General features: G+C 43.1%; 1 protein-coding gene across 1 annotated transcript; it reads left to right on the forward strand.

Moving 5' to 3' along the window:
- Window positions 1–933: 933 nt before the first annotated feature.
- On the forward strand, window positions 934–42,820 carry LOC126101470 (prisilkin-39-like). The gene is made up of 3 exons (XM_049912120.1): window positions 934–1,126; window positions 3,001–3,154; window positions 42,730–42,820. The coding sequence occupies exons 1-3, from the start codon at window positions 934–936 to the stop codon at window positions 42,818–42,820; spliced, it is 438 nt and encodes a 145-aa protein (XP_049768077.1).
- Window positions 42,821–72,089: the final 29,269 nt, after the last annotated feature.

The raw sequence follows: 72,089 nt of genomic DNA on the forward strand, positions 1-72,089 counted from the left end.
TAGAGATTTCCCCTTACGAGCGTACCGTGAATATTAGGAATCAGGTAAAACATCAAATCTCCGACATCGCTACGGCCGGAAAAACATGCTGCAAGAGTGAGACCACCGACGAATGAAGAGAATCGTTCAACGTGACAGAAATGCGACCATTGCCACACTACTGCAGATTTCAGTGCTGAGCCTTCTACAAGAGTCAGTGTCCCCAAAAAGGGGACTAAGCTGGCGCACGCTCTGTAACGGTGCGGGGCTGTATGCAGTTGGAGTGATATTGGACCCCTGACAGCTCTAGATACGACTCTGACAGGTGACACGTACCTAAGCATCCTGTCTGATCACCTGCAGCCACTCAGTTTCATTGTGCATTACGACGGACTTGGGCAAATTCAGCAGGACAATGCGACACCCCACAATAGCGACAGAGTGGTTCCCGGAGTATTCTGAGTTTAAACATTTCCACTGGCCACCAAACTCTCCATTCATGATTAGTATTGAGCATATCTGGGATGCCTTGCAACGTACTGTTCAGAAGAGATATCCAGCCCCTCGTACTCTTACGGATTTATGGGTAGCCCTGCCGGATTCATGGTGTCAGTTCCCTCCAGCACTACTTCAGACATTAGTGGAGTCCATACCACGTCTTGGCGCGGCACTTCCGCGTGCTCCTGGGTGCCCTACACGATATTAGGTAATTGTATCAGTTTCTTCGGCTCTACAGTGTATGTTATAGAACCCTGTTTCTGGGTTGACAGATCCTATGATGGTGTTCGTATTTTTCTTAAGTCTTGCCTGCATTATGAAGGTGGATAATGAGACCATGCGAAATCCCCCATAAAGGGTGTTCCAAAATAATCTACAAATTTGGTAACGTGTATTTCAGACGACGTTAGAGGACTCACAGGCGATCCTGAGACACACGTGCCTTTGGAGACCTACATGTCCGTGTATCTTATTGTTTTACAGGTGTGCCTTCTGGCAGTGGCCTGCCTGGCCCTGCTGTGTGGCTGTGAGGCCTCCTACCCTCTGGCCGTCTCACACGGACACGGGTACTACCCTCACAGCTACAAGTACCCTGGACACGGGTACTACCCGTACAGCTACAAGTACCCTGGCTACGGGTACAACACTGGTAAGTAGCCCCTGTTCTTCACCATATAGTTTTGTTACGAGCTGGAAGAAGATCTGTGTGCGATCCGGAGAAATGTAAAAACATGCGAGGCAATGGTGACCCTATGATTCATCTTAGAGGACTGACTATAGAAAACTAAATCCGCACTACAATTGTAGCACTTGTAGATTTAGAGATAACTTCTAACAATGATGATCGGAATCTACCCTCTAAAACTCTGAAGGTAGCGGGACGGGATAAAATACTGGGAGCGAAAAGTCAAGGTGTACAAAGAACAGACTGCTTGTTATAAGAGCCGAAGAAAATGTACGTGGGTGTAGGGGGGGGGGGGGGGCAGCAGTGCTTTAAAATCGCGTGAGACGGGGCTGTAGTATATTCCGAATGTTATTCGTCTGTACACTGAACAAGCAGTAAAGAAAGCCAAAAGTAAATTTTGAAGGGAATTAGCGTTCAATGAGACGAAATCAAAATTTTAAGATTTGTTGATGACATTGTAATTTTGTCAGAGAAGCAGATGATCTTGAAGAGCAGTTGAAGGGAATGGATAGCGTCTTGAGTAATAGGAAACTGAACTTCAACGTTAGTAATAAAAATGAGGCTGGAATGTAGTCGATTCAAATCAGGTAACACAAAAGAGACGTGACTTTAAAAGCGGTAGATTTGTTATATTTAGCAACGAGAGAGTTAATGATGATTGAAGTAGAGAGAATAGAAAATACGAACTGGCAATAGCAAGAAAAGCAGTTCTCAAAAATAGAAATTACTTAATATCTAATGTAAATTTAGGTGTTAGGAAGTTGAATTTTAGACGAGCAAATCGGAATACTAATGAAGATGTGCAAAACTTGACATACTGTCTTCGGAGAAACTCCGAAATACTTTGACCTAAAACGCAAAGACAACTATAGTTCCAATACTTACAGTAGTTCAGTAACTTCACCTGTAGCTATTTTTTGTTAGTAAGGATATTAATTTTCCTGATTTGTGTTTCCTCTCTCACGGGATTATTTGTATATTAATTGGTAGTCCAATGACGCCAGTGGTCCCTCCCTGGTATTACGACGAGTATATCATTGATATCCTCAACAAATTTGCAGCTGTTATTAATATTAAAAGATCTACAATATGTACACGCTGCCTTCATGTACTCCTTGAATTGACACAATTATGTACGAAATGGTACTTTTGATTTTAGATATGACGTAACAGCAACGTTGTACATCTCATAGGATATGTTGGTTTGTTATTTTATTTTTATCTACAGTTCTGCGAATTGTTCAAGTGAACCGAAACCGGTAGTTAAAAAGACTAAAACAGGCTTGACGGATGATAGAATATGTCTAATGAAGATCTACAGAATCTAACAGGGGGGAGGGGGGGAGAATTGCAATTTGAACGGGATAACTTGATTAAGCATAGTGAAAATGGAATGGGAATGGAGGAAGATATGAAGAGGCGAGAAGAGGGCTGTAAAAGGAAGAAAACCAACGCTTGGCTACAGAAATAGGTGAAATTGAATGTAGGTCACAGTACTATTAGAACGATAACGAGATTTGCACAGAACAGACTAGTGAAGAGATCTGTATCACACAACTCCTTGGAATCAAGAATACAACTGCATGCATGTAATGTTTCATAACTCTACTTTTCTCATGAAGTACATGCTTTGAATAATGTATGTGAAACGTGTTAGCAGCCTTAGTTTCGAATTTTTGCTTCTGTGTTACTGGTCAATGATTATGTGTTCTTCATAACAGTTCTGGAAGTAAATTTACATTTGCCTACTATATTCACGTAACATAATGCGTCTTTCCAAAATGATGCACTAACGGCTATTCATGATAAATAGATCATTCATATGAATTGTGTTTCAGGTAAACATGGCTATGGTTCCTATGGTTACGCTGGCCATGGATACCCTGTTCGTGGCTATAATAGCCACTACAGTTACCCAGCTCACGGCTATGGTAGTCACTACAGTTACCCCGTGTACAGCCATCAAGGATATGGATATGGCTACAACCACGGGTATGGCCTTGGATACGGCCATGGCCACAGCCATTGGTGAAGATAAGCGTCTCATCCCTCATCCACCACTCATGATTACTGCGTCTATGACTGCTGAATTACCAAATCAACACTGCTGCGAAGCTCTCTTTTTGTTGTTCTGAAACCGACACATTATACTCACAGTGACAGTAATTTGGTTCATCTACCTTAAATCATTCAATAAATGCTTGAAGTCTAAAGAAATGCTTGTTTTTAATTTTTAATGTTCGTCATTTACCTTTATTATTCCCTCCGTTGGTCCCCCATTCACTCCACACGACTTTCTGCTCTTCTACTACGAGGGGTGCTTTTCAAGTAAGGTCCGTTTTGTTGTAGACACTAGTAGTTCGCGCACATACCGCAACGAGCGCGTGCGTCGTGTACTGGCGTGCCTCAGGAACAACTGTGCTCAGTTTCTGCTTGTAGCTGACATGTACGGTTCTGTTCTGTGCTTTTAAAATGCGCATGCAAGGTTCGCTTAGTGATACAGTTTTTGTCAGCAAGGAATCTGTCTGCTGCAGACATTCATCGACAGATTTGCGAAGTGTACGGTGATACTGTTATGAGTGAAAGTAAAGTGCATAAGGGAGTACGAGAATTCAAAGATGGCCGTGTCAACGTCCATGATGAGGACCACTTTGGTCGCCCTTCTTTGATTACAGACGATTCGGTGGCTTCAGTTGAAGCGAGGATTCGTGAGAACAGACGCTTCACAATAACAGGTCTCCCAAACGAATTTCCTGACATGTCGAGATCAGTGCTTACAACATTGTTTCTGAACACCTTAAGTTTAGGAAACTGTGCTCCCATTGGGTCGAGAAACTCCTTACAGAGGACAACAAAAACCAAAGATTTGAGTGTGTGATGAAGTTCTTGACTCGTTATCACGAAGAAGGTGACAGCTTCTTGAGTCAGATCGTAAATCGCATATCACTCCAGAATCGAAGCAACAGAGTATGGAATGGAGACACACACACTCGCCTGTAAAGGTGAAGTCCAAACAGACTCTGTTACAGCGCAAAATCATGGCGTCGGTGATTTTGGGATAGGTATGGTGTTTCGTTGGTCGACATCATGCAAAGAGGAACCACCATCAACGCAGATGCATACTGCCAAACCCTGAGAAAGCTGCACAGAGCGATTCAAAACAAAAGACACGGCATGCTGACGAAGGGAATTGTTCTTCTCCATGACAATGCAAGACCTCACACTGCAGGTCAGACCCGCGATTTATTGGACAGTCTTAGCTGTGAAGTTTTAGACCACCCCTCCACCTCAAACAACACCTCAATGTCAGATTAGATTAGATTAGATTAGATTAATACTAGTTCCAAGGATCATGAATACGATATTTCGTAATGATGTGGAACGAGTCAAATTTTCTAATACATGACATAATTAAGTTAATTTAACAACATACTTAAGTTAATATAACAACTCTTTCATTTTTTTGTGTTTTTTATTTTTATATTTTTTTTAATATATTTTTTAATTTATATCTAAAAATTCCTCTATGGAGTAGAAGGAGTTGTCATTCAGAAATTCTTTTAATTTCTTCTTAAATACTTGTTGGTTATCTGTCAGACTTTTGATACTATTTGGTAAGTGACCAAAGACTTTAGTGCCAGTATAATTCACCCCTTTCTGTGCCAAAGTTAGATTTAATCTTGAATAGTGAAGATCATCCTTTCTCCTAGTATTGTAGTTATGCACACTGCTATTACTTTTGAATTGGGCTTGGTTGTTAATAACAAATTTCATAAGAGAGTATATATACTGAGAAGCTACTGTGAATATCCCTAGATCCTTAAATAAATGTCTGCAGGATGATCTTGGGTGGACTCCAGCTATTATTCTGATTACACGCTTTTGTGCAATAAATACTTTATTCCTCAGTGATGAATTACCCCAAAATATGATGCCATATGAAAGCAACGAGTGAAAATAGGCGTAGTAAGCTAATTTACTAAGATGTTTATCACCAAAATTTGCAATGACCCTTATTGCATAAGTAGCTGAACTCAAACGTTTCAGCAGATCATCAATGTGTTTCTTCCAATTTAATCGCTCATCAATGGACACACCTAAAAATTTGGAATATTCTACCTTAGCTATATGCTTCTGATTAAGGTCTATATTTATTAATGGCATCATACCATTCACTGTACGGAACTGTATGTACTGTGTCTTATCAAAATTCAGTGAGAGTCCGTTTACAAGGAACCACTTAGTAATTTTCTGAAAGACAGTATTGACAATTTCATCAGTTAATTCTCGTTTGTCAGGTGTGATTACTATACTTGCATCATCAGCAAAGAGAACTAACTTTGCCTCTTCATGAATATAGAATGGCAAGTCATTAATATATATTAAGAACAACAAAGGACCCAAGACTGACCCTTGTGGAACCCCATTCTTGATAGTTCCCCAGTTTGAGGAATGTGCTGATCTTTGCATATTATGAGAACTACTTATTTCAACTTTCTGCACTCTTCCAGTTAGGTGCGAATTAAACCATTTGTGCACTGTCCCACTCATGCCACAATACTTGAGCTTGTCTAGCAGAATTTCATGATTTACACAATCAAAAGCCTTTGAGAGATCACAAAAAATCCCAATGGGTGGTGTTCGGTTATTCAGATCATTCAGAATTTGATTGGTGAAAGCATATATGGCATTTTCTGTTGAAAAACCTTTCTGGAAACCAAACTGACATTTTGTTAGTACTTCATTGTTACAGATATGTGAAGCTATTCTTGAATACATTACTTTCTCAAAAATTTTGGATAAAGCTGTTAGAAGGGAGATTGGACGGTAATTGTTGACATCAGATCTATCCCCCTTTTTATGCAAAGGTATAACAATAGCATATTTCAGTCTATCAGGGAAAATGCCCTGTTCCAGAGAGCTATTACACAGGTGGCTGAGAATCTTACTTATCTGTTGAGAACAAGCTTTTAGTATTTTGCTGGAAATGCCATCAATTCCATGTGAGTTTTTGCTTTTAAGCAAGTTTATTATTTTCCTAATTTCAGAGGGAGAAGTGGGTGAGATTTCAATTGTATCAAATTGCATAGGTATGGCCTCTTCCATTAACAGCCTAGCATCTTCTAATGAACACCTGGATCCTACTATATCCACAACATTTAGAAAATGATTATTAAAAATATTTTCAACTTCTGACTTTTTGTTCGTAAAGTTTTCATTCAATTTGATGGTAATACTGTCTTCCTGTGCTCTTGGTTGACCTGTTTCTCTTTTAATAATATTCCAAATTGTTTTAATTTTATTATCAGAGTTGCTGATTTCAGACATGATACACATACTTCTGGATTTTTTAATAACTTTTCTTAATATAACACAGTAGTTTTTATAATGTTTGAGAGTTTCTGGGTCACTACTCTTTCTTGCTGTCAGATACATTTCCCTTTTCCGGTTACAAGATATTTTTATACCCTTAGTAAGCCAAAGTTTGTTACGAGGTTTCTTACGAGTATATTTAACTATTTTCTTGGGGAAGCAGTTTTCAAATGCATTTACAAAAATGTCATGAAATAAATTATATTTTAAATTGGCATCAGGTTCACGGTACACCTCATCCCAGTCTAACTGCTGTAGGCTTTCCCTGAAATTTGCAATTGTTAAATCGTTGACTGAACGTACCACTTTGGAGGACTGTTTAGTATTGCTGAATGGAGCTATGTCATATATTGTAACTAGCTGTGCACCATGATCAGAAAGACCATTCTCAACAGGCTGAGCATTTATCTGGTTAAACTTATCTTGGTCTATAAAGAAGCTATCTATCAGTGAGCTGCTATCCTTTACCACCCGAGTAGGAAAATCAATAATGGGTGTCAAATTGAAAGAACCGAGTAATACTTCAAGGTCATTTTTCCTATTACCCTCTTTCATAGAATCTACATTGAAGTCCCCACAAATAATAATTTGCTTCCCCCTGTCTGACAGATAGCACAACAAGGAGTCCAAATTTTTCAGAAATAGATGAAAATTTCCTGATGGGGATCTATATACAGTTACAATTATAAATGTGCCTTTATTTAAATTAAGCTCACAGGCACATGCTTCTATATGTTTCTCTACACAAAACTTTTTTGTTTCTATACTTTTTGCACAATGATAACTTTTGACATATATGGCAACTCCTCCTTTCTCCATATTTTCTCTCATTACATGTGCAGAGAGCTTATATCCACTTACATTTACCTTATCCATATCAGTAACAATGTGATGCTCAGACAGGCATAGTATATCTATTTCATCCTCAGCTTCTAAATCTTCTAAACAAACCAGAAGCTCATCTATTTTATTCTTTAAACTCCCAATATTTTGATGAAATATACTTACATTATTTTTAATTATACTTTTATGAGAACCTTTCCTTATTCTAAGATTTGCAGTACTCTCCTGTCTGAGTTTCTCATTGTGCTTAGGCCTAGTTGCTATACCAGTGGTCACATGGTGTTCAGGGAGGCAGATTATGTCAACTGGGTTGGGTGACTTTAATTCATCAGTGCAATTACCTAGGACTGAGATACAACTTGGTGGAGATAAAATTTCTGGTGATTGGTGAAAATTTATAATTGACAGCTGTGATTGGTGATCCAGTGTGCTAGAATTGTGCTGTTGTTCTTTCCTAAACTGAAGATTTGTTTCAATCCTGACCTCTCGTAGAACTTGACATCTTTCTGTCTTACCTATCCTAAAAAAGGTGCTGCTCCAACACCTGTAACCACTGGTATTTTACCATTCATGGCAGTGCCTCCCCCCCTTAAATTTCCTGCTATTACCCCAGCCAGTTTCCCCTTCCCTTTCCTGTTGAGATGTAGGCCGTGCCTGGTATAGTCCCACCTACTGAGAGAATCAACAGGAACCACACCAAAATGAGCCCCCGCACCCGACCCAAGCAGCCGTTCCCACTCCAAATTAACTCTCCCAACAGAAGAGTTCAAATGAGGCCGGTCATGGCGTCTCAGGACAGATACAAATTCAACATTGGTGTGTCTCGATGCCGACGCAATCTTTACCAGGTCACACTCTATAGTGTACCCAGGATCTCTGTCGATGCTGTTCCCTGGCCCTCCCACAATAACCACGGTGTCTTCCCTGGTAAATCCTTTACAGAGTGAACCTAAATCCTCTGTCACCTGATCCAGACTAGCACTTGGTTTGAAAAAATTTGTGACCTGGTATTCTGGTCCTAATTCCTCCTGCAGAAGTTGGCCTACACCTCTGGCATGAGAACTACCTAACAACAAAACTTTCTTCCTTTTCGATGGCTTTCCTACATTCTTTTTCAATTTCCTATTGAAAGTTTGTTGTGTCCTGTCTACATCTACCTCTGCTTGAGGCTCATCAGTTTCTAACTGAAGCAACAGGTCAAACTTATTTTTGACATTCACCACAAAACTGTCAGACTTTGTTCTAGGCCTGTTCCTTCTACTACCTGTTGCCACTTCCCACCTCTCTTTGCCCTTCTCCCTCCTTAACCTGTCCAGATCTTCCCTAGCCTGTCAACCGTTATAATGATGACGTCGAAGTGAAAACGGCAGTGATGTCTTGGTTATCGGAGCAGGCGGCAAATTTTTACGAAGAGGGTATTTTAAAATTGGTTGACAGGGGTGTTAACGTGTTTCAACAAACTTGGCAACTATGCCGAAAAACAGAGTGAAGTATTTACTTTCTAAAAAAAATTACTTTTTTGAAATAACCTTTCGTTGTGTACTTACGTTCAAACGCACCTTACTTAGAAAACACGCCTCGCACATCATCTCTGCAACCAGCTTCTCCTTTTATTATGTGTTTTCAAACATATACACTATGTGATCAGAAGTATCCGGATACCTGGCTGAAAATGACTTATAAGTTCGTTGCGGCCTCCATCGGTAATACTGGAATTCGATATGGTGTTGGCCCACACTTAACCTTGATGACAGCTTCCACTCTCGCAAGCATCCGTTCATTCAGGTGCTGGAAGGTTTCTTGGGGAATGGCAGCCAATTCATCACGGAGTGCTGCACTGAGGGGAGGTATCGATGTCGGTCGGAGAGGCCTGGCACGAAGTCGGCGTTCCAAAACATCCCAAAGGTGTTCTGTGGGATTCAGGTCAGGACTCTGTGCACGCCAGACCATTACAGGGATGTTATTATCGTGTAACCACTCAGCCACAGGCCGTGCATTATGAACAAGTGTTCGATCGTGTTGAAAGATGCAGTCGCCATCCCCGAATTCCTCTTCAACAGCAGAAAGCAAGAAGGTGCTTAAAACATCAGTGTAGTAGGCCTGTGCTGTGATAGCGCCACGCAAAACAACAGGGGGTGTAAACCCCCTCCATGAAAAACATGACCACACCATAACACCACCGCCTCCGAATTTTACTCTTGGCACTACACGCTGGCAGATGACGTTCACCGGGCATTCGCCTTACCCATACCCTGTCATCGGATCGCCACATTGTGTAACGCGATTCGTCACTCCACACAACGTTTCTCCGCAGTTCAATCGTCCAATGTTTTCGCTCGTTACACCAAGCAAGGCGTCGTTTGGCATTTACCGGCGTGATGTGTGGCTTATGAACAGCCGCTCGACCATGAAATCCAAGTTTTCTCACCTCCCGCCTGTCATAGTGCTTACAGTGGATCCTGATGCAGTTTGGAATTTCTGTGTGATGGTCTGAATAGATGTCTGCCTGATACACATTACGACCCTCTTCAACTATCGGCGCTCTCTGTCAGTCAACAGACGGGGTCAGCCTGTATGCCTTTGTGCTCTACGTGTTCCTTCACGTTTCCACTTATCACATCGTAAACAGTGGACCTAGGGATGTTTAGGGGTGTGGAAATCTCTCGTACAGACGTATGACACAAGTGATACCCGATCACCTGACCACATTCGAAGTCCGTGAGTTCCGTGTAGTGTCCCATTCTGCTCTCTCACGATGTCTAAAGACTACTGAGGTCGCTGATATGGAGTACCTGGCAGCAAGTGGCAGCACAATGCACATGACATGAAAAAAGTATGTTTTTTGGTGTGTCCGGATACTTTTGATCACATAGTGTGTACACAACTGACACAAATTTTAACTTGCTCAGTTCACCATAATGCGCACAAATTATAAAAATGGATGCACGTATGTAGGAATGGTGCACGTCTCCTCCAAAGCCATTGGACCAATTTCAACCAAACCTGGTACACACATCATTTACTGTCTGTAAAAAATCACTGTGGGGATAAGAACCATCCACCTATCAAAGGGGTGAGTGTGGGGGGTGAACAAACAACGTAGCCCACAGCATGAGAATACCCATAATCAGGTCACCCAGCATTTGAGAATGAGAGCGCTTAGACCTGCCACAAACTTTACACATAATTTCAGATCTTTAGTAAGCTGAAAGATGAGAGCTAAAAAGCTATTGCTTACTACATTTTCAGTGTTCATGCAGTAAAAATGTCACATGAAGCATGACACTTCAGGAAGTATGACGTCATAGACACTGAATGCTTTAAAAATTTATCCATCATGCAGCATGCTTAAATTTATTACCTCCTTGCTGCTGCCGCCATTAGCAATATTTTTCGCAGACAGTATCCACATTGTCCATTATAATTATCCGGGCTGTTATGCCGTGGTCGGTTGATGAATTCTGTGGTGATTCCCAACGTTTCGTCTCCGACTGCGGGAGACATTTTCAAGGGGGTCCTGACAGTAGCGAGCCAGTGTGTGTGTTGGACCTTCCATCGAGCTACGGACCCCCTTGAAAATGTCTCCCGCAGTCGGAGACGAAACGTTGGGAATCACCACAGAATTCATCAACCGACCACGGCATAACAGCCCGGATAATTATAATGGACATGATATTTCCGGCTGTGAAAGTCTACATTTTAGTATCAGTGTCCACATTTTCCACTGAAGGTAGCTACAAAAATACATCATTCTGTGACACATAGTCAGGAGATACGACGTCAAGTACAGAGCTGCTGAAAAACTGCCGCATCATACATGACGTTTCAATTTGTTACTAACTATTCTCAACACAATACGCACACAGACAGTATACACATACTCTGCTGAATTTTCCTAGAAAAATATATCATTCCCGACACTTATCTCAGGAGATGTTACGCCATAATCAGTGAGATCGGCGAGAAACTGGTGAATATTGCGTAACCGTTTAATTTATTCCTTCGTTGCTACTAATTCTATTCGTAACACATTTCGCCAACAGTACGCTCATATACCACTGAATATACCTGCAAAATCATATCATTGTACAACGTACAGTTCAGGAGATACGACGCCATGCGTGAAACACAGGGTGTACCAAAAAGAATTATCGGATTTGGAACTGTATATTTCTGAAACTAATAAACATGTACAATGAATTTTGTGTTTTGGTGAACAGGAAACTCCAAAAGATTTTTTCTTACCTTTTTACAAGTGTCCAATAGGCCCCCTTTGAGGTGCATGGCATATGTCAATGCGGTACAAATCACTGCAGCATGTCTTGGGTTACAGCTTTCACAGCTGCCGCTATGCGATGTATCATTTCATTCATTATTGTTGGTGATGATGTTTGATTTGTGGGGTGCTTAAATGCGCGGTCGTCAGCGCCCGCCGGCCAGTGTGGTCGAGCGGTTTTAGGCGCTTCAGTCTGGAACCGCGCGACCGCTACGGTCGCAGGTTCGAATCCTGCCTCGGCCATGGATGTGTGTGATGTCCTTAGGTTAGTTAGGTTTAAGTTGTTCTAAGTTCTAGGGGACTGATGACCATAGCTGTTAAGTCCCATAGTGCTCAGAGCCATTTGAACCGTTTTTTTGTCAGCGCCAGTACGAAGTCCCAATTTTTACGGAGTACATTTTCTTTTCACAATCCAATCTACTCGCTTTCACAAATGATGATGATGATGAAATGATGAGGACAACTCAAACACCTTGTCCCCGGGCAGAGAAAATCTCCAACCCGGCCGGGAATCGAACCCGGGACCCCGTGATCCACAGGCAGCAATTCTAGCCCCTAGACCAAGAGCTGCAGACGTTGTTGGTAATGGAGGCACATATACAGAGTGTTTTATAAGCCTCCACAACAAATATTCACATACAGTCATGTTCGGTGTCCTTGGATGCCAGCAATGTAAGGCTGAATCATTTCGTCCAGTGCGACCGATCAATCGTTCACTAATCCTTTGATTTAAAAATTCCTGCACTTCCAGATTCCAGTGTGCCGGTGCCCCATCCCATTGGTAAATGAAGTAGTTCAAATCAGTCTGCAACTGTGGGAAAATATAGCTCTCAAGCATACGAGATATGTGTTTTCTGTAACAGTGTTCTTGGGAAAGAAAAATGGGCCATACACCTTTTCTCGTGAAACTGCACAAAACACATTAATTTGTGGAGACTTCCTCTCATGTTGTACAACTTCATATAGTTGTTCCGTACTCCATATTCTCACTTTATGACGATTCAGTTTTCCATTTAAATGGAATGTTGCCTCGCCACTAAAACCTAAGTGTGGAAGAAAAATGTCAGCCTCCATCTTGCCAAGAACGAAATTACAGACCTCCACAGGTTGTTGTTTGTCACCTTCACGAAGAACTTGCAGTAACTGAATTTTGTACGGTTTCGTGTATAAACGTCGACGCAACACACGCCAGACGGACATCGAGGGCTTGATGAGCTACCGAGGTGCACGGTGAACGGATTTCTGTGGACTCCTCGTGAAACTGTGGCGGATGCGTTCGACGTCTGTGACAGGCACTCGGTGGCGGTATTGTCATTTGCCTTGACACAAAGAACCTGTATCTCGCTATTGTTCATGCCATCGTTAATACTCTGTGGTGTAGGAGAATCCACACCATAACTAGTACGAAAGTGTGGGTGAACAGTTATTACTGACCGCGTTGACCGAAAACGTAAAAAGCAAAACGCGTTCTGTTGTCCCGACACCATTTTCACTAGAACGGAAGTGGGCGCAAACTGCTGCTACCTAGCGGGAACCATGTAAAACTCAAGAGTTTGCTCTTTCCAACACTACGTTGTTCGCACACATATCTCAAATAACATAATAGTTATGATTTTCTGTAAATCGGCTGATTCTTTTCATATACCCTGTACATTTGACATGTGCGTATGCGATTAATGCCACGGATAAGAAGCTTATCGGGAACAATTTCAACAAATCTGGTGTAGATTTTACAATCTGGAAAGATATACTGTTGGGGTAACAACCACCAGCTTTCCGTTGGGGTAAGTGAGGAAACGTGAACAGAGAAAGGAGGACGAGGAGGTGAACAGACAGCGAGGGAGACGGAGGAAATAGGCACAGATAGGTGGAGAAGGAGATAGATAGAGTCAGGGGAGGGGCAAAAGAACAGAGGAGGGAAGAGGAGAAGATGGACAGAGAGAGGGGAGAAGATTGGATGAACACAGAAAGGAAAGGGGAGCATATGAAAAGGGAAGGGGGAAAGGAGGTAGACACAGGAGAGGGGAAGGTGGATGTGGAGGAGGAGACCGATAAAGAGAAGGGAAGGAGGGGATGAAATTAGTGGGAGGAGAGCAGATGGGCAGAGGGGAAGGGAGCAGATTGACATAGCGAGCAGGAGCAATTTGACAGATGGAGGTGGGAACAGGAAATGCAGCCCACATGGACAGAAACTGCGGGGTGGAGGACATGGACGGAGACAGGGGGTAGTAGAGAAAGAGTACTAGAAGACTGGTAGAAATACATACCTGGGGAACGCTGGATATTCATCTAGGTTGAAATTTCTGCCTTTATGCAGTTCCTTTGCTTAACTTTCTCTGTGTCTGTGGCATGTTTGGAGCTTGATTCGTTCCATTAGCGTTATTAACACTCATATGATATAATACCTGTGTATTTTTTATTCTTAGTACCAAAAAGGAGAACACCAGCCAGTTAATAATGGTAAAATGAAACACATAGGTAATTAAAAAATTGCTGATAGTGGATATAAACTAGACAATAAAACTAGTGAACTCTGAAATAGAACCACAGACTTCCTCAAGGGTCAAGGTCGGGGGGGGGGCGGGGAAAGAGTGTGGACTTGCCGCCTCCTGGAATATGTATATAGGCTTTTTATTCACTATAGTTTCCTCACACATTTCTAGGAGTGATTATCAGCTACTCCACGGAACTGCAGGTTTAAACCTGCTGAGCTCGAGAAGAAATATTGTAACTTTAACGACTGTATGTCATGGATTCTTTTGGTTGCCACGCTGCTAACGGGAAATTATCCTTATTCCTAGATGCGACGCCGATTTCGGTGCTGTTCTGCAATCACGTTGGGTGCACCATTTTTGAGAATCATCTTGAAATATTGTCCTCAATCTTTCCTCTGTTACTTACGCACACAAAAGTTATTGAACTGCAGGTTCCGTGGCCCGCAGATTCCGACGTCAATTCCCGCAATCACATAAACACATTTGTTCTGCACTGCGACTTTAACAACTACTAACTGTAAACTGCGCTGTACCAGCGACAGACTACAACTACACTGTAGCAGAGAGCGACTGCAACTTCCGCAGAGACTGCTCTTACCTGCGCCTCTATTGCAGCTCTCTTTTGCCAGGGGCAAACGTATTTTATGTCTCAGGCACTGCCTGTGAATTGGCATTTTAACAAGCGAGCAATACATCGAGATTACATTTGCTCCAGCAGGGTGGTGAACCCCTTAATATAGATTCCTTAAATCGAAACAAGAAGTTAATTTATGAATAAGACAATAAGCACAGTGGCACACTTGGCGTACCGAAGCACTACATGAACCATGTTTTGCAAGCAAGGTTAGGCCAGACCAAACAAATAGTATAAAACAAAACCTTATAATAAAACCAGTTTTAACTTTTACAATGAAAACACGACAAGTTTTAAAATGAATCACAAATCTGAAAACAGATTTTTTTAATGAATCCAAATTTCATTTTTTCATAATCAAGAAGACCTTGTGTTTGAAAATGAAAATGACAGTAACAACCATTAACAACATTAACAAATATTGAATTCTTAATGGCTTATAACGTATTAATTAACACATTTTTCCACCCTTAGTAGCACCCTTTTGGCCTATATCTAAAAGAAGACCATTTTTTACTCTGCCACCACGCATCATTACGTAGGGGTGCTACCCCACGTACTAAAGTGGTATGACAATAGGAGGAAAGAGAAGAGAGAAACGGATACAGCCAGAACAGTTACGCGGTATGCTGCAGCACAAATACGTAACGGTTACTAACTCAAAAATACTCCTCGTTATCTGCACTGGTAGTTCGTCAAGAATGTGATATCCCTGTAAAATGCTGTATCACAAACACCAGTCAACTAAAACCAATCTAAAATCATACTCGTACTCGGAAATAAATATTCGGAAATAAATTTAATTTATTAATAGTAATTATCCTCGTGAGCAGCAACTAATTACCCCCGTAAAACACACGTACAGGCCTACAGTGGAAGAGCTACAATCCTTCCAAGTTTCCTCACGATGATTTAAGAATGGGCTGAGTCAAGGAGATTAGAGAATGGATTATGATTAAAAACCCGAAACTAGCCGTCATCCCAGCATGCTGGAAATGCACAATATTTATTGTTTATTCTGTCCACTATTTGGAAAGCCGGATTAGTGGCGTCATCTATCGATTTTCGTTTGCGGAAGTCAAACTAATATGTGCTGAGACCCTCAGGTCCTCTGTGCTCTTGAAGACACTTACAGAGTACCCACTTCTGAAGTTCCGCTAACTTGTTCTTTAAATATATATAGCTCTACAGCTTGTAAGAGGCCCATGACTAAGGAATTGATTGCGAGCGCACTCGAGCAGATGTAACATCGACGGACTGCTCACGCGCTGCTTGCGATATGTAAACTACAATAGAATCTCAGACCAGAGAGCAGTGTCGGCAGCAGTAGTAGTAGTAGCTCTCAGTCGGGCGGTTGGCTCAGGTCACTCTTAAAGAGCATTTGTCTAGTAGTACAGCTCACAGAGAGCACTTATGCCCTATATGGAATTACCAAGACCGGTCGTGGAGAACGATGACGGTGCCTGAGAGATATAGTATAAGGTAAAAGCAAAAATTATTATTATTTATTGCCGCTCGCATATGCAATTTGGAACAACTCATTTTGTACTATTGTTATATCAAAGACACATGTAAATATTTTTCAATAATTTTTCAATAATAGTAATCTTTCTTATAAAGATAACTTTTGACAGTCATTAATCTCAATTTAAAGTTTTTACTAACTTCTCCTATCCATAGTCATGCCAACTATCGTAAATAAAATCAGTTTTTTTTATACATAACAAAATCTAGTGGCCAGCATTGCACTGGGCTGTGCCAGAAAAATTTCTTATAGGAGCAGATATATACGCGTTATCCGGTGACATAATTGAGGTAAGAATTTTCAGTTTATTCAGAATGACTTTCCAGGGCCATGACGCAGCATTGCTGACGTCCAGATTTACCACTTTAGATTCACAGTCAGTTAATTATTGAAAGGTTATATATGAGTCACAATTTTATTGGAAGGATAGTCACAATTTTATTCCGAGGTTACGGAAACAATTTTACTGTTGGGAGGTTACAAGCTCTTTGGGTCCGCGGGGTCTACAAGTTCAGATTTCCAAGTTCTCGATATCCTACTCTCTCTCAGTGCCTCGTTCAGCAAACGTGTTAAACATGCCACTATGTTTGGATCTACTTCCTGTATCACCTCCGAACAGATACAATCTGCACCCAGTGCTTTTCCACGTTTTACCATGGCTATCGCTGCTGCAAACGGGAGCAGGACACGGTTCTCAGCATGTTCAAAATTCATGTGGCAACGGAGCACCGATTGATGGTTGTTGTCTGCATTTGCAGAGTTATCTGTCTAAAGTGTGTTTAGTAAATATTTAACGAAGGCCCTCCAGCCATTTGTCATTTTTCCATCGGTCTTCAGAAGGGTGGACGAAGGTCTTACGGCTGAGCTCAAAAGTCTCACGTCAGTTGTTAATACATTAAGCGCACCCAGTAATCCTTCTTAGTGTCTCAAATCTAGTCTTAATATGTTGGTACATATTTAGCCATCTATCTCTGACGCCTGTCCCTTTCCTCCTTGCGTTACGAACAATTGTGCGCAACTCTGTCAGATATCTGTTCCAAGTTGTCTTAAGAACAGCCCTTTTCCGGGCTGTGCTTTCCCTGCACCTTCTAAAGAAGCTCGGTAATATCAGGCGCCTGAAGGTCAGAATTTCCAGGTAAATGGTCCAGGTTGAAAGAAACTCTGTCACCAATATGTACGTTAGAATTTTCTCTCTTCAAACCCAGCGTTCCAATTCTATATGGCCTTTACTATTTCTAGAATTTTCAGTTACTGTTTGGGTCTCGGAGATTATGAGACTGTGGTCGTTAAAAGTCATGTGTTTTTTACCTCCTAAGGTATACTGAAGAGCCAAAGAAACTGGTATACCTGTCTAATATCACGTAGGACCCCCGCGAGCACGCAGAAGTGCCGCAACATGACGTGGCATGAACTCCACTAACGTCGGAAGTAGTGCTGGACGGGACTGACACCATGAATCCTGCAGGGCTGTCTATAAATCAGTAAGAGTACCAGGGGGTGGAGATCTCTTCTGAACAGCACGTTGCATCCAAGATACGCTGAATAGTTGATCATATCTGGGGAGTTTGATGGCCAGCGGAAGGGTTTAAACTCTGAAGAGTGTCCCTGGAGCCACTCTCGCCATTCTGGGCGTGTGGAGTGTCACAATTTCCTGCTGGACTTGCTCAAGTTCGTCGGAATGCACAATAGACATGGATCGATGTAGGTGATCAGACAGGAGGCTTAAGTACCTATCACCTGTCAGAGTCGTATCTAGACGTATCAGAAGCCCCATATCACTCCAATCGCACACGACCCACCCCATTATAGAGCCTCCACCAGCTTGAACAACCCCCTGCTGACATGCAGGGTTCATGGATTCACGAGGTTGTCTCCATACCCGTACATGTCCATCCGCTTGATACAATTTGAAACGAGACTCATCCGACCAGCAACATGTTTCCAGTCATAAACAGTCGAATGTCGGTGTTGACGGGCCCAGGCGAGGCGTAAAGCTTTGTGTCGTGTGGTCATCAAGGGTACACGAGTGGGCCTTCTGCTTCGAAAGCCCATATCGATGATGTTCCGTTGAATGTTTCGCACGCTGACACTTGTTGATGGCCCAACACCGAAAACCGCATCAATTTGCGGAAGGGTTGCACTTCTGTAACGTCGAACGTTTCTCTTCAGTGGTCGTTGGTCCCGTTCTTGCAGGATCTTTTTCCGGCCGCAGCGGCCTCGAAGCTTTAATGTCGTAGCGGATTCCTGATATTCACGCTACACAAGTGAAATGGTCGTACGGGAAAATTTCCGCTTCATCGCTACCTCGGAGATGCTGTGTCCCATTGCTCGTGCGCCGACTATAACACCATGTTGAAACTCACTTAAATCTTGATAACCTGCCATTGTAGCGGTAGTAACCGATCTGACAGCTGCGCCAGACACTGGCCGTCTCATACAGGCGTTGCCGACTGCAGCACCGTATTCTGCCTGTTTACATATCTCTGTATTCGAATACGAATGCCTATACCAGTTTCTTTGGCGCTTCAGTATATAAAGTAGTAACAAATGCCCGATTTTTCAGGGTAATCTTTATTTGTCTGTGCAGCGGCACTGGCAAATGAACTAGGCTGCCCTTCTTTCTTGATCACTGTCTGGTATAGTCTTCAGTTTAAGTCTTGTAGGATTACACCACGTTCCATTGTGGTTCTGCTGTGCCAAATTACCGAATTTGCGTTCGCATCGGTCCCTGTTACGTGATATCCACTACGACTGTATATTGGTGCAGCTTTAATTTGTCATGGCACAGATCAATAATATAGGAGTGTATATGCAGGTGTTAATCCACTTGCATGGAGCCCGCATCTCGTGGTCGTGCGGTAGCGTTCTCGCTTCCCACGCCCGGGTTCCCGGGTTCGATTCCCGGCGGGGTCAGGGATTTTCTCTGCCTCGTGATGGCTGGGTGTTGTGTGATGTCCTTAGGTTAGTTAGGTTTAAGTAGTTCTAAGTTCTAGGGGACTGATGACCATAGATGTTAAGTCCCATAGTGCTCAGAGCCATTTTTGACCTTGCATGGAGGAGTAAACATTTCTAATGTTACAGCATGCTTACCGCATAACTGGTGACACTAGTGACAAGGCATCTATGGCTGGGAATAGTGATTGCTGCTTTGGCATTCTGGTGCCAAACTATTGTCGTCACGTGTGTCGACAACTACGAAAATTTTCCATTTCTCCCTTAAGGTTCATGGAATAGCAGGAAATCAGCACCCATTTCCTCTGTGATCTTCCGCGGCCCCTTTATTTTCGATGCGCTGTGCATAGCTTTGATCTGCAGGAATCTGATGCTGATAAACGTAGCTTGTATGGACACAGCGTTTAAGTGAAGGCACGGTGCGGTCGATCGCTCATGGGCCTTAAACAATTCTTTGTACGCCTGTTCAAGATCTAAAACTTCATCTAGGTGCGAAAAGAATTTCCTGAGTATACTGCAGACGTCTTTAATATCTGTAGGGAGCTTATTTCACTTAAGAAAAATGCTATTAACTGCTTATGGCGTTCAGAAGGTAATTGTATCCTTTTGAGTTCGCAAAACGTGTTAAAAATTTCGTGGTTGTTTGGAGAATTATGGAACCCTCCAGCCGACCCAGCCTGACGTTCCGTTCTATATCCACATACACCTAGTTCTGCGCGCAAAGTTTTGTTTGGATTTTATGTTCGCTAGGAGCAGAGTGTATTCTGTCTCGTCGTGCGCCCAAGCGTTCGTCTATCAATCGAGAACCATGACGTTTTTTCCATTTGTTCTATTAGCCACAAGCGCCAGAGGCGCATAGTAACTCCGATACAATGATGTGATTAAACCAAACAGCGTGACGTCTGCTTACGAGCAGTGGACTGCTGTTGCCAGGAGCAGTGCTCCGTGTACTCGGTATCGTCTCCGGTGTTTCAGGTGAATCAGATGTTACCGTGTCACGTATGTGTATGTCATTGGTACAGTGTGTCCAGGTAGCCCAGCAGTAGTTGAGGGTAGTACATACACGAAGTGAATTTTGCCTTACCGCGCTACCGATGTTGCGCCCTGGATTAGGAGGTTCTGCCTGCCATGTGTATCGCAATCCAACTCTGCATTATGACAGCCGTCATAGCTTTCGAATTTCGACAGGTTACTCTTCAATTTCGTTTATTCTAAATAGATGATCAACCTGAAACATTGCCCATTTTAAAACTTTCTTCTTCAGATCCCGAAATGTCTGATACAGACTTTTTGTTGCAGCAGATGTAGATGTACACGTAGTCAGTATTTTCGTTGTAATGGTGTTCAGCTTAGTTAATGATTACAGCAGGTAGCATCTTGTGATATACATTATTTCGAGCTTCCTAAGGATGTGAGATACGAAGTTGCACGGGCCACGCAATTGCTCTGCCCTGTTCTTTGCGCTCGTACAATGTGACTCGTGCATCTATCAGTTGCTCTCAGTTTGAAATCTACTGCGTATATGTGAATTTTGGAAATTAGTTGTGCCACAGTCAAAAATATTCAAGTTCCGTAATCAGCACAACATTTATCTTTCTCTAGGAGGAAGAGGAAAGTACCACAGTTTTCTTTCCGTTCATATGAGCATTGTTTTTTCCCTTTTAAGACATGAAATGAACTTCGGTATTTCGACAGTCTTTCTGTTGCGACCGTTATCTGCATGTTGTTGTGGTCTTCAGTCCAGAGACTGGTTTGATGCAGCTCTCCATGCTACTCTATCCTGTGCAAGGTTCTTCATCTCCCAGTACCTACTGCAACCTACATCCTTCTGAATCTGTTTAGTGTATTCATCTCTTGGTCTCCCTCTACGATTTTTACCCTCCGCGCTGCCCTCCAATAACTGGTGAGCCCTTGATGCCTCAGAATATGCCCTACCAAGCGATCCCTTCTTCTAGTCAAGTTGTGCCACAAATTTCTCTCCTCTCCAATTCTATTGAATACCTACTCATTAGTTATGTGATCTACCCATCTAATCTTCAGCATTCTTCTGTAGCACCACATTTCGAAAGCTTCCATTCTCTTTTTGTCTGCCGGCTGGGGTGGCCGAGCGGTTCTAGGCGCTACAGTCTGGAACCGCTCGAACGCTACGGTTGCAGGTTCGAATCCTGCCTGGGCATGGATGTGTGTGATGTCGTTAGGTTAGTTAGGTTTAAGTAGTTCTAAGTTCTAGGGGATTGATGACCTTAGAAGTTAAGTCCCATAGTGCTCAGAGCCATTTGAACCATCTCTTTTTGTCTAAACTATTTATCGTCCACGTTTCACTTCCATACAAGGCTATACTCCATACAAATACTTTCAGAAACGACTTCCTGACACTTAAATCTATAGTCGATGTTAACAAATTTCTTTTCTTCAGAAACGCTTTCCTTGCAATTGCCAGTCTACATTTTATATCCTCTCTACGTCGACCATCATTAGTTATTTTGCTCCCCAAATAGCAAAGCTCATTTACTACTTTAAGCGTCTCATTTTCTAATGTATTTCCCGCAGCATCACCCGATTTGGTTCGACTACATTCCATTATCCTCCTTTTGCTTTTGTTGGTGTTCATCTTATATCCTCCTTTCAAGACACTGTCCATTCCGTTCAGCTGCTCTTCCAGGTCCTTTGCTGTCTCTGACAGAATTATAATGTCATCGGCGAACATCAAAGTTTTAATTTCTTCTCCATGGATTTTAATTCCTACTCCGAATTTTTCTTTTGTTTCCTTTACTGCTTTCTCAATATACAGATTGCATAACATTTGGGATAGGCTACAACCCTGTCTCACTCCCTTCCCAACCACTGCTTCCCTTTCATGCCCCTCGACTTATAAGTGCTATCTAGTTTCTGTACAAATTGTAAATAGACTTTCGCTCCCTGTATTTTACCCTTGCCACCTTCAGAATTTGAAAGAGAGCATTCCATTCAACTTTGTCAAAAGCTTTCTCTAAATCTACAAATGCTAGAAACGTAGGTTTGCCTTTCCTTAATCTATTTTCTAAGATAAGTCGTAGGGCCAGTATTGCCTCACGTGTTCCATCATTTCTACGGAATGCAAACTGATCTTCCCCGAGGTTGGCTTCTACCAGTTTTTCCATTCGTCTGTAAAGAATTCGTGTTAGTATTTTGCAGCCGTGGATTATTAAACTGATAGTTCGGTAATTTTCACATCTGTCAACACCTGCTTTCTTTGGGATTGGAATTATTATTTTCTTCTTGAAGTCTGAGGGTATTTCTCCTGTCTGCATAACGGGAGCAAACTTGTTATGTTGAGCATGATATGTCGGTGTGACCTAACATGCAGCATTTAAGACATTTAGGTACTTCCAGTTTGTTCACATTCAGTCCTCTGAAGCCATCGTATAACTTTTGTTTATCTAACAAAAATTTGTGTACTCGATGATTTAACTTCTGTTACGTTTTGTACAGCGTCTTTATCTCTAGGATCTGTTTTAAGTGCAGTTATGACGTACTTTTAGAAGTCATTCTCTGCGAGATGCTCCATCACGTTCTGTTGACGGATAGACTCTAGCAGCTCTTCATTTGTCATGTCTTGCGCCGCATTATACATAATTAGACGTGGCCTTTTATTTCGACTGGCTTCACTTCGTACGTGTGGAATTTTACTGGTTTTTGCTTGCAATTTCTCGCAGTTTCGGCTTCTATCACAACACTATTGGCTCTTCTTATAGACTTAATTCCAAGTCTGTGTGTGCTAGGATTAGTAGAACCTGTTGGATAAACTTTAGTCACTTTTGTTGGCTGTTGATTTAACAGAGACAGTATTTATCTGCTGAGATAACTTTTTCTGAATTTTAGCCGGCACGCTCGGTTTCTGTCTATCTGCAGAGAGAATTTTTGCTTCAGACACATCCCATTTTGAAATCTTATGTCTCATGTCCGTAAAGGGATCCAGCTAAAACTTTCTCTTGTTTCCCCAGTTTTACCTGAACAGAGGAGCCCATTTAGCATGCGAAGAGCGCTGAACATTTTGTCGTTCTGTGCATGACGTCATCGTAGGACCACATACGAGCACGCAGCTCCGTTGAGTTACGAGGTGCGTAACAGTGTTGTGTTGTTGTTTGCTTTAGATTGTTGTTTTTTGCTGCATCTAATAAAAGTTTTATCTTAAAATGCCTGGCTGTGTGTTACGGTATGTCTGTCATACAGTAGGAAGACAAGAAGTTCGGATATAATCTACCATTCGTTCCCAAAAGACGTTCAACTGCAGAAAGTCTGGATTACGAAGAGCCACCGAAAACATTGCTTCATTGTTACAACGTCAACAGTATGTTCGTTAAATTTCACGGCTGATCATTACATCCTTGTCTTGCGAGGAGAATTTGTTGATCTACCACGGAGGAAAATGCTTAAACCAGACGCAGTATGGAGTGTATGTGTACCAGAAAGTGTTCCCAGCGTAAGTGGTAATTCGAATGCAGATGATATAATTTCTCCCAACCGGACAGTCACGATTCAGGCAACATACACAATGAAAAGTGCACTTCAGCACCCAGCTAATCTGTCTCGCAATAAAGGAAAAGTAGACGAAACAACATCTACAACAAACATATCAGTGAACTCAGCAAAGGCGTAGAAGAATTAGAGTAAAAGAACTGCAGACTGACTGTTATGTGCGGAAACCTGAGGTATAGCGAAAAGCGCTTGAGACTAAAAGTGAAAGTTTGTATTGAGAGAATAAAACATCAGCTAAAGTGTCAAAAGAAGCAAGTGCGCAGAAAGGTAAGTGAAATACACTCATGCTCATAAATTAAGGATAATTGCAGAAGTCGTGCCACACAACGTGGCACTACACAAAACTGGCGCTAATAGCGTAGGCACATAGGGAGCACAGACGACACGGATCTGTAAGTCCACGGTATTGGTGGCAACTACAAAACGCCACTCCTTCCTGCTCATGTACCCCGCCATCAATATGGGATATGGTAACCATGCACACGTACACACGCCGCACTACAGGTTGGCATACTCTGGATCAGGTGGTCGAGCAGCTGCTTGGGTACAGCCTCCCATTCTTGCTCCAGTGCCTGTAGGAGCTCCTGAAGAGTCCTTGGGATGTGAAGACGTGCAGCGATATGTCGACCGAGAGCATCCCAGACGTGCTCGATAGGGTTTTGGTCTGGAAAACAAGCAGGCCACTCCATTCGCCTTATATCTTCTGTTTCAAGGTACTCCTTCACGATGGCAGCTCGGTGGGGTCGTGAGTTATCATCCACCAGGAGGAAGGTGGGACCCACTACACCCCTCAACAGGCGGACATATTGGTGCAAAATTACGTCCCATTACACCTGACCTGTTACAGTTCCTCTGTCAAAGACATGCAGGGGTGTACGTGCACTAATCATAATCCCACCCCACACCATCAAACCAAGACCTCCATACAGGTCCCTTTCTAGGACATTTAAGGGGTTGGTACCTGGTTCCTGCCGGCCGGTGTGGCCGTGCGGTTCTAGGCGCTTCAGTCTGGAACCGCGTGACCGGTACGGTCGCAGGTTCGAATCCTGCCTCGGGCATGGATGTGTGTGATGTCCTTAGGTTAGTTAGGTTTAATTACTTCTAAGTTCTAGGGGACTAATGACCACAGATGTTGAGTCCCATAGTGCTCAGAGCCATTTGAACCATTTTTGTACCTGGTTCCTGCTTCACGCCAGAAGAAAACCCGGCACGAATCACTGTTCAGACTATACCTGGACTCGTCCGTGAACATAACCTGGGACCGCTGTTCCAATGACCATGTACCGTGTTCTTGACACCAGGCTTTACGGGCTCTCCTATGACCAGGGGTCAGTGGAATGCACCTTGCAGGTCTCCGGGCGAATAAACCATGTCTATTCTGTCGTCTGTAGACTGTGTGTCTGGAGACAACTGTTCCAGTGGCTGCGGTAAGGAACCGAGCAAGGCTACCTGCAGTTCTCCGTGGCCGTCTACGGGCGCTGATGATGATATATCGGTCTTCTTGTGGCGTTGTACGCTGTGGACGTCCCGTACTGTAGCGCCTGGACACGTTTCCTCTCTGCTGGAATCGTTGACATAATATTGAGATCACACTTTGTGGCACACGGAGGGCCAGTGCTACGACCTGCTGTGTTTGACAAGCCTCCAGTCGCCCTAGTATTCTACCCCTCATAACGTCATCAATATGTGTTCTTTGAGCCACTTTCAACACACAGTCACCATTAGCACGTCTGAAAACGTCTGCACACTTACTCGCTGCACCGTACTCCGACATGCACCAACACACCTCTGCGTATGTGGACTGCTGCCAGCACCACCGTGCGACGACCGCAGGTCAAATGCACCGCATGGTCATACCCCTAGGTGATTTAAACCCGCAAACTGCCCACCAGAGCGTTGTTTCACCATGTATCAGCATTATCCTTAACTTATGAGCATGAGTATATTAACAAAACTGTTTTCAAGAACTCAGATAAACTGCTTGTTGAGTGTAAAGAAACAAGCTAAGTGACAAAGAGAAGACATCTGTTACATTTGCAAAGCAATTACTCTTCGTGTTATTTCTAGGAAGTGTTATTTGTTTTTAAGAAATCAGGTTATTTTACCACTTCCGGACTATCAACACTGAAAAGATGTACATACCCTCTTCTAGACGAATTCCTGGTGTGCTTACAGATGTTTTGCAACTAATGAATGCCCAGTACCCTGTATTTCAAAAGTTAAACGTGTATGTGTGCTCTCCTTCTTCGAAGTGAGTGTAGCAGCAGTTTACATACGAATCTATTGAAGATCGTGTTGTAGAGCTGCACACTATTGTGTTATAGTATAGTATAGTACGCGGTTTGTTTTCAGGATGGGAGCAACCAATCTTCTTTGATTTTGACACACAGATGACAACTGATCATTTAAACCCTATTGTCTGCTCCATACAAGATGTCTAAAATTTTGTTGCGGTAGTGTGAGACCCCGGCACAAAAAATTGATCTGTGTGGAAAGGTCTTAATGTACCAAAGTCCTGTTTTTCAAATCCACAGTATGAATCTGGGTGTTTTCAGATGTTCCACATTTATTCAAATTAATGAGATACCACTTTCTGGACGATGGCATAAAATTTCCAAAAAGAAAACTGTTAATAAGTCTGTTGTAAAAAGACTGCTCTCATTAGATTGGAGCGAAATGAAGTAGTATCCTGAACTGTCACAAATTCATCTCAATGTCATGATGCCCGAAGAAGTGAAAGCAGCAATTTTTTTCAACTTCAACCGACGCATTTGACATGTTGAATCCCCGAAGATTCAACGAACAGAACACATTACCATGTGGTTATGAGATGCACAAGGATATTCAGGAAAGATTATTAAGAGAACTGTACGAGTGTGCGGAAAAAAGCATGTAGGCAGTACAAATCGTTTGCTCCCATTCCAAACAAGCGTAATAACGACTCTTCACTTGTTGTTTGTGCTGTTTTAGACGTTCAGCCACTGCAGATGAAATACATTCTAACTGTGTGATCGAACCAAGACTCATTGGATTTTTTTTTTTTTAAATATGGTCATTTACAATTGCATCCTTCGCCACTAGTAATGAAACATCGATTACGGTTGGTGTTCTTGGAGCACAATGTTCCCGATATTCCTCCGTCAAATTAAACTTAGGTAGAGTCAGATGACAGTGACGAATTTTTTCACGTCACATCTGTTCAAAAGAATTTTGTCTGACATGGTGGACGCACTGGAAATGACAGATGATGAAAGATAGCTCCAGCATACGAACTTTCCTCTTGAATCTGCACCAGAAGGATCTGCTATCGAAGAAGGACTTACTGTTCTGCAGTAAGTATTTCACTACCTGGCTAGTGGCTACCTCGAGTATTGTGCAACGAAATATGAAGGCACACTGATAACATCGTCCGGTGATATTTTGTGTCGTTCTGCTACAGAGGTGGAACATTTTTGCTGGTTTGAAGTCCTGTCTGACTGTGGGCTTACAGTTTCAACAGATGACTGCCTCAGTTTGAATTCATTTTTAATGCAGTAGTGTTTTTCTAGACATAAAAACAGATTCTATATAATAAGTGAAGGTGGAAGTCGTAGTTATTCAAAATGAAGAAATTAAATATTAGGTACTTACTTCAAATTTTTTGGTAACGGCGGCAAATGACCACGAATCTACTCTTATAGAAAAGTGATTGAAACAATGATGCCTCAATTTACGGACTTCATTACTATCAGCTATCAGCATAATCAGCGTAGCTGTTGTCGCATTGTAGCTGCCCTGTATGCGTGTGGCACTGCAAATAAACCATGTGACATGACACGAATGCTCTGGCGCCAAAGCCATATGACACCATGAACACAGTAGTAGACGACCGCGACAGTCGCAGCAACAGATAAGTAAACCTCTTTTGTGACGTTTACGAGATCCTAACCAGGAGCGAATTTATTATATCATCTGTGTGCTTTAATAGTTTAATTTCTTGAGTTTCTGCGTATAAATTTAAAATCTAATAGCCACAGTTCTCGCGTTTTCGTTTGCGTCAGAAAGTAAACCGATTTTGTGGTATATTGGGCATTGGTGTGTGTGTGTTTGTCGTTAGGATAATTTAGGTTAAGTAGTGTGTAAGCTTAGGGACTGATGACCTTATCAGTTAAGTCCCATAAGATTTCACACACATTTGAACATTTGATTTGTGATATATTACAAGTTCCTTATCAGGGGCAGATTATTTAGTTTTACCTGAGTGCTTCGGTAGTTAGGTTCTTGAATATCTGCATAACTAGACACAGTTCATGCGTTTTCGTCTGGACCTACATTAGAGTTGCGCAGCATGTGCTGATAATCCGTTATTCTACATAGTTTAGTTTTCCACGGTCTTTGGTATGGACAGGGACTGCGATTGTTGTGTGCGGATGCGACCTGAGTTGGTGACACATCGCTCTCAGCTTCAGGCTGTGATGGCTTCGGTTACCCAGCTTGAGGCTGCAGTGGCTGGGCACCACTGTTGTGGGCCGGCCGTGGGGAACCTACGGACGTCCAGCGCGTCAGAGTCCCCCGATTAGTCCGCACCAGTGGCCAACATAGTTAGTGCTCGCACTGAGACTGACCCCTCACCTGTGGTCGAGTGGGAGGTCGCCCCAGGGCGAAGCAGGCGGCGAAAGGCTTCCCAGGCGGCCGCAGGTAAGGCCTCCCCGCTTTGTCTGACAAACAGGTTCCAGGTGCTGTCTGTGGCTGACACTGTCGCTGAGCCAGATGCTGTTGCCTGTCCTGTTTCAGAGGGAACCACTCAGCCTGCAACGTCCAAGCAATCGCAGAGGGTGGGACTACTGGTAGTTGGGAGCTCCAAAATTAAGCGCGTTATGGGGCCCCTTAGGGACTTGGCTGACAAGGAGGGTAAGAAAACCAATGTGCCCTCCATGTGCATACCGGGTGGAGTCACTCCAGATATGGAAACGGTCCTCCCGGATGCCATGAAGAGCACAGGGTGCAGTCAACTGCAGGTGTTTGCTCACGTCGGTACCAACGATGAGTGTCGCTTTGGATCAGAAGACATTCTCTCTGGTTTCGAGTGGCTAACAGAAGTGGTAAAGGCTGCCAGTGTTGCTTGCAAGATGAAAGCAGAGCTGCAGCATAGTCGGCAGGACCGATTGCGGACCTCTGGTACAGAGCCGAGTGGGGTCTGAATCAGAGGATCAGACGGTTCTGCGACCGTGTAGGCTGCAGATTCCTCGACTTGCGCCAAAGGGTGGTTGGGTTTCTGGTTCCGCTGAATAGGTCAGGTGTCCACTATACGCAGGAGGCGGCTACACGGGGCTGTGTGGCGTGGACTGGGCGGTTTTTTAGGTTAGAGGGTCTCGGGAAAACACAAGATGGCCTTCAGTCACAAAGGGTGCAGGCTGAACACAGGAAGAACATAGATACAGGAACCATTGGTATAACAGTTGTAAATTGTCGAAGTTGTGTTGGGAAAGTACCAGAGCTCCAAGCGCTAAAAGAAAGCACTGATGCTCAAATCATAATAGGCACTGAAAGCTGGCTAAAGCCGGATATAAGCTCAGCCGAAATATTTGCGAAGAACCTAACGGTGTTCCGAAAAGATAGTCTAAACACGGTTGGCGGTGGCGTGTTTGTTGCTGTTAGAAGTAGTTTAACTTGTCGCGAAATTGAAGTAGATACTTCCTGTGAGTTAGTATGGGCAGAGGTCATTGTTGGCAACCGAAATAAAATAATAATTGGATCCTTTTACCGACCTCCCAGTTCAGATGATGTAGTTGCTGAAAGGTTCAAAGAAAACCTGAGTTTGGTTTCAAACGCATACCCGACTCATACGATAATAGTTGGTGGTGATTTTAATTTACCCCGATATGTTGGCGAAAATACATGTTTAATTCCGGAAGTACGCATAAAATATCATCCGAAATTGTGCTAAACGCATTCTCTGAAAATTATTTCAAGTAGTTAGTTCAATTAGCCCACGAGAATAGGAAACGATTGTCAAAGCACACTTGACCTATTAGCAACAAATAATCCTGAGTTAATAACCAGCATCAAAACCTATATAGGGATTAATGAACACAGTATTGTCGTAGCGAGACTGAATATTGTAATCCCCAAATCCTCGAAGAATAAACGAAAAACATACCTATTCAAAAAAGATGAAAATTCGCTTGACGCCTTCCTGAGAGACAATCTCCACTCATTCTAAATTAATAATATAAGTGTAGACCAGATGTGGCTTAAAGCCAAAGAAATAGTTTCGGCAGCAATTGAGAGGTTCATACCAAATAAACTAACAAACGACGGAGCTGATCCTCCTTGGTACACATAATGGGTTAGAACACTGTTGCAGATACAACGAAACAAACATGCCAAATTTAAACAGACGCAAAATCCCCAAGATTAGCGATCCTTTACAGAAGCTCGAAACTTAGCGCGGAGTTCAATGCGAGACGCCTATAAGAGTTTCCACAACGAAACTTTTGTCTCCAAACCTGGCAGAAAATTCAAAGATTCTGGTCATATGTGAAGTATGTTAGCGGCAAGAAACAATCAATGCCTTCTCTGCGCGATAACAATGGAGATATTATCGAAGACAGTGCTGCCAAAGCAGATTTACTAAACACAGCCTTCCGAAATGCCTTCACAAAAGAAGAGGAAGTAAATATTCCAGAATTCGAATCGAGAACAGCTGCCAACATGAGTAACGTAGAAGTAAATATCCACGGAGTAGTGAAGAAACTCAAATCTCTTAATAAAAGCAAATATTCTGGTCCAGACTGTATACCAATTAGGTTCCTTTCGGAGTATGCTGATGCGTTAGCTCCATGCTTAACAATCATATACAACCGTTCGCTCGAAGAAAGATCCATACCCAAAGACTGGAAAGTTGCACAGGTCACACCAATATTCAAAAAAGGTAGTAGGAGTAATCCACTAAATTACAGGACCATATCGTTAACGTCGATATGCAGCAGGATTTTAGAACATATATTGTGTTCGAACATTATGAATTACCTCGAAGGAAACGGACTATTGACAAACAGTCAACACGGGTTTAGAAAACATCGTTCCTGTGAAACACAACTAGCTCTTTATTCACATGAAGTGCTGAGTGCTATTGACAATGGATTTAAGATCGATTCCGTATTCCTGGATTTCCGGAAGGCTTTTGACACTGTTCCAAACAAGCGTCTCGTAGTAAAATTGCGTGCTTGTGGAATATCGTCTCAGTTATGTGACTGGATTTGCGATTTCCTGTCAGAGAGGTCACAGTTCGTAGCAATTGACGGTAAAACATCGAGTAAAACAGAAGTGATTTCAGGCGTTCCAAAAAATGGTTCAAATGGTTCTGAGCACTATGGGACTCAACATCTTAGGTCATAAGGCCCCTAGAACTTAGAACTACTTAAACCTAACTAACCTAAGGACATCACACACACCCATGCCCGAGGCAGGATTCGAGCCTGAGACCGTAGCAGTCCCGCGGTTCCGGACTGCAGCGCCAGAACCGCTAGACCACCGCGGCCGACTCAGGCGTTCCCCATGGCAGTATTATAGGCCCTTTGCTGTTCCTTATCTATATACACAATTTGGGAGACAATCTGAGCAGCCGTCTTTGGTTGTTTGCAGATGACGCTGTCGTTTATCGACGAATAAAATCATCAGAAGATCAAAACAAACTGCAAAACGTTTTAGAAGAAATATTGAAATGATGCGAAAAGTGACAATTGACCTTTCATAACCAAAAGTGTGAGTTTATCCACATCTAAAAAGAACGCTTTTAACTTCGATTACACGATAAATCAGTCTAATCTAAAAGCCGTAAATTCAACTAAATACCTAGGAATTACAATTACGAACAACTTAAATTGGAAGGAACACACAGAAAATGTTGTGGGGAAGGCTAACAAAAGACTGCGTTTCATTGGCAGGATACTTAGAAAATGTAACAGAACTACTAAGGAGACTGCCTACACTACGCTTGTCCGTCCTCTTTTACAATACTGTTGCGCGGTGTGGGATCCTTACCAGATAGGACTGAGTACATCGAAAAAGTTCAAAGAAAGGCAGCACGTTTTGTATTATCGCGAAATATGGGAGAGAGTGTCACAGAAGTGATACAGGATTTAGGCTGAAAATCATTAAAAGAAAGGCGTTTTTCGTTGCGACGGAATATTCTCACGAAATTCCAATCACCAGCTTTCTCCTCCGAATGTGAAAATGTTTTGTTGACACCGACCTACATAGGGCGGAATGATCACCACGAAAAAATAAGGGAAATCAGAGCTCGTACGGAAAGATATAGGTGTTCATTCTGTACGAGATTGGAATAATAGAGAATTGTGAAGGTGGTTCGATGAACCCTCTGCCAGGCACTTAAATGTGATTTGCAGAGTATCCATATAGATGTAGATGTAGATGTAGACACCATGTGACCAAATGACATGAGCGTCCCTAGAATGCGATCCACAAAACGTCGTTAATTTCTGGTGTCGTATCTACCAAAGCACCTGATCGGTATACAGGACAGAAGTTGGTCGCACTTCAATTTTCGATGCTCACGTACTGGAGATTTTAGTGTGTGATAGAGAATGTGTCATCAGAGCTACGAATATCATAGGGTCTACTTGCTTTTCCTACGCCTAAGTGCAGTGTATACACATTATTTTTTCTTCGTGCACTTCTAAAACGGTTCAAATGGCTCTAACCACTATGGGACTTAATATCTGAGGTCACCTGTCCTCTAGACTTAGAACTTCGGAAACCTAACTAACCTAAGGACATCACACACATGTGAGGCAGGATTCGAACCTGTGACAGTAGCAGCAGAGCGGTTCCGGACTGTAGCCCCTAGAACCGCTCGGCCACATCGGCTGGCCGTGCACTTCTATGTCAAAGTATGATTAATATTAAAAATAGATACTTCAGTTTTCGTGTTCACGTATTAATATTATGATAAATGAACAGCATTAGGCCAGTTTTAACAAGGTACGGACTATTAAATTCATGTGCCGAGATGTGAAATAGATGAATGTGCCGCGCGTAGTGTGGATATGCAAGCATACTGGTTTCACCAGACGTGATGATGATGATGATGATGATGATGATGACGATGATAGTGATGATGATGAGATTTTGGGGGCGGACACCAGACATGGCAGCTTCTCACTTTCTTCCGAATTTCCCTCTCTCTCCTACAATATACATACAAACATACTACATCAAAATACATTAGGCTATCATATCCACATATCTTAACTTAATACGTGGCTGTAATTCTTCGTGTAATGAAGTGAGGCAACACATGACACTAACATACTGTGCAATATCATTTTGGCAAGTTACAAGCCTTAGCTTGAATGAGGGGAGCAGAAACTACTGTCTGATCTGCGTACTGTTGGTTGCTGGCATGGTGAAGGTAGTTGGGAATGACCAGAGAGTGTAGCAGTTGGTTGTTACCAAAGCGACTGTGGCTGAGCAAGACCAGAGAATTTAGCAGCTGGTTGCTGCCAAGGTGACTGTGGCTTAGCGATAGCAGAGTTTAGCAGTTGGTTGCTGCCGAAGGACCGATGCTCGGCATGATCAAAGAGTTTAGTTATTGAGACTTCATGGCAGATTAAAACTGTATGTCTCACCGAGACTAAAACTTGCCTTTCGGAAGGAAAAGGTCCTGTTGGAGTCTCGGTCAGATACACAGCTGTGATTTACCAGGAAGTACTGGAAATATTTTCCGGTTCAGGTTTTATTTTCCCCACCACGTATCACAGAGGCAATGAAATACTATGAAGTTTGACATGGCTGTTACCATTAAGAAAATGTGTTAGTACATGGAAAAGAAAGATAAAGGTTTAGCGCTGAGTTGACGTCCAATTGTTTAGATAGGTTGCATAGAAGTCGAATTACGTTAGGCACCGGAGGAAATCGGATGTGACTTTCAAGCCAACCATCCCGGCATCCTGCTTCACTAATTTCGAGTAACTACGGAAAACCCAAACCTTGACGGTCGAACACAGATTTGATTCATTCTTCTCCAGAATCCCGAAAACGAATCCACGTCGTGTGCAGTCGATACCAGACCCTTGCTACTACTGGCAAGTGCTCTTCAGTGGCCAATGAAAAGGGCTTGGGCCAGATTTACAACTTTCATCTGGTTTCTGTCATTTTTGCACGCTGTAAGTACCGTTTCAAGCGTCTCTATGCATCACTCTCTGCTCACCATAGCTCCATTTCAGTTAGGAACATATATTTGATAATTTAAATGTTGTATATACGACAAAAATGTGTATTGTCAGAGAGTGCTACTTGATCAAAGTTGGTGTATTGTTCTTCACGCAAATCATACTTCTCAGCAAGGCTTTTGAAGTCAGTAAGCAGGGCGCATTTCAGCTCAGTTCTACCACTTCATTGATCAACAGCAACTTCTTTTACGTTCGCCATAAAACGAATCCATGAAGAAAGGCTGCACTGCAATGCAAAATAGTTCTGAAATGACTAACCACAAGTGTTTACTAACACTGTGGCAGCTTTCGCGATCTTGAAACCAGCTACCGACAGCGCCTCGATCAACCTCTCACTGGTTGTCTGTATACTCTGCCTGCTACGATGGCCCAGTAGGATATGCACTTCATAGAAGAACATACCCGTGAGGTGGTCGTACGGAGTAACCCCTTAAAAACCTTGCAACATCCCGAGCTGCTTTTATCTGCAGCAGACCAAACATCTTTCGTAATGAGCATTTACACTCGATCAATTTATTAATAATACACTCCTGGAAATGGAAAAAAGAACACATTGACACCGGTGTGTCAGACCCACCATACTTGCTCCGGACACTGCGAGAGGGCTGTACAAGCAATGATCACACGCACGGCACAGCGGACACACCAGGAACCGCGGTGTTGGCCGTCGAATGGCGCTAGCTGCGCAGCATTTGTGCACCGCCGCCGTCAGTGTCAGCCAGTTTGCCGTGGCATACGGAGCTCCATCGCAGTCTTTAACACTGGTAGCATGCCGCGACAGCGTGGACGTGAACCGTATGTGCAGTTGACGGACTTTGAGCGAGGGCGTATAGTGGGCATGCGGGAGGCCGGGTGGACGTACCGCCGAATTGCTCAACACGTGGGGCGTGAGGTCTCCACAGTACATCGATGTTGTCGCCAGTGGTCGGCGGAAGGTGCACGTGCCCGTCGACCTGGGACCGGACCGCAGCGACGCACGGATGCACGCCAAGACCGTAGGATCCTACGCAGTGCCGTAGGGGACCGCACCGCCACTTCCCAGCAAATTAGGGACACTGTTGCTCCTGGGGTATCGGCGAGGACCATTCGCAACTGTCTCCATGAAGCTGGGCTACGGTCCCGCACACCGTTAGGCCGTCTTCCGCTCACGCCCCAACATCGTGCAGCCCGCCTCCAGTGGTGTCACGACAGGCGTGAATGGAGGGACGAATGGAGACGTGTCGTCTTCAGCGATGAGAGTCGCTTCTGCCTTGGTGCCAATGATGGTCGTATGCGTGTTTGGCGCCGTGCAGGTGAGCGCCACAATCAGGACTGCATACGACCGAGGCACACAGGGCCAACACCCGGCATCATGGTGTGGGGAGCGATCTCCTACACTGGCCGTACACCACTGGCGTTCGTCGAGGGGACACTGAATAGTGCACGGTACATCCAAACCGTCATCGAACCCATCGTTCTACCATTCCTAGACCGGCAAGGGAACTTGCTGTTCCAACAGGACGATGCACGTCCGCATGTATCCCGTGCCACCCAACGTGCTCTAGAAGGTGTAAGTCAACTACCCTGGCCAGCAAGATCTCCGGATCTGTCCCCCATTGAGCATGTTTGGGACTGGATGAAGCGTTGTCTCACGCGGTCTGCACGTTCAGCACGAACGCTGGTCCAACTGAGGCGCCAGGTGGAAATGGCATGGCAAGCCGTTCCACAGGACTACATCCAGCATCTTTACGATCGTCTCCATGGGAGAATAGCAGCCTGCATTGCTGCGAAAGGTGGATATACACTGTACTAGTGCCGACATTGTGCATGCTCTGTTGCCTGTGTCTATGTGCCTGTGGTTCTGTCAGTGTGATCATGTGATGTATCTGACCCCAGGAATGTGTCAATAAAGTTTCCCCTTCCTGGGACAATGAATTCACGGTGTTCTTATTTCAATTTCCAGGAGTGTAATTGAAAGGACAGTTTGCGACTCTATAACATTTTTCAAACGAGTCACAGTCCAAAACATTGAATGGTGACTTTATACGGTGCGATATTTCTTGAGCTTAGGACAGCTTAGCAAAAGTCAGTGGAACAAAGTGCTACTACATGAACTGATTGATCAATCAACGACGACCAATAGTATCTGTGAGCTGCTCCGTGTCGATACAGTATCTAATGAAAAGTGTCCGAACACCTATTAGTGGATATTAATATGTGTTGTGTCCACCCTTCGCCTTTATGACGGCTTGAACTCGGCTGGGAACACATTCAGTGAAGTATCTTAAGGTCTATGGAGGAGTGGCAACCGAATCTTCCTTAACAGCCGAAACCAGAGAACCTAGTGATATTGGGCGCTGGAGTCCGTACGTTATCAGTTGTTGTTGTTGTGGTCTTCAGTCCAGAGACTGGTAAGAAAAGAAGCAATAAAAGCAGAATGGATCGGTCAGGAGAGCTCAGTTAGTAACTACTCCATCTAGGCCATTTCAACCCTTCTAGAGATGCCAAAGTTGACTGTCGGGGCTGTGACAGTTAAATGGAAAGGCGAGGGAACAACCACAGCTGAACCAAGACCAGGCAGATATCATATACTGGCGGTCAGTGACACTCGAACACCGCGGAGGGTGGTTGCAAAAAATCGCATGGAATTACCGGAAGGAATCACTCGTGACTTCCGAAGTGATAACAGAAGTCCAGCTAATGCAGTTATTGTGTGCAAGGAATTTAAAAAAGTAGGAAACGATGGTTGACCAGCTTCTCATGAGCCACCCATTTGGATAGTCAAACCAAGGCAACCATTGAGGTGGCATAAAGAGCAACGTCACTAAACAGTGGATGACTGGAAACGAGCGATTTGGAGTGATGAATCGTGCTATACCGTGTGGTAATATAATGGATACATCTGTGTTTAGCAAATGCCTTGTGAACGTTACCTGTAAACAAGGAAGCGGGTAGGAGATAGTGTTACGGTTTGGGGGTGTTTTTCGTGATTAAGTTGTGGTCCCCTTATTGCCCTTAAGAAAACGCTAAATGCTGAAGGATGTGAAAACATGTTACAGCATTGTATACTGCGTATAGCAGAGGAAAATTCGGCGACAATGATGACAATACACCCTGTCATATGCAGCATCGGTGAGGCAATGGTCCATGGACAATACTGAAATGAACTGGCGTGCCAAGATTCCCAGCCTGAACCCAATGGAAGACCATTGCGATGAGTTGGATTGTCGACATCGCTCCATATCCCAGCTTTCAAATTCACTTCGAGTCTTGAGTAAAAATGGACTCCCATTCCCCTACAGACATCTCATTGAAAGTATCTGTAGCAGATTTCAAGCCGTCACAAAGGTGACGGCTGGACGCACCCTATATTATTGTCTACTATTAGGCGCCCGGATAGTTTTGATCAGACATTTTAGGAGATTAAGCAATTATTTTCCGACGCTGGAACAAACGGAGGTATACAATGTATCCTCGTCGTTGAACGCTGATATACGTCCACCTTCATCAGATCGTGGGGATTCGTCGGCGTCATATTATGCGTACGGCGAAAACATACACACAACAAAAAGAGTGTTGCATCACCTCGGTTCCGAGAGGTCCGGAACCTGTACAGAAAATTGGAATAGAGATCAACATAAACATATTTTCGGCCTTGTTATTGCTCATGAAAATCATACTTTGCATGTTGTACCACCATACAGCGGCACTTTCAGAGGTGGTGGTCCAGATTGCTGTACACACCGGTACCTCTAATACCCAGTAGCACGTCCTCTTCCATTGATGCATGCCTGTATTCGTCGTAGCATATTATCCACAAGTTCATCAAGGCACTGTTGGTCCAGATTGTCCCACTCCTCAACGGCGATTCGGCGTAGATCCCTCAGAGTGGTTGTTGGGTCACATCGTCCATAAACAGCCCTTTTCAATCTATCCCAGGGATGTTAGATACTGGCCACTATAGTCGACCGATGTCGTTATCCTGAAGGAAGTCATTCACAAAATGTGCACGATGGTGGCGCGAATTGTCGTCGATGAAGACGAATGTCTCGCCAATATTCTGCCGATATGGTTGCACTGTCGGTCGGAGGATGGCATTCACGTATCGTACAGCCGCTACGGCGCCTTCCATGACCACCAGCGGAGTACGTTGGCCCCACACAATGCTACCCCAAAACAGCAGGGAACCTGCAGCTTGCTGCACTAGCTGGACAGTGTGTCTAAGGCGTTCAGCCTGACCGGGTTGCCTCCAAGAACGTCTCCGACGATTGTCTAGATGAAGGCATATGCGACACTCATCGGTGAAGAGATGCCAATCCTGAGCGGTCCATTCGGCATGTTGTTGGCCCCATCTGTATCGCGCTACATGGTGTCGTGGTTGAAAATATGGACCTCGCCATGGGCGTCGGGAGTGAAGTTGCACATCAAGCAGCCTACTGCACACAGTTTGAGTCGTAACACAACGTCCTGTGGCTGCACGAAAAGCATTATTCAACATAGTAGCCTTGCTGTCAGGTTTCCTCCGTGCCATAATCCGTAGGTAGCGGTCGTCCACTGCAGTAGTAGCCCCTGGGCGGCCTGAGCGAGGCATGTTATCGACAGTTCCTGTCTCTCTGTGTCTCCTCCATGTTGAACAACATCACTTTGGTTCACTCCGAGACGCCTGGACACTTCCCTTGTTGAGAGCCCTTCCTGGCACAAAGTAACAATGCGGCCGCGATCTAACTGCGGTATTGATCGTCTAGGCATGTTGAACTACGGACAACACGAGCTGTGTACTTCCTTCCTGGTGGAATGACTGTAACTGATCGGCTACCGGACCCCATCCGTCTAATAGGCGCTGCTCATGCATGGTTGGTTACATCTTTGGGCGGGTTTGGTTCAAATGGCTCTGAGCACTATGGGACTTAACATCTGTGGTCATCAGTCCCCTAGAACTTAGAACTACTTAAACCCAATAACCTAAGGATATCACACACATCCATGCCCGAGGCAGCATTCGAACCTACGGCCGTAGCGGTCGCGCGTTTCCAGATTGATGCGCCTAGAACCACTCGGTCACAACAACCAGCTTGGGCGGGCTTAGTGACATCTCTGAACAGTCGAAGGGACTGTGTCTGTGATACAATATCCACAGTCAACGTCTATCTTCAGGAGTTCTGGGAACAGGGGTGATGCAAAACTTTTTTATGTGTGTATAATCCGTTCCAAGATTCGAAACTATGACGAGAAAATTTGTTGTTTAGAAACGTTTCATAATTAATAAGGTAAGGGATTATATGAAATGTGGTCAGAAACAGTCTGAAAGCTGATAAAGGTGCTGTAGGATAGGTTGTGCTGAGAAATAATTTTTAAGAAAAAAATTCCTTGCGATGCTTCGTTTCGGAATTAATTAGCGATCAGGTTGCCCATTCAGGCCGTTGCGCGCTCAAATTCAGGCGGCCTGCCAGATACAATTACCGTCAGTTGTCATAGCGTAATTGTGTCATAGCGTAAATGTGTCATAGCGTAAATGTGTCATAGCGTAAGTACCAACGCACGAGACTGTTCAGCCTTTGGCGCGGGTTGAATCTTTACTACCGTCGGATATATAATATCTGTATGGCTCTCTTTTTGGTTTTAAGAAACCAAACGGAGACAGGTTTGGTGACCTCTTGAATTTGCGAGCACAAGGGGCAGACGGACTAGCTTCAATGCTAATTAACGTATCGAATATTTTTTTAACAATTATTTGTCAGCACAACCTACTATGCAACAAACACCCTTACAACCTTTTCAGGCAATTTCCGACCACCTTCCATATGGTATTCGTTTATCTAGTGAAAGAGTTACTAAAAATGGTTAACCAAGCAAAAATTTCATTGAAGAGCAAGGGCCTACAAAGAAACCTATGATATCATTTAGTAATAAGTTTGGTAAATTTTCACTGTTTCTCTCTCTCTCTCTCTTCTTTTCAGTGTTTCGATAGTCGTAACCGTGGTACGGAATCAGAAAGTTCCACATTTGTGAAGGACAACGTGTAACTGCTTTTTATGGGTTTTCGGGAGATCACGTACCGGCGAACTATTAATACTTTCGTACTTCGGTTGCCCCGTTACTGCAGATATTACTGGTGTTAGCTGGATTTGGAAATATGAAAGGCAGCATCTTTTAAAGGGTAAAGCAAAAGAAGCTGGCTTCCGTTGTCCTTTGTGTACATTACGTATATCAGCGTGCATCGTTTATCAACACAGAGAGACTGTAGGACTTTGTTTCCAAAACGGATGCGAGTGTCTTCACCTGCTGCCCTATCTTCGTAAGGACATACTTTAAATACAAAAGTTAAGGCGCTATCGGCAAACGGAGAAGTGAGTGAGTTGTGTATGGAGAGTCCCTCCAACAGAAAGAATTAATTAAAAATTTCTTATTTTTCGAGTATCAAACTTTGATCATCAGTTAACCACAGTACTTGTAAATTGACGTAGCAGAGATTCACCTTAACCCCCCCTCCCTCACCCCCCACTCACCAACTTCAACCTATGACATCGACAGAGCATTTAAATAAATAAACGGAATGTTGCAAAAGGGCAGGAAAGGTGGCTCGAGACCCTTGAAGTGCTAATAAAGGGGGGCCAGTTTTAGCCCTTAAGTGGAGGGAATAGTATACAGCTCCGACAGCCTGGCGCCAAAGGTACGAATACAACTCTGCTGCCTTCAGCACTACATGGTAACGTTTGACAAACGTGGGGAATGCTCGCCATTGACTGGAATTAGGAGAAAGTCGGGGCAGTTCTTTTTACGTCAGTCCCGCTTGAGTTGGTGTCCGGAGCTAGGCAATGCGGGACATGCTCAACGGAAAAATTCAAACGGCGAAGCGACAAAGGCACCAGCAACCCATTATTAGCTTTCGATTTTTCTCAGTCCTTAGTTAAGTGGCCATAGTCCGTCGGTCGCCGCTGCCGCTTGTACGTTGGTGTCTAAGCAGTTTCCATGCAATGAGCCCCGCAGTCATTGCTCTCCCTTGAAGAATATTTCGTCAACCATTCGGTTCACGCCCTTCGAAAAGGAACACCTGGGGTGGCTATCTGCAGTAGAGAAAAATGCTGTATCTAGGTTTCTAGGTTCCCTGTGTAATGTATTTGTGTGTGTGTGTGTGTGTGTGTGTGTGTGTGTGTATGTGTGTGTGCTCCAGTGTATTCTTCCATTTAATTTCAGGGCAGCCTTTGCCCACTCCTAGTTTAATGCAATAATATTGAACACCGTTTTGGTACTCTAGCAATACATTCATTGCTAAACTCTGTAATGAACATCAGGTACTTGTTTTTCAGTAACACACTTACCTTATTATTATGCTGTGCAAAGGTGGGAGGGAGGAGTTACGGTGTCCCTTGGAAGAGTTGGTCACTATCAGTAAAATTAAGGAACTGAAACTTCTTGTGCAAGCAAGACAGGAAGGTCTCATGTTTTGTACGAGGGATAAATCATTCAATCATCGCAGTTGCCTGTGAATTAATTTCCATTGCACAACAACATCTCGAAAGTCTACCTTCATTCACCAGTTACCACCACCTAATTGACTCCACCATAAGCGCGTGACCATGACACAAGCTGTGCTTTCTTGCTGCAGTGTACAGCATATTCGGAAATTCGCATTACAGACTTCTAGGACTTGTAGAGGGGAGTGAACGCATAATATTTTGAATAGAACCCATGTCCGAAGACGTACCGTTTCCTTTCTATGACAGTTTCAGTTCAGATATGTAACTCGTCCACGTCTGGTAAAGGAAAGAGAAACTCTCAGATTTGCTTGTCCTGGAAAGCAACGGGATAGATAGGATGACGCGTACAACGCCAGACGGTCATCTGAAGTCACTTAACGTCGTACGTGAAGTTTAATTTACGAGACTCCTGTGCAGACAGAGGAAGATCTGCTGACTCGACTACTGGCCGCTGCACTATATATTGGAGAGATATAAAGTGGGATGGACAGTGTGAATCAAAACATGCTTCGTAGGTTCAGTTAACAATGTTGGTGGTCGCCACAACGAGCCGCTGTTGTAATCCATCAGTACTGTCCTGTCCGTACAGTGTGTTGGTTTCTTTTTTGTTTCCGAATAATGAAAACATGTAATATCTTTTAATACAAACAAATGGGTTTAAGTGATGAATACATCTTTCGTTATGTTTCCTATCGAATTGTTACCTAATGACTGTACGTGTCATGATTAATTCCAGTCCCTCAGGCAGAGGTACACGAATATCCGAACTGAAACCGTTGTAGAAATGTTCAAATGATTCAAATGGCTATAAGCACTATGGGACTAAACATCTGAGGTCATCAGTCCCCTAAACTACTTAAACCTAATGAACCTAAGGACATCACACACATCCATGCCCGAGGCAGGATTCGAACCTGCGACCGTAGCAGCAGCGCGGTTCCGGACTGAAGCGCCTAGAACCGCTCGGCCACAGCGGCCAGCTCGTAGAAAGGAAGCTGTGCGTCTGCGGGCATAGGTTCCTTTTCTAAATGTTATGTATTTAATCCGCTGTACAAGTCCTAAAAATACAGAAATTTCCGAACACCCTGTATACAGCTCAACTGAATGTGGCAGTATGGACGAAATACCAATGTGTACTCTAGGTGCTACTAATCCACATTCGTTGAGGGTTGAACATTACACAAAACTCATAGTGATTACGTATAAACTACTTTTTGTGATTAACAAATCAAAATCATATCTTTCAATGTTGTGCGCAGATGCCGACTCAAAGGTCCATTAGTGGGGCGAGCCTTTGCGTGGTGCGTCAGTGCACTCTGCCGCGACCCGTTACTAAACATCAACGACTAATGGGCAGAGACTTTCCACTCCCGTTCTGTCGGCTGCGGTATTTTTGGACGACGTAGCATTCCATACCGCTACCTGGGCGGCGGGGCGTATGCGACGTCAGCGGGAAGAGGGCGCATGCGTCAGCTCAGCGACTCTGCTTGCCTGCAAGGCCACTGGGCTCAGAGCATGCTGTCGTCAGCTGGACCAGGCCGGTGGGGGCGTGGCGCTGCGTCGTCTGCTGCGGCGCAGCACGATGCTGCATTCGTCATCCGGCACAGAGGCCGGCTTCCTTAAGGTCAGCTGCTCGGCCATATAACAACGGGAAAAGAACGTCTGCCTGCAGTCACGGCACAGATGGTGAAAAAATGCTCCGTCTTACTTCACTCGGGTCTTTGACGCTGTCGAAAATTGCTATCATGATATTAGGCAGTTTGCTCAGAAGAAAGGTTATGTAAAGGGACGCTAGGCCCGCTAACATTTAATTTCTTCATTTTGAATAACTACGACTTCCACCTTCACTTATTATATGGAATCTGTATTTATGTCTAGAAGGAGAACACTAAAGGATTGGACTGAAAGACAAATAGCTCTAGGTTTCTGCGTAAATGAAGGAACACATTGATTATAATTATTATATTGTTGTTTTAAAATATAGTTTCTGTTTGTAATGAAAAACAACACACATCTGAGGTTACTTTGAGTGACACAACGGCATTCACATTGTGTTGTCATAAGGGAAAAGTTAATTTGCCACCATTGACTCAAAATTTAATTTTCAACGCCCTGTATCAAAGACTGACTTGAAGTGATAAAACAATTAAAGACAAACCAAAGAATTATTTCAATATTCGTAGATATAATGCAGCATTTTCTATGGTAAATTGTGAAACTAAAATCTCAGAAACAGTTTTACGTGCAGTACATCACTTTTAAGTTACACGACATTCTTGTAAATCATAGATCAGGTCCAATGACTTCCATATATGGTCGTTTACCATGTTATGGGCAGTTATATTTTTATGACATTGACATTTCTTGCTCACCCTCTTTCTTATTCTTTTCCTCATATCTTGCATATGTCCAGATTAAAACTAAGAATCTGCATACGAATAAATTTCAATTTAGTAAAGAAGTTGGACTGTCGTTACTTTTCAAACACGATAGGTGGAGAATGAGATTGTCACTCTGCAGCGGAGTGTGCGCTGATGTGAAACTTCCTGGCAGATTAAAACTGTGTGCCCGACCGAGACTCGAACTCGGGACTTTAGCCTATCGCGGGCAAATGCTCTACCATCTGTGCTACCGCAGCACGAATCACGCCCGGTCCTCACAGCTTTACTTCTGCCAGTATCTCGTCTCCTACCTTCCGAACTTTACAGAAGCTCTCCTGCAAACCTTGCAGAACTAGCACTCCTGAAAGAAAGGATACTGCGGAGACATGGCTTAGCCACAGCCTGGGGGATGTTTCCAGAATGAGATTTTCACTCTGCAGCGGAGTGTGCGCTGATATGAAACTTCCTGGCAGATTAAAACTGTCAACGCCTGCTTTCTTTGGGACTGGAATTATTATATTCTTCTTGACGTCTGAAGGTACTTCACCTGTCTCATACATCTTGCTCACCAGATGGTAGAGGTTTGTCAGGACTGGCTCTCCCAAGGTCGTCAGTAGTTCTAATGGAATGTTGTCTACTCCCGGGGCCTTGTTTCGGCTCAGGTCTTTCAGTGCTCTATCAAACTCTTCACGCAGTATCGTATCTCCCATTTCATCTTCATCTACATTCTTTTCCATTTCTATAATATTGTCCTCAAGTACATCTCCCTTGTATAGATCCTCTATATACTCCTTCCACCTTTCTGCTTTCCCTTCTTTGGTTAGGGCTGGGTTTCCATCTGAGCTCTTAATATTCATACAACCGGTTCCGTTTTCTCCGAAGGTCTCTTTAATTTCCTGTACGCAGTATGTATCTTACCCCTAGTGAGATAAGCCTCTACATCCTTACATTTGTCCTCTAGCCATCCCTGCTTAGCCATTTTGCACTTCCTGTCGATCTCATTTTTGAGAAGTTTGTATTCCTTTTTGTCTGCTTCATTTACAAACTTTTATATTTTCTGCATTCATCAATTAAATTCAATATTTCTTCTGTTACCCAAGGATATCTACTAGCCCTCGTCTTTTTACCTACTTGATCCTCAGCTGCCTTCAATACTTCATCCCTCAGAGCTACCCATTATTCTTCTACTGTACTTCTTTCCCCCACTGCTGTCAATTGTTCCCTTATGCTCTCCCTGAAACTCTGCAGTACCTCTGGTTTAGTCAGTTTATCCAGGTCCCATCTCCTTAAATTCCCCCCTTTTTGCAGTTTCTTCAATTTTAATCTGCAGTTCATAACCAATAGATTGTGGTCAGAGTCCACATCTGGCCCTGGAAAGTCTTACAATTTAAAACCTGGTTCCTAAATCTCTGTCTTACCATTATATAATCTATCTGATACCTTTTAGTATCTCCAGGGTTCTTCCATGTATACAACCTTCTTTTATGGTTCTTGAACCACGTGTTAGCTATGATTAAGTTATGCTCCGTGCAAAATTCTAACAGACGGCTTCCTCATTCATTTCTTACCCCAAATCCATATTTACCTACTATGTTTCCTTCTCTCCCTTTTCCTACACTCGAATTCCAGTGACCCATGACTATTAAATTTTCGTCTCCCTTCACTATCTCAATGATTTCTTTTGTCTCATCATACATTTTACCAATTACTTCATCATCTGCGGAGCTAGTTGGCATATAAACTTGTACTACTGTAGTAGGCGTGGGCTTCGTGTCTATCTTGGCCACAATAATGCGTACACAATACTGTTTGTAGTAGCTTACCCGCACTCCTATTTGTTTGTTCATTATTAAACCTACTCCTGCATTACCCCTATTTGATTTTGTATTTATAATCCTGTATTCACCTGACCAAAAGTCTTAGCGAGGTTGCTAATTCAAACAGTCTGGAAGCTGGTTAGTGCCCTACATACTAGGTATTTCGATTTGTGTTACGACAAATTTAAGCTCTCGCCTCTGCTGGAGTGTAAGGATTAATTTTGTCAGAGATTTTAATTACGTATTTCAAGAATGATGCTATGACTTAAGCAGAGAACTAGCACACAATATGCCGATCGATATTTTATTTTGTATATAAACTTGTTTCTGTTTTATTGCCTTCTCAATATATCTCCAAACAATCGCAGTGATTTGTATTTCACGTGATATATAATTTCAGGTTTTTTATATTCGATATCGTACTCCTTTATTGACATTGCATACAGACGTACGTCAACTTCGTGTGAACTATTGCTGTTGTACGTTGTTGTTGGATGCAATATTTTGGTAGTAACCCGTTTAAAGTTGTTCATTGATCTGATGTTGCATGTATACTCTAATATGTTTTTTTGTTATTTTGGCAGTCGTAGAAACTTAAGGTGTTTACTCAAAGAAATTCAAGTTGTTTAGTCAAAGATATTTATGTTGTTGTGGGTCGTGTATCTAAGGAACTGTTATTGATCTGTTTATAATCTCTGATATTCTGGTTATCAGTTATCCTTACATGAAATTTCAATAACTGTTTTTTAAGAAAATTTTGCGCACTTGTAATCGGTTTGTTCATTAAATATATCGTGGGGATAATCCTTAGTTTGTATGTATATTTCAAATTCCTCCAAAATATTTATGAGCGGAACTTTTGGGATGTTGTGCAGGACTTGTAGTGCGTTTTCAATGTTATCAACTTCGTGTTTTCATTTTTGAGGTGTTTAAAAAAGATGGCTTCGTTGTTATTTGTTTCTTTCGTGTGTCCTCTGTATCTGACGATGAAATTTCTTCACGTCTGACCTATATAAATTTTTGTGCAGTTATTGCAGTTAATTTTGTAAATTCCAGGGTAGAAATGTTTCAGGAGAATGACTTTACCTGAACGTCGTTTTGTACTAATATTAGTCGTTATTTTGAAGACTAATTTCACGTTTGTATCTTTCTGTAGGGCGTTTTTTATAGGATAGTTTTCACACATAGTTTGTTGGTACGTATATGATTTTCTTTTTTAAAGTAATTTATCTCGTTAGTTTTTAGGGTTTCTTGTACAGCTGTAGAACTATGTTAAAGTTATAACTGTTCTTATATCCGATGTATTATAATTATATCTTTAGGTACAGTTTCCTGTTGCAGTGCCAGATTTGGGATTCTGCTAATCATGGAATGAAAGAATGGATATTTGTGAGATTTTAAATGTGAAGATGTAATATATGCTGCAGGACCCGTAATAAAGAAAGATGTTATGTCTGCTTGTGGTCTCAAAACTTGGATCGTAGACGGGAAGGTTTACTTCTGTATGTTTTTGACAATATAATTTAGGTTAAAGTTAGTTCTCAAGATTTTATTTTGAGAGAAATCGACAATTCTTTGTATACAATCCATTTCAGTATACCATGCTGATTGGTAGCCATCTTATTGTTCTGTCTCGCGCAAATTACGGAACTGTTAAAGTGAGAGTCATTCTTATGACTAACTTGGTTAAGGCACAACAGTGATACATATTTTCGTCGGGATCCTCAGCCTCCAAATGCTTAAAGACAGAAAACATGATCCGTAACAGGGTAATGTAGACTATCATTATTTCAGCCGTGCGATTAGCTGATAGCGACTTCTCGTCATTTTCAAGGACATGTTTAATTTGTGTATTACATGTCGTAATACTCAAATTATTCTTCAGTGCACGTATAAAGTAGACGGTATATTACGACATGGAATATGTGATATCAATCACGTGCTTGGAAATTAGCTAATCGTACAATTTAAATAGAGATCGTCTACATTACAGCCTTCTAAGGACCGTCTTTCCCTTCATTCTATTAAGAACAATAATAAATAAAAATTCTGCACTTGCTAATTAAGTAAAAGGCGTGAATAAGCTAGGACTACGTATGCTGTGGTGTTGGGTGCTCTTATGAGACTTGTGGTTGCGCTGCCTTACTGTGATAATATGTTTGATTGGCAATTAGGGTTTTGTTAAATGATCAGTCTGTTGGCTAACAATTTTCTGCTTTTTGTGATTATGTATACAGAGCTGGGATGACTGCACCATTGCACAGCTGGACGCTACAAGCGGAAGACTAATAAATGTTTAAAGTATTCAGTGCCACTTACGAAGTAATTCGTTCACGTACTGCATGCTGTATCCTGATATGAAACCCTCAACTCTTTCCGTTGCAGTGAACTGATAAAGTGTGTGCTGTCATTATTCTATATACCTTTTTGAGTCACGTGGCATACTGGCTTTATTCTCATCGGTGTTACGTATTTCAGCCTGCATATCTTCAAATGCCAGGGCTAATTTCCCACTAACTGCGAATGTAATCTATGCTTCCAGTCAGAGGCATACACAAACCTTTCAAGTGATTGTTTACATAAGGTGCAATAGAATGTACGTGATCCTGAAACGAATGGGAATGATGTATGGAAACAGACATGTATTACACTCTCTCTTTGCAAAAACCATGTAAGAATAATGCACGCGTAAACACATCTACGTATCAAGATGAGTGCAAGGTAAATGGTAAGCTAATCGGTACTGTTGTGTTCAGCTATTTCGCAGATGTAGCAATGACGGAAGCGAAATAGCATTCAAGATAGGAATAAAAGTCCAAGGTGACAGATTAGAAATAAAAGATGCCAATGAGAAATTTCCCTGGTGACACAGCTGCTACGGACAAAAGTTTAGAGGACTGGTGACCTGTATTAACTGAGTAACTGGCAGTGTTCAAATTAAACTAAACGGTTCCAGAAACCGTTTCAGGTCTCAAACATATATTGTGTAAGTCTGCAGACTGAAGTGACGAATTAAAATTTGCACCAAGGGCGGCATTCGAACCCAGGTCTCCTGCTCACTAACCACTATGCTACTCTGCTTTGTACAACTGCACGGACTATTTTAGCACACCTTCCTCTCCATTTCCATTCACTCCTCAGTCTACTTGGTATTCCCCCTAAACTCGAGTAGCACTCCAGAGGTTGCCCAAATTTATTGGAATAGCAGCTCAGCATCGAACTATTCCCAGCCTTGGTACGAATTTTCATTCGTCATTTCAGTCTGCATACATACGTCGTACCTGGCAGTGAGTGTTGACTGAGGGTGATTAAAACTAAGTCGAAGTTGGTTAAGAGGAGTAGAAATAAAACAGATGATACTCTTAAAGTCATAATTTGGAAATATAAGGTGGTAGATGACAATTCGATGATTTTCCTTTTCAGGAATTTAGTAAGTAAGTAACGAGAAGATGTTGAATCGAATTGGGGTACAAATAAATTTATTGCACAACTCGACTAACTAGTGGAATCGGTTTATAGGTCGCATACCGAGGCGTCAAGTAACTGTCAATTTGGTAATCGAGGAAATGTCACTTTTTTGACATCTAAAATCTTTCACTCCATCTCGGAAGGAGATGGTATGGTGCAGAAGAGCATAGACTTTTTTAGGTGATAGTAATACCTTAAGTTGGTGGTCTTCTGGTTTGAAACTCTTAATTGTATTTGGGGGAAGTGGATGTTCGTTGGAGGATATGTGGGACAGCTCTAGCATTCGCCTTACGGCCGAGGAGAAATCTCCAGAATCCTGGATAGACCTGCTGGTGTCGCCATCTTATTTTGCCGCATCAAGTGTGGCTCTCAGTTTGAGGCATGCTCCATCTAGTGCAGTCACGATTGCGTCTCTTAAGATGACAACTAGCTGGCTAGTAACAGCTATCAAAATAGCATATCGAAGCTGTGAGGCTTCATATGAGACTGTCGTCGGTTGTGCCGCGTTTTCTTCCATCTGGAATGACGGCGGTGTTACTTCACTGGAACGACGACTTTTTTTTTTTTTTAATTAACATGTTAGTTATCTAATAGGTGGATCACAGGATGCTGGGCTGTGATGTTATCCGTGCGTCTGGGTAAGACTACGCATTAACACGGTCCATCAGGTGATAGATAGTGGACGAAACGCGAATGAGGGTAGCAATTTGAAGGGCAGAGGGAAACAAGTGACAAGGCTCGTGCAATGGGAAAAAACCTCTGCGACAGTTGGATGGGTAGTAAGAGCAGTAGTGGATTACTAGCTGCGATAGTTCATGCAAGGTTAGGTTTGTTAGTATGGGTGTCATGCATCATTACCGTGGCAGGCGATGGCGATGAATCCCGGTTTGCTGCAGCCGTTGCATTCTAGGAACAATCAGGGTAGTTATATATTAGTGGGAGATCGGCCATAGATCATCTCACTGTGTGTGTGTGTGTGTGTGTGTGTGTGTGTGTCTGTGTGGTGGTGGTGGGGGGGGGGGGGGGGGAGGGTTGTAGCTTGTCTGCATGTGTGGTACGGCCCGGCTTCCCTGCGTGGTGCCACTTATTCGGCAAGTGTGTTCTAACTGGATATCCAGTGATGGTGGATGATTAACAGGGAATCACCTGTACAGTTGTGTTTGCGTGTACTTGGCCATAGATGTCTGGTCCTTGCAAGTATGTCTTTCGGTCTTTTATGTTTCCATCTATGGTTGTGGTCGTAGTTCCCCAGATTCAGAATGAACGGGTTCCGCGAATGTCTGGAGTTTCTGTATAGTCTTGTGGTGAGTTTGTGGATTACCTCCGTGAGAGTCTCAAGTCAGCATTCCCGGTGAAGATCCGCGATGCGTGTGTATCGTGGAACATTGCTTATGATTTTGAGTACTTTGTTTTGTATGATCTGCAGACGGTGCAGGCGTGTGGGCGCAGCGTATCCCCAGACAGGGGCTGCGTACGTCATCAGGGGTCGAATAAGTGCCTTGTACTTGGACCTCGACTCCTGTTTGATCAGTGTGCTACGCCTGTTGAGTATAGGCTAGAGCTGTTTGATCATCACGCTTGCTGTATTGGTCATGTGTTGTATGTGGTCCCCCTAGAGTAGTTTCCGGTTCAGCCAGACACCAAGGTATTTGACTTTCTCGCGGAAACGTATTGGGCGTGTAGTATCGGTGTTTGCGCAGTTGCTTCGGTCTTATAGTGAACAGAACGGCTTCGCACTTGTCGAAGTTTACTCTAACACGACATTTCTCTAACCAAGGCTCAGCCACTCTGAGTGCGGTGTGTAATCGTGACGTAATGTTTAATGGTTTCCAATCTTGCGCGAGGATGGCTGTGTCATCTGTGTAGATTGCCATCGTTGTGTTGTGTATGGTTGGGAGATCGTTTACGTAGAGGTTAAACAGTAGGGGCCCTAGGATGGTTCCCTGGGGTACTCCCGCGTGTATACCGTGTCATATTGATTGTTTTCCCCCTCGCCAACGCTCTAGTCACGCTTACTGCCCGGGCGGGAGCATGCGGCCGACTGGCCCCGTAGCTGCCACAGGGAGGAGTGGGGGGCAGATGCCGCCTGGAGTCGGTAGCGCCTGACATCTGTTGGTCGCCAGCGGTACTTGCACGTTCTTGGCGGGGGTTTTATTTCCGGCTTGGGTAGGCCAATATTTCTTGCTGTAGCACAACCAAACAAGAGATGTGGTCTCAACCACGATTTGCGCACTTTGGTGGTTCTACTGTGCTTTTAGTGCATTTGTGGCTGGTATGGTCGCCTGTGCATTTTACGCAGACGGGCTTATTGTTACAATACTTCACCACGTGTCCGTACTACTGGCATTTGAAGAATTGCGGTATCCTTCCTAGGTATTCTGGCATTTTCTCTACCTGCAATGAGATGCCTAGTAGTTCGGTGACGGAGGGTAGCTTGTTGGGCTGTGATGGCGGCTGGACGCTCATCTTCAAGATGAGAGGGTGGTCGCTTCCGGCTGATGGAGATGTATCTTGCCCCACCAGAATCGCAGGCCACAGAAGTAGTCGGTGAGCTCTTCGCCTATGACACTCCACGGAGGTCCACGGACGACGACTTTTACGTATCGTTGTTTGCCATTCTTAACAATCTGCTGTTATTGAGGTCTTCAGTCAGTTCGAAGCTGCTTTCCACAGAACGGCTTCGCACTTGTCGAAGTTTACTCTAACACGTCATTTCTCTAACCAAGGCACAGCCACTCTGAATGCCGTCAGTAATCGTGACGTAATGTTTAATGGTTTCCAATCTTGTACAGAGATGAAACAGACTTCCACAGAATAAAGTGCTGTGGAGAGCAGCTTCGAACTAGTCTCCGGACTGAAGATCACAATAACAGCTAAAGCTTGGAGGTATCGAAAGTTGGAAGTCTTCAACAAAAGAGCTCATTTGTTACCATACACTGCCAAGAAATTGAGGAAGAAGTTCAGTAAGTGTGCATCTGGAGAACATCATTCTAAGTAAACAAAACGTGGACGCACTAAGAAGACTAAAAAGTGCCCAGAAGTTTCTGAAACGTGATTCTGTAGGACTACGTAAAAAGTTAACTGGAAACATAAAATACGTAATAAAAAGAAACGATAAGAAACAACCAAGAAAAGAAGTATGTGAAATACTCGTAGTGGCTCATGATACACGTACATTAAACTGCTGGGGTATCTCGGAATAGTAAGCTTGGCGGTGGAAGGAGTTCGAGAGAGGAAAACTTTTTGAGCCACAAAATGATTATAATATAAAAATAATGGAAAGGGTGATATGTATAGTAGATAACCAGAACCAGCCAGAAGACTGATGACATAAAAAGAAAGGTCTGTATCGTTGTTGTTATCCTACACAGCTTCTATAAGTCCCACTCCGTGACATTTGCTTTCCTAAATTTAATTTTTTGTTAACGTTTTATTTGTTATGAGCTATTCTGTCAGAATTTTGTTAACCCATGAAAGTCCATCAACCGTTTGTATTGCGATTTTTAGTAGACCAATACGTATGTGCTAGCGGAAGTTCCATCTACAGGATTCACAAGTTTAATGAAGGATTTTTATTAAGTTCTAGTGAAGAAGTCGCACCTGATTTTTGTAGAAATCTGCTTCATTGTTTGTCCATTGCGAATTTCCTCTAAACAGTTTCACATTAACCACACACATATCATCAAAATAAACTTCAGCACGAAAACGTTGGTAACAAACGAGAAAATTCACCCCTGAGCAGATTTTCACAAATTCAGGTGTGACTGTTTCACTAAGCCATATTAAAATTGTGAACCTTGACGAATGTGCTAAGCTCTGAAATTCTTATAGGTGAACGACAATCCGAAATTTAGAGAATTAAAGAACTTTTCCTCGTAAGATGTATATTTTCCGCTACCTTTGTTTATCGAAAGAAACAGTTAGGAAACAGTTAACAAAAATATTGAAGAAATATTTTGGATAAATTGTATTCTGTAGGTATTAATTTATTTCTTACGTTTCACGCATAAAACGTATTTTCTAGTGATGCATTAAAACTTATGTTTTCATTTTTTACTCTGGAAATAAAGCAAATAAACAATTGTAGAGTGGGTCTTAAACTGACTCAAGCTTTTCAGTTTGACGCAGTTTATCTTGCAGGCGTATTAATTTTAGCTGCTTATATTACTTAGTTGCTTTACTTCTTTTCCTCGCCACCGCCACACCTGCACCTGTCCATGTTAGGCAATAAATTCTGCCTGACTCATGTAGTACTATCACCGTCAGAGGGTGGTACGGGACTACAAGTCCCACCGCCACACCTCCAAAGTGAATTGCAGTGACGCAGTCACTGCACAGTGGAAATTTACTGGCTCACCAACACAGTTAGACCGCAACAGACCGGTGATGCTGTATTGTAACCTATCACCTCGGACTACAAGTGCATTAAAAAAAAAAAAAAAAAAAAATTCTTTTCCTACCTGTCAAAACACTGATCTATCACCTGGTATGGCCTCTGGGAACTCGGCATCAAGAAGTAGCGTTGCTAATCAGTAATTACTGTAGCTTTAGAACGCTACTATTAGTCACCAGAAAAAAATCTGAGAAACGCGTACGCCACAAACGGCTAGTGTATTCTACGTTCAAGGTACCTAGGCGAGTTGTAGAGAGATGCAAATGAAACAACTTTTTTACAGATATATGCTTTTATTGAATGACTTATGAATGATGAATCATAACAGGGTAAAAGGTTTTGTAGTTTTTAACTGTAGGGTTTGGAGAAAAGAAACGAGCATTTGAATGTGTTGGCGTTATGGGAGAGAAGGAGTAATTGATTGCATAGTAGTGAGTGAAGGATGAGGTTCAACTCGCTGTTCTTCACCAGTGGCCGTGACCATGGCTGTACCCGTATCCAGGGTAGCCATAGTGGTTATCATAGCCATAGTAACCATGGTAACCATATCCAGGGTAGCCGTAGTATCCCCATCCAGGGTACCCCTTGTAGCCCCAGCCTGGGTAGCCGTAGTGGGACGAGTAGCCTGCAACATACATCACTTGCTTCAGGGTAATCCATTTCAGTGTATCAAATGCAATTAACAACTACTCTAGACGGATATTACCTGTTTGATACGATAGTGCGCAAAAAAGATATGGGATTGAGACCCATTGGTAGTTTCTTTTCCTTCTGCAACTTTCGAACCGTTTCAAGTCACACACACACACACACACACACACACACACACACTCACTCACTCACTCATTCACACACACACCACACACACACACGCACACAAAGAAAAGCAGTAGAGGTCCATATCTGGTATGTGGACATAGAAAGACAGTCTTCTATAGAGATACGTGTTCAGAATGTACATTGACAATCTGAGAAATAAGATTTGGAATTTCATAAACAGAAAAAAATGCGTCGCGAGAGTATGAGAAAATATGCAGGAAACATAACACCCTAAAATAAGTTGCAGCGACTAATTGAGAAAGAAGATACAGGGCTACTTCTTCTTCAAAGGCGGGAAGGCCACTATGACAACAGAATCATGAGAGATTGAAACTTCCTGGCAGATTAAAACTGTGTGCCGGACCGAGACTCGAACTCGGGGCCTTTGCCTTTTGCGGGCAAGTGCTCTACCAAGCACGACTCACGCCCCGTCCTGCAAGAGAGCTTCTCTAAAGTTTGGAAGGTAGGAGGCGAGGTACTGGCAGAAGTAAAGCTGTGAGGAGGGGGCGTGAGTCGTGCTTGGGTAGCTCAGATGGTAGAGTACTTGCCTGCGAAAGGCAAAGGTCCCGAGTTCGAATCTCGGTCCGGCACACAGTTTTAATCTGCCAGGAAGTTTCATATCAGCGCACAGGCCGCTGCAGAGTGAAAATCTCATTCATTTGAGATTGTTCACAATGCTTGGAATGAACAAGAATGGAAAGCACTCAGCTGTTTTTTCCAAGGTAACCATCCCAACAATCGTCTTAAGTGATTTAGGGAACCCACGGCAAACTTGTATCTCACAGCTACGACTGACATTTAAATCTCACTTTTCTGTATTTCGAGTACAATGTGTGTTAAAGGTACACTACCTGTCCCAATATGGACTAGTGACGCACTGGCTACGGAATGCAGGGATCCGGGGTACAGTCCAGCGTTCGAGTCTCGTGCACAGTTTTATGTAATCTCATATAGTTACACTGAGCTGTGTCTTACATTACTAGTATGGTAGTGAACCGAATTGTATGTGAAATGATGTCACTCACCGTGGTACCCGTAGCCAGGGTACTTGTAGCTGTGCGGGTAGTACCCGTGTCCGTGAGAGACGGCCAGAGGGTAGGAGGCCTCACAGCCACACAGCAGGGCCAGGCAGGCCACAGCCAGAAGGCACACCTGCAACACAATAACATCCACGCACATGTAAATCATAAGACGTATGCCACTGTGCAATCCCCATGTGTACTCCAACGCAATATGTGTATCACGTTAGGCGGGATTCGATTTAGTAATGCGTACAAGACTACAGTTTATTCTCTCTTCTGGCTTCGTGTAACAAAATGACTGACTGAGATAATACGAACAACCTCTGCAGACATTCTCTTCATGAGTCTTCTCGTTTGCTCGCGTGCTTAAAGGTACTTGTCGACACGAAAAGTGTCACGAGGAAAAACCGGGAGTGGAGGCGAATCTTCGAGTTTGTAGAACAAGAAAAGGATTATAGTTCCTAATCATGCATTAAACTCTGCCTGCGTTGACAATATCTACATCTATATCTACATATATACTCCGCTAGCTACCAAACGGTGTGTGGCGGAGGGCACAATTAGCGCCAAAGTCATATTTCCCCTCCTCTGTTCCACACGCGGACCGCGCGAGGGAAAAACGACCGCGTGAACGCCTCAGTACGAGCTCTTATTTCCCTTATCTTTGAATGATGATCATTACGCGATTTGAATGTTTGTGGTAATAATATATGCTCTACATCCTCGGTGAAGATTGGATTTCGGAATTTAGTAAGCAGCCCCTTCTGTTTAGCGCGTCGTCTATCTGCAAGTGTGTCTCACTTTCTAAGAGATTTGCAACGTTCTCGCGATGGCTAAATTTACTAGTTACGAATCTTGCCGCTCTTCTTTGGACCTTCTCAGTCCCTTGAGTCAGACCAAACTGGTAAGGGTCCCAAACAGACGAACAATAAGACTGGACGAACTAACGTATTGTAAGCTATTTCCTTTGTTGAAGGACTGCATCGTTTCAGGATTCTACCAATAAACCGCAATCTAGAGTTCGCCTTACCTGTTATTTGTGCAATCTGATCATTCCATTGGAGATCATTTCGAATAGTCACACTCAGATACTTGACTGATGTTACCGCTTCCACTATGTGACATAAACACTCACTTAGTTTAAAGGTTGTTATAAATCTTTCCAAATCTTTGGGTCGAAACTCTGCAGAGTGCAGAGGATATGAACTGACTATTTTGAGGCAATGAACCAATGGTCGGAAATGATTATTTAGTGGCTCGGAGACAAGGGTTGAGTTTATGATGGCTTGAACGAGAAATTCGTGGATGACATGTGCTTGTAAACGTATTACGCTTCTGCATCGATGATGGTGGTGCCATCCCTAAAAGTAATACAAAATCGGCTGTAATGTGACCGCCGCATAGGTATTTCCATTGAAGACTTTTACAAGAAGTCTTTGCTGTACAAAGTTCTAGTAGATATTGAGGGCGTATTATGTGATATGGTCACCTCACTGTGCGATAGACCACAGGATATTTAAAAGAGTAATGCAAAAGTTAGAGTCGTAACAGTGCCTTGAGACTTTGGTAAGCTACTATGAGCTTATGTTATTTCTATAATGTGTATAAGTCACTTATATCAACAAAAAGCTATGTTCATATTTCTGACCATTAATTTCTGATGTTGAAGCAATCAGTTTACGATACTCTAGCATCTGTATAATTTGATCTTATTTGTTTGGAACGCCTTATACAACAGATGCATGTATTAACGTCCATGTGTAACTGTGTGGCGATGAACGGTTTCTCAGAAGCATGAGAAAATGTTTGTAAAACGTTTAGAAGGCTCTCTGAATTACTAGGACCAAACTTCAACTTATATATCATTGACACAGTTACAGATCAGCCTAGAGTTTCGAAAAGCTAAGGATCTGACATTAATATTGGTTGTTTGTCACTCTCACGCGGAATGTAACTGGAGTTATACGATTCTTTGGACTAGTAAAGTACTCGAATAGTACGATTTCATGACCAAGAGTTTGCCTTTTCGGAAATTTGGCATTTTATTGTGCACGTGATAAAATTTTCGGGTGTCAATAAAAAGGTTCTAAATCATTTTCGAATTCTTTTTCGAAGATGTGCTAGCTAATAATATAGAAATTGACATTTTTTTTTATTCAGGCAACATAAAATTTCCATCAGTTATGATTTCGCCGTCTTAAGCTTGCGGAAATTAATTTAATAGAATTTTACACCAGACGCGTTTAGCTTTTATAGACAAAGCATACTTTGTGGTCATTGACGTTTTGCCTCTTGTTTACAACCAAACAAATCATAAAATTTCAGATTAAATATAAAACAAAAACCGGAAAAAAACTAAGATTGTACGTGACCGATTGAAATGAAGAACCCAGGAAATTTATGTGCAAGTGTCGAAATCATTTCATAGTGGAAAATTTATTATATCAGATATAAAAAGTGCCAAAAATAGAAACGATGTTAAAAGAAAGAAAGTTTCGAAAAAGCCTTTACGTTGATAATTTTAGGTGCAAATTTTAAATAATTTCTCACATAGAACATTTCAAAAACTGCTTTTGTACAATTAAACCAATTATAACTACTGTATAAAAATGTGAAACGCAATAATGCAGTAAATGCCGAAAATCTCGGTGCGATGAAGCTCATTACAATGTATTAGTCGTCTCGATCGTGTTCGAAGATCTTTGACAGAAATTTGGGTAGTGGGATGATGACAAGTAAAGTACCTGTATAAAAAGAAAAATGATTTATCAGATGAAAAACTCGACGAGCTGCTACATAATATTTAATACAATGAAACTATTTTTATTTTTTATCTGACGAGTTGTCCTCCCAACTAACCACGTATTACAATTTGCATTTTGCAACAAGACCTAACTGCTTTCGAAGAATTAATGCGTCAATTGATAATGCTTGGTGAATATATGCTATATTTCACACTCACAGCATCATTGCCTCTGGGGGTGAAAACTTATTCGGACTGTCACAACTATATGCCATTCGTCGCAATAAAGATGCACACAAACAGAGCGAATCAAAATTGCGATGTTTATTAATGTCAGAAGCGCTTGACGTTTCGTTTCCAAGAGTTCTGTGAGCGACGATTTTTAATTTAATCGTCTTTGTACTGATAATTTCTTTGTTCTTGTTAAAACTCATCACAATTTGTCGAGAATAGATCATTACAAAGCTGAGATTCACGGGCAATCGCACGACACCGTAGTTCGAAATTCGCCAACAATTAGCTTACAGAGAGACGAGTGACAGTGAGTACTCACCAGTGAGAGAACGCGAGACATTGTGCTTGTCGACTGAGGGCTGAGAGCTGACAGTGAGGAGGTGTGTGGCGGCGGTTGCTTTATACTAGCAGCGATGCCGACGTTGGCATTCGTAGCGGCTCTGGGTTTCAACACTGAACACATCGGCGGACGCGCAACTGGCACAGCGTTGTGTGCAGAAGGAAAAAATGCCAGCGAAACAACTTGCGACGGCTCAGGCGCTTGTGGACACCGCTCCTCACACACTTAGGAGAGACTATGCGCAAATTTGGAAATGTAGGAGAAACGTATTGAAGGAATGAAATGCCCCTAGATAAGGGCCGAAGAGCATTTCCATTGGCAGGCTTCGGTTCTCTGTTTCGAATCTTCAACCACAACGTTGTGACAACCTATCAATACCTTTCGTTACAGCCCACCAAGCACTTACAAACTAAGATTTATTCATCGCTGTTACCTTCCTACACCCATGTATTACCGAAGTACAATATAAATAGTAATTGCTTTTTGATATGGGAAAATCTGGTTGAAAAGACTATCTCAGCAGAAATGTTGTCGTCTTTATCCTTTATTCAGTCTCACATTTAGCGAGTTTTGGTCTCTCCGCTTATTTTTAAACATCTTTGCATATATAAATCGCAGTGATATAAATCAGTTAACATTCCTGAAACTGTGGTAGAAAGCTGAACTGTTGAATGAAAAAGTAGATATCACTGTGGAATGGAATTCAAGCAATCAACAGAAACGTCACCTGCGAAATCGCTTATTATGAGCACACAAACTTCTAGTTATTCTTCTGAGAATGTTGAAAACCTTCAATAATTCTGCAAAATTCTCTCATCGCCTCAGTTTTAGACTACAATCTGATGTTTATCATCATATGAGGACTCAGCTTTCCTTCATAATGTCATACGTAGAATCCTTTACAGCGCAGTATTTGATTTCTCTAGCTATATTTATTCATGATTCCACTGTTCCTCATTTCTTTGCGCGGTACAACTGTTTTTGTAATTTTTAAAAGAGAGGATGAACTACAGCTCTCTGAAATCAACCATGTAATTCCATGGTTCCCTCTTTTCCTTACAAGTTCGTTCTTTTAGCCTATATTTTCCGATATCCAAATACATCAGCTTTTCCTGTATCATGGAATTCTAGTCTTCCATAATTTTCAGTGTTTAGTTCGAGTTTAACTCTGTGGCTATGTATTTAATTTAATAGAATTGTTATATTCTTGTATTCATCTATTTCCATCATAGGCAAGCAAAATTATTACTATTATTTATGGTCTGATGAGATTAGTTCAGTCACACCTTTGTGCTAGTAAACCACTCAATGCCTTCCTTCCTGTTTAAAAAGAAACGAATTTCTGTTATTCATGTCTAACAAGGTTGTTATTGTACTCCAGTGGTCTCCTTTCTCCATTACTGCTTTGTACATTTTTGTGTGTTACATTAACATTATCTTATTTAATATTGGACCAAAAGTGTTGCCATTTCTTAATGGTTGGGTCTATAATGAAAAAAAATTGTATGTCTATAGGTTTTAATTTTTAGTTTCTTTTTATTGTGTGACCTGCTGTAATATATCCCTCGTAAGTTTCAGTAATCGTTCTGGTAGTGAATGTAGATGGTTAATTACTTGTAATCGGGATGTGTTAGAAGAGATGCAGCGGTAGTGGAAATAACACTAATTAGCTTTCAAGCCGGCCGTTGTGGCAGAGCGGTTCTAGACGCGTCATTCTGGAACCGCGTGACCGATACGGTCGCAGGTTCGAATCCTGCCTCGGGCATGGATGTGTGTGATGTCCTTAGATTTGTTAGGTTTAAGTAGTTCTAAGTTCAAGGGGACTGATGACCTCAGCTGTTAAGTCCCATAGTGCTCAGAGCCATTTGAACCATTTTTTAGCTTTGAATTATGATTTGAAGAAACCCACAGTAGTTTACTCTGCTCGTATTAGCACTATTTTCCTGTTGTGATGAAACCAGGGCAGGGATCGATGTAGGAGAGTGGCAAGTTGCGTGATGCTTGACCGTGCTAAAATGTAATATCAGGCGATAAGTCGCATTGTACAATAAAAAATATTGGCCTTCGAAATGTTCAAAATGTGCGAATTCCTAAGGGACCAAACTGGCGAGCTCATCGGTCCCTAGACATACACACTAGTTAAACTAACTTGAACTACCTTATGCTAAGAACAACACAGAAATCCATGCCCGAGGGAGACACGAACCTCCGGCGGGAAGGGCACTGGACTTCGAGTAACAAACAATTTACACTACAAGTTCGATCAGAGGGGATGCAAATATTCATATGGTAGTATGTGGATGGCGCGTACTTACCGACCTTACGCTTCCCAGCGAAATTAAATTGCTGAAACACACAATACACTAATGCAGAGAACTTTTGATACATGAAGGGACATTCTATGAATATTAAATAATTTCATTGCAGAATAAGATTATTAACCATTATGTTAAGAACGCAAATATGGAGGACTTACGTGTAAGAAGACAGAGGAAGAGTTGCTAAGTGTAAAGAATATCACTTGTTTCATATAAAACAAGAATGTAATTAATTCATTAACATTATTACGTCGGGATCGAAGATGTTTTTACACAGTGGTTAACTGAACGATCGAAATTAGTATGCTACACTTCCATGCAGTAAAACACAAATATCAGACAGCCAGAAACTAATTATAAATTTCACAATTAATAAATATGTAATTATTGTGGGCCGCTCCCTTTATCTTTCATACAGAAATGATTCCAAGCACAAAATCTACTGATGTGTGTTGTTTTGAAGTTGTTTTGGTTGAAGTTTCTATTATTGAGCTATTTAATAACAAGAATAAAGTTATGTTTGGATATTGTGTTCTATTGAAATGCTTTTGAAGACTTTTATTGTGTACAATATGACGGTACATAAGCGTATTTGTGTATATTGTAACATATATCCATATTCAGCACGAGTAAAGTCTTCCACAACATTAAAACAAAACACAACATTCAAATAGAATGTAATATATGTGCTACAATATACGCAAGTACATTTATATATCGCCATATTGTGCACACGTAAATTCATTTACCCATTATTATAGAACGTAATATTATATTTGAGCCTTCCCCTTTTCCTGTGTTCTTATTAATTACGAAAAACTTTAAAAATAACGTTTTCTTCGGCTGATGTAACTCCGTAACACTAATACTTTCTGTAATCACCTATGTTCTTTACGTACTTCGAATATTCGGAATCTTACGCAATATTCCTTGCAGCGTACTTTGCTAATCGTGTTCACTATCTCATAAACTTCTCCAGTACTGATTGATGAGTTTATTTGCAGATTGTTACTGCAGGAGCGTAATCTACCATTGGTACTTATTTTGGGACTTTTTGATTCATAAGTGAGGATATCAGTGAGATCGCAGTTATATTAGTACTGTTTGTAAAAATAATGAGTGACATTTATGCACGTTTATTACAGAGCAGAAAGTAGTTATGAATAATTACTGCGAGAAAAAATTTTGCGCTGTAGTCATATAAAGGATTATTAAGTAGTATTGCATGAAAAAAGCTGTTTAGACGCCTCTGGTCATTCTAAAGGGTAGTGTGATATCGTCAACTGCCAAGTCTGTGACAGACGTCTGAAGACATACTTTACAGAACACGTCAGGAAAAGCGTGATCGTACTATTAATACATTTTCTCTGGTACTAAAACGGGGATGACATATTGTCACGGCAAAATCACATTCACTTCTTACTAGGTTATGCATATGACTCCATCAGATCGTGTGGCAACTAGTAAAGAAATAACTGTTTTTCATGGCCACACCAGTATTCGAAGCCACTAACTTGTCAGTAGCTTTGGATGCAGACAATGAAGGAAGATGAAACACATGTAATGTACTTTTGTTGGGAAACGAACAGCTAAACACCGCATATCCGTAAATAAATTATGTAGTACCTGAATGTGTGTGTGTGAATTCGTAAGGGACCAAATTGCTGAGGTCTAAAATCCAAGTACGTGAATGGTGACACAGTGTGCTTGTAAGCTAGCGTGGAGAATGATGCATTCCTTGTCTTATAAATTATTCTTTTGTTTGCATTACACACTGAACTGTTTACGCACAAATTTTACTAAATGCTGCTGTAAGCCACGTGTAGCCCCTACTCTTCACTAACCTTTCCTCCCCACTGTCTTCCTGACAGTATTAAATTATATACTGATCTGTCACTAGTACAAACTGTTATCAGGTAGAATTTCGCTCACCACGAGGCGTCCTTATAACTCACTGGCAACCGCATTTCTACGCTTCTCCCTCTTCTTACATACAATTATACAGTAAAAGAAATACCAGATCTTGCTTAACGATAGAAGTAGTGCGATATTTATATTTGATAAATTAAATCTATCTTTGACAGTCATCTTGTACCTAATAGTTTTACTACAATATGTACACATCAGTATGCTGTAATACTTACATAATAATTCCAGAGTAGCCGACCGGTGCGGCCGAACGGTTCTAGGCGCTTCAGTCTGGAACTGTGAGACCACTACGGTCTCAGGTCCGAAGCCTGCCTCGGGCATGGAGGTGTGTGATGTCCTTAGGTTAGTTAGGTTTAAGTAGTCCTAAGTTCTAGGGGACTGATGACCTCCCATAGTGCTCAGAGCCATCTGAACCATTTGAATTCCAGAATAGCCGCAGCGGGGTAGCCGCGCGCTCAGGGGTGCCTTGCCACGGTTCGCGCGGCTCCGCCCGTCGGAGGTTCGAGTCCTGCCTCGGGCATGGGTGTGTGTGTTGTCCTTAACATAAGTTAATTTAAAATAGTTGAAGTAGTGTGTAAGTCTAGGGACCGATGACCTCAGCAGTTTGGTCCCTTAGGAATTCACACACAAACGTTAAAAAAAAAAAAAAATGGTCGTACGGGAAAGTCCCCACTTCATCGGTACCTCGAAGATGTTGTGTCCTACAGCTCGTGCACCGACTATAACACCAAGTTCAAACTCACTTAAATCTTGATAATCTGCTATTGTAGCTGCAGTAACCGATCTAACAACCGCGCCAGACACTGGTTGTCTTATATAGGCGTTGCCGACCGCAGTCCAATATTCTGCCTGTTTACATATCTCTGTATTTGAATACGGACGCCTATACCAGTTTCTTTGGCGCTTCAGCTCGAAAAGCTTCAGGTATTGCAAATTTATCTATCGGCAGTTCGGTCAAACGATCATCTTACGTCACCTACAAATTATTAAAAATGTGTGGTACATATCAAAGTAGTTATGGTGAGGCATTATATATAGCAGATCCTCAATGATAACACTACCTTAGGTTGACAGATGTCGCCAATTAAATGATGTTACAATTTCAGCTTTTGAATGAAATAGTTGTAAATACAATGTGCGTAAAGGCATCATTTTTATGATGACGAAGGCTTTTCCAGTGTAGTCCTATTAGGGATTGTTGACACAGAATATTGCTTTATGTAGGCGAATATCGTTTTACACAGATGCATATCAGATGGTGAAATTCTGAAAAGTACTTCACTTCGGACGCAGCTTGACGCTAATGTTTCAGGTACATTAGAGGTGGTACCACTGGGAGAGAGAACAAAAACGTGCCTATTACATTGATTGAGGCCAAGCATTTGCCATGGATGATATATATTGATACCCTACCCTGACGAATATGCACAACACTTGGTCGGTGTTCAACAACAAACTCAGCGGAGTTAGGAAGGTGGTGGAGAACACTTTCGGGATAATGTCTGCAGTTCTTCGTACGTTCAGAAAACCTATGCTTCTGGGTGTAGACAATTGTGTAGTAGTTGTTCAAGCATACGTATATCTGCACAATTTTTTAAGAAAAAGCCAGAGCTCGAGACACTTGTACACCGCAAGAGGAGCACGCTACGAAGATGCTGGAAATGGAACTGTGTTTCTTGGCAGCTGACAGCAAGGCAATGAAACCAGTAGTTCATTTTTACGTATGAGATCTGTATCTCGAAGATCTTCGAAGAAATGTGTAGAAATTCGAAAGAAATTTGCACAGAATGTTAACTCTGATGATAGCCGGGTCACATGGAAAGACAGTTGATGCTAACCCGTATATAGGTGTGTGTGTGTGTGTGTGTGTGTGTGTGTGTGTGTGTAGAGTTGCAATTACAGAAAACAATTAAACGGTAAATCATTTTTATTTATGCTTCTTTGAACGTACTGTGGCATATGAATACGTCATAATTCTCCTAATTAATGATTTTACTTTGGTTTGGAGTCACAGTCATATAAAACTTTTTGAAAGATATAACCGCCATTTGACTATACAATAGCTTTTATTCCACAATCTAGGTTTTGCCCTTAGGCCATTATTAAGTGTTACAAGTGACACACAACTGATTACATGGTGCAAACTGGGATGCCTTTATTACTATCTTTGGCGATCGTTTCACTTATGTTCATGTCAGTAGCTGCTTAGAAGGAGTATTTCCCACAAAGTCAGCCAAATTTTTAATTTAGCTTGGAAATATGATGATGTATTTCAGTACCTTTTAACCCTAACGGGCACGATCCAGGTTTCAATTCAGTTATTCGACATGAATGCCCAATTTCAGATCACTTCATACTCGAAATTCAAGTGGTTTTGCTATCTTGCAATGTTAGGGCTCGTGGTACTTTCCACTGCTAACACAGTTACCTAATTTCTTTTCACAGCATCCTTTGCTGGATGGCATTCTCTTAAATTCTGTCCAACATCTTTAACAGTTTAATATATGTGCCACGTATACGAGGGTTGGAACTTTAATAGTGGCAACTATTTATTTACAGCTCGTAAAAAATAGATACGTGTTTCAAAGTTTTACTGATCTTCAAAGTAGTCTCCAGCATTGTGTATAACCCGTTGCCAGCGATGTGGAAGTCGTAGGATATTCTTAGCAGTGCCAGTTGTGTTGACAGTTCGAGTTGCGCGGTCTATCGCCGGCGAATTTGTAGCAGTTCGGAAGCGAATGTGTTTCCTTCAGTTTAGAAATCGAGTTGAACTTACGAGGACTGAAGTCAGGGGATTGCAGTAGGTGGTATAGCACTTAGCAGCCCCATCAGTCGATCAAACCATTAACAGCTTGCACTGTACGTGCTTGATCATTGTCCTGTAAAATGATGGTCAGGTCCTGCAGAAAGTGTCATCACTTCTGTCTCTATGCTGTTCATTTTTGGAACACAACCTACGACCATCTTACAGACAGAAGTGATGAAACTTTCTGCAGGAACTGACCATCATTTTACAGGACAATGATCAAGCACGTGCAGTGCAAGCTCTTACTGATTTGTTCGACTGATGGGGCTGCTAAGTGCACCTACTGCACTCCCCTCACTTAAGCCCTCGTAAGTTCAACTCGAATTCTAAACTGAAGGAAACACTTCACAGCATTCGCTTCTGAACTGCTACAAATTCGTCGGGCAATAGGCCGTGCCGCTCGAACTGTCAACACTACTGCCACTGTTAAGGGTATCCGACGACTTCCACATTGCTGGCAACGGGCTATACACAATGCTGGTGACTACTTTGAAGGTCAGTAAAACTTTGAAACACATATCTGTTTGGCACGAGCTGTAAACAAATAGTTGCCACAATTGATGTTCCAATCCTCCTAGAAGTGCCACATACATTAAACTGTAAAAGATCTTTGACAGTGATTGAACAATATCAGAGAAATTAGGGGTGGTTCTCACAAACAATATGATTCCTTAAGTATTAAGGAGAATAATCAGTGTATAACGGACTTAAGCCATTTCCTAGCGTATTCTGTAGGAGAGTGGACTGATGCCACATATATCTGCCTTAATAGTGCGAGAAGAGGGAACTCTAGAGACGTGGTGTTGAGACGAAGAGGAAGGCTACCAGGGTCGTGATGATGCCACTGTATACAGCGATAAGACTGTTAGATCTTCTTTGGCTACTGATCGTGGTGTTTACACCCTCGTAAGAAGTCGCTGTTCCTTTGTGTGCATTTTCATGCATCAGGGTGGTAACTCAACGTATCAACTAACGAAAACATTCGCGTCGTTTTTCATCGCTCTATTTCCTAGTGAGGCATGGCAGCATTCGTCCAAACCGATACAGCATTCGTCCAAACCGATACTACTTCTAACAAGGGCGATCTGTTTTAATAGTAAAAAGACATTCAACAGTCAAGATCGCGTAAAATTTTTCTTTATTTACGACAACCGGTTTCAAAAGAGGTTGGTGTCACCTTCAGGTCTTAAAATCTGTTTGTTGTAAAACATGTTCATTTTTTGCCGAGCCTCACGCACAAGATGTCAAGTGGATAAGAACATGCGCGTTAGCAATAACAAGCCTTTATAATGTGCGATTTTTATCCACTTGACATCTTGTGTATGAGATTCAGAGTAAAATGAACATGTTATACAATAAATAGATTCTAAGACCTGAGGATGACAGCAAAGTCTTCGAAACCGTTGTCTTAAATAAAGAAATATGGAGCAGCCAAGACTGCATAAAATATTTCTTTTTAACTACTACTAGAGAGGTACCCGTGGTCTAGGGGCAGTCCGCTGTTAGCAGCGGTGGGGCAAGGTCGTCGTGCCTGTGTCCCCCTGTTAGCGCACCGCGCGCGCGAGTGTTTACTGTTTACCTTCCGCTGCGGCGAGTGTCACGCGTCCGTGTCTCGGTAGTGCCATGGCGCACTCGTATCGCAAGTCCACCATTAAGATCACATTTCAAGCGGACTATGCAAGACCTCGAGCACTTGACATTGAACGTTTCATCCGGGAAGAACTTCAATTGCACCTCAAGACATCATTGGGATCCACTTTTCTATAACACAAAGTGTCGTCTACATAAAAATGATCAATGACAAGGCGTGCACAGATGTTGTGTGCCGACACGCTCATGGACTTAAATTCAAGCATTCTGATGGTCACGTAGGAACTGTCACGATCGACCACGCTGGATTAGGCCTTCGCACTCTGAGGGTCTTCGAGCTGCCATTCGAAGTCCCGCCAGATGTTGTGATGACAGCTTTCAAACCATACGGCAACGTGGTAAGCCACTTGGCTGAAAAATGGCAAACGTTTGAAACGTATCCCGTCTTAAATGGCGTGCGACAAATTAAGATTGAACTGACGAAGCATGTGCCATCCTATTTAGTAATTGGCGGCTGCAGAGCCATTGTCATGTACGACGGACAACCGCGTACTTGCGCCGACTGTGGCCAGGAAGGACATGTCCGATCGGCCTGCATTCAACGCCGACTGCTTCAGACACCGGTTGGTGAAGTTCCATCCCCGGCGACGCCTACTTCACTCCCCATCACGTATGCAGCGGCTGCAACCGCAACAGCTGTTCCTGCCCAGGATCGTAACACCTTATTGCAGTCTGTGGTCGATGACAGTGTGGCGGACAGCATATCCCCCTCTACGACGTCATCGGCAGCCTTGCCTCAAGACGGTGATCAATTGTGCCACCAAGACGAGCCTAAAGAGAAGATGGAAGTAGAAACTGAAATTGTCCCGACCTCTGCCTTGCTACCAATGGAGACCGCATCAGATGATTGTCGCCCGCACTCTGACACAGAACAACATGTCCGGAAACAACGGTCCCCTCGAAAACGCAAGAAACGGCGCCATACGCCATCCGATGATTGCCTGCTTCGGATGTGTGACCCGGACGAACAATCGGCCTCGGACGACAATCAGGACTCTACCACCACAACTCACCCTTCCCGTCACGATGCTACGGCGGATACAATTTTTGAGCCTCAGTCTGACAACATCACTTCTGCTACTGAACATGCGCGCGAGCGCTCTACTGACAGCACTCATCAACAGTTACCAATTGCTGCATCTGATTCTTGGGCGGATGATGTCGAGGATCAGCCACAGCAACAGGAGGATGCCGGAGGCAGAGATGCTCCCGCGGCTGTACCCGGCACCGACCAACAACAGTGACTACGGCTGTATCGTCAGCCTCTGTGGGGCCGCTCCTGTCGCCCACACCTGGCCTCCTACACAACCCAGTTGCCGACCTGGCTGACCAAACGTACCGTCTAGCGACGATTAACATCAACAACATACGTGCCCGACATAAACTAAAGATGCTACAGGACCTGCTCAACGCAGCAGACATCGACATTGCGCTCCTTCAAGAGGTGTATGTCACAGACTTCAAGGGACCCTATGGCTACAAGACTTGGGTCTCACATGCGTCTGCCAATGGCAGTGGTGTGGCGATCCTCCTCCGCGAAGGTATATCCGCAGAAGACGTCGAGTATCTCCCTGACGCCAGAGGCATGGCTCTTACTATCCAAGGAGTCAAACTTATTAACATCTATGCACCGTCAGGATCTGGTCGGCGTCGCGAACGATCCACCTTTTTCGCTCATACAATCACGCCCCTCTTTATGGGTCGTCAGGACGCCTTGATAATGGGAGGGGACTTTAACTGTAGCCAAGCACCTAAGGATCAGTTACCACACCATTCTCCCTGCGCAGAACTTACGACAATTATAAATAATCTTCAATTGGTGGACTCGTGGGAACATATTTGTGGCGATCGGCCCGGATTTACTCACTACACCAGCCATTCCTCCAGCCGCATCGACCGGATTTACATCTCGCGCTCCATAGCTGTGGGGACAAGAGCTGCCGAAGTTTGGCCCACAGCTTTTTCTGACCACGAGGCCTACACCTGCGCTATTACCCTCGGCCGCCAGAAGGTATGGCACAGCCGTGGTCTTTGGAAGTTGAACGTCGCCCACCTCGCTTCTCAGGAATGCCGCCGCCTTATAGAGAACACGTGGGACTCATGTAGCCGCCGGCGTGGTAGCTACCGGTCTACACTGTCGTGGTGGTTACTCTGCGCCAAACCAGCCCTCCGGAAGACCTTGATAGGCTACGGCCGAGATGTTGCAGCATGGAAGAGACGTACCATGGACTTTTACTACAGCATCTTAAGGGAATGTACAACACTGCCATACTCATCTGCACGGCAGGTGACGGTGAACCGTGCCAAGGCACAGATCATCAGATTAACACGTTGCCACCTTGAGGGTGCGATCGTCAGAGCGCGCACTCAAGACAGAGTGGCCCAGGAGGAACCGTCTATGTACCACGTCATTGCAGAACGACGACGCCGACGCAGGACACTGATCCACGCTATCACGACGGAAGACGGACGACGGCTTGATACCCAGCGCGACATAGGAAACGCCCTTCATGCTCACTACACTAGGCTATACTCGGAACGTCGACATCCCCCAGAGGTGATCGCCGAAGTCTCTCAACTCACTTATGGCTCGATCTCTCCGACAGCGGCGGCGGATTTGACAGCAGATGTAACGGAAGAGGAAATCATTGAAGCAATACAGGCTGGGGCTGCTCATAAGTCCCCGGGACCTGATGGCCTTCCTCTGGAATTTTACCGGACGTATCAACAATTGCTGGCACCAGCATGGACTGATATTTGCCGCGATCTTATGTCTCCCACGACGCAGATACCTGGGGCCTTCCTAGAAGGACTGATTGTGCCTATACACAAACCACGAGGCGGATCCAGGATCAGTGACTATCGGCCCTTGACCTTACTCAACAGTGACTTGAAGATTTTCACCCGGCTTCTGGCGGCACGCCTAAAGCGATCTGTACGATGTGTTGTGTCGCAGGACCAGGCATCGTTAGGTGGTGACCATAATATTCGCACTGCATTGTGCCGATATAGAGATATGATCGCGCTAGCCAAAGCTCGCCAACTGCCAGGAGTTTTGGCCTCACTCGACTTTAGCCAGGCCTTTGACAGAGTCGACCACACATTTTTGATGGAGGTACTGCGACACATGGGGTATCCAGACGTCATCGTTAATGTACTGATGCGTCTCCTCCGCGGCGCGACGTCCAAGGTGTTATATAATGGCCGTCTTACGCCGCCGGTACAGATCCAGCGATCGGTGCGACAAGGCTGCCCTCTTTCGGCGATATTGTACGCCCTTGTCTTGGAACCACTCCTCTGCGGCCTCCGACAACGCCTGACTGGAATATTCCTTGGTGGACACACTTTTTGCTGCACTGCCTATGCGGATGATCTGGTACTCCTTCTTCGCAATAATGACGAAGTTCGTGCAGCACTGGCGTGGGTGGCGACCTACGGCGCGGCATCGGGGAGCCATCTCAATCTCCACAAATCACACGCCCTGTCTATAGGCAGAGGCCTACCCGACGAGAGTGTCGCACCGCTAAGAATCAGTGACACAATCCGCTGTCTTGGCATTGATTTCACATCTGATATGAAGCGTTCAACAGCCATTAACTACAGGCGTTTATTGACTCAGATGAGAGCAGGAATAAGTGACCACCGTCTGCGACATCTAGACCTCCTGCAACGGACACGATATGCTAACGTCTATTTGGCGTCACGTATCCCCCATTTTGCACAGATACTCCCCGTACCACCTACCCTGGCTCACCGCATGTTGGCGGTTTTGGGATTCTTTGTTAATACGGTCATGTTATTTAAGATTCGTTACGAGTCCCTAACCCTCCCGAGGAGCAGAGGGGGTTTAGGCCTTTGTCATGTTCATAACAGAGCGAAGGCCCTGTTCGTCAGCTGTCACCTGCAACTGTGGCGACGAAGTCCGACGTGCCTCACAAGTCTCTTATTGGAGGCCTTACGACCAATCTCACTCGCACCCCCTGTGATGATATCGGACATCCCAGCACCTTTCTTCTACATTAGCCAGTTCTTCCTTGAATTAAGCTACATCCGCACCGCACTACTACCCACACGCTTGATGATGACGAGGGCGATATATGCTGCCATGCAAATGAACAGGACGCCGAATGTGATTGAAAGCAAACACCCCACTACAAAGTGGCGCGCTGTGTGGCAGGCAGTGAATGCCACCTCCCTTGATACTGACGTGCAATCTGCATGGTACGTAACTGTTAATGGGAAACAGTTGTGCCAGTCCCGCCTACATCACATCCACCTAGCTGATTCACCCTTGTGTGCCACATGCCAAGTGATTGACACGGATGAACATCGTTTCGAATGCGGGTCGGCAAAGGACGTTTGGTATTTGGTGCGTCAGATATTGGCTTTTCTCACACGCACGACTCCCGACAGGATAACTACCCGATCACTTCTTTTCCCCGATGAGATTTATTTCCCCAGAGCAAAAACGAACTCTGTGACGTGGATCAGCGGCCACGCTGTTCACTACCTCTTCGGTAATGGCGAAAAGACAGTACCCGATTTTTGGTATTACCTCAACGAACGACATTGTGCGATCGTCAGGAACCCTAAATATAGGCAATATTTTTCTAATTTTCTTTGGAGCGCATTCCATAATCCGCCTCGCAGCTGGATTATCGATGACATGAGAAGATAACCATAGCACCTCTTCCCAATT

This window comes from Schistocerca cancellata, chromosome 9 (assembly GCF_023864275.1).
Source record: "Schistocerca cancellata isolate TAMUIC-IGC-003103 chromosome 9, iqSchCanc2.1, whole genome shotgun sequence".
Classification (NCBI taxonomy): domain Eukaryota; kingdom Metazoa; phylum Arthropoda; class Insecta; order Orthoptera; family Acrididae; genus Schistocerca; species Schistocerca cancellata.

Excerpts from the sequence above, each read along its gene's own strand:
- LOC126101470 (XM_049912120.1), top strand. The coding sequence starts at position 934 with ATGTCCGTGTATCTTATTGTTTTACAGGTGTGCCTTCTGGCAGTGGCC. Across the intron at positions 1,127-3,000 it reads TGGCTACGGGTACAACACTG|GTAAACATGGCTATGGTTCC; the intron begins GTAAGTAGCCCC and ends ATTGTGTTTCAG. Across the intron at positions 3,155-42,729 it reads GGATATGGCTACAACCACGG|ATGCCGACTCAAAGGTCCAT; the intron begins GTATGGCCTTGG and ends TGTTGTGCGCAG.